This window comes from Pelobates fuscus, chromosome 2, assembly GCF_036172605.1.
Source record: "Pelobates fuscus isolate aPelFus1 chromosome 2, aPelFus1.pri, whole genome shotgun sequence".
In the NCBI taxonomy this organism is placed as follows: Eukaryota; Metazoa; Chordata; class Amphibia; order Anura; family Pelobatidae; genus Pelobates; species Pelobates fuscus.
This window is the reverse complement of record NC_086318.1, coordinates 148871251-148943339: the sequence shown is the minus strand read 5'-3', so window position 1 is coordinate 148943339 and position 72089 is coordinate 148871251. Positions and strand designations below refer to the sequence as shown.

The following is a 72089-nucleotide window of genomic DNA, read 5'->3' as shown; positions in this document are numbered from 1 at the left end:
ACAGGGCTTCCAGGTGGCAGGTACACAGTGGACCACAGGTGAGCAGGAACTCCTATAACCATAACCAATCCTTTAATTTAATAGGAGGGGGCTAACATACTCTTTGGAGTCAGGTTTTATATAGATGATTTAATGCATTTATTTTCTGCCTTTATTTTATTTATTGCTGGTAACTGACTTATTTTTAGGTTTTCATCATGTAAATTTATTATTACCCAAACAAAATATTCTTTCACATTTTTAGCAATTATTATTTGTAGTCAGAGCAAGCGGATATAAACTGTTGTATTTTATTTTGTTTGCTTGTTTAGTTTATCGTAAGAGATCGGAAACCGAGTGAAAACACTAACATTTATTTATTATTAAAATAAAATCCTCAGATTCAGATCATTTCACATGCGCTGGTGGTTTGAAATAGCATGCTCTTTTTTTAAATGAACATTGGTGGCTTTGATCATAAACTTCCTGCCTGTTGTATTTATGTTTAGCTGGTAGCTGGTTTTCCGATAATTGAATGACAGTTTCCAGTTGATGACTGCTATGATAAGGCTGTCCGTGGAAAGGCAGCTGTAGATATTGTTAAAACATTGCAACGGTTTGTCAGCATTCTGTGACATCATCACTAGCTCTTTTAGGAGAACAAAAATCATTTGCAGCCTTCTTCCAATCTATTTATTTTTACATTGTTCCACCATAGGAAACTTCTATGTTTGTTTGTATTGTTATTATGATTAGTTATGTTTTGAGGCAACATACACATTTTCACATACTGTGTATTTTACTAATTTTGAAAGAAAAAGAGGTCAAGATGTTGTACTTTGATGATAAACATACAGTGACATTTATCTTGTTTTCGGGTATATTTTGGTTTTAATTTATCTTACATTGTATTTAATTATCCTTGGCAGCATGATTCGGTTGTTGTGGCGAAACCAGCTTCGCCACTGTGAACTGGAGAGGCCTGGCTGCTAGCCTCCTGCCCGCTGACTATGGCCCCTGGACATATTGCACTTTAGAAACTATATTTGGGCATGTAATAATTTGTATTGCTGCTGCTGGCCCTTTAAAAGCAGCGATGGACATATTGGAACTTTTGGGACTACTGTACCTTTAAGACTGTGGAGCGTAGTACAGTAATCCTGCCTTTAATACTTTCATGTCATGTATGTATTTTTGTATGCAGTTAACCTGGGTTATATATATATATGCAGCCTTCATCTGATTGTTCGGTAGAATCACTCCATTCATTGTATTGAGGAAACTACCGAACAACCAGACCACCCAGGATTAAGTGTGCCTCCAATTACCGTTTGCAACAATGTTGCAAACGGGTAATTGGCAATCATGTAATGTGTTCTGTGTCCTCTGGGTGGCCGCCATTCAGGAAACAACCACGTGGCGGCGGCCATCTTAAACTACCGAACAGCGGTGTTTTGCCGTCGAGTGTCTGGAACTAAAATCGGACACTTGACTAGGCAAACACCGCTGAGACCTCCATACTTCCAGAAATTCGTATGGAAACTACCGAATGACCCGCCGTTCGGTAGAAAGAACCCCACAAACAAGGGAATTCATTCAAACCCTCTCCAGGCTCTATAACACAGGCAATTCGCCTGTTTTCATTCCCTTGTTTGTGACCGACCGCAGGGCCAAAATGCATGGAACTGTTTTCGGATACTTTACCCATGCGGTCGGTCAAATCTTTGGAACTTCATATCTCCCGAACCATTCATCCGAATGACCTGATTCTTGGATATGTTGTCCCCCTGAATAAGGGCTATCAGGGGATACCTGTTTTGGAGGTGTAGCATAGGTATTTGGGGTACATCCAGGAATTGGGGAAAAAGGTGTACAGTATAATTGTGTTAAGTGTTAATCTAAGGGGAGGAAATGTGTGGGAGGTACATCCATGTGATTGGTTAATTTCATCCTCCCCCTGGGAGTGTCCTGTATGTACTTGTTGGTAATAAAAGCCAGACTGGGTGTCCCAGTCTAGAGTTCTTGCTTAACCCTCAAAGCGATGTGTCGTCTCGGTCTTTGGGGGAATGGGATTGTATGCTGACTGCCAAGAGTGTAAGCCGATGTCTGCTTTTCTTGTTCAGCTGTTCCAGTGTTCGTGTGGTTCCAGTCGGGAGAATGGTGTTTGCAGTAGCTGCCTGTGCATCTGGAAAGGGGATTATCGCCTAAACTGGGTTTTATCCTCTTGTAAGTGAAACGGTCCGTTACAGTTGTTTTGTGCATTAAAGGACAACAAAGCAGGAAAGTTCTGTTTATACTGTACAAACTTTTCCTTTTAGTTTTTGAGTAACAGTTTGGCTGTGAGAGTGACTTGACCAGGATGCTCACGGAAGTAGGACCGCAGTATGCAAAGATACATTGATGGAAAGGTGAAAGGAAGCATGGTAACGGTCCTCTAACTGATAATAAAAATGGCAGATCATGGGCTATGATGCTCTGCCATTTTTAATTCTTAACGGGCTGGTTGCACTGAGGGCTTTGGCTACCTAATGGATAATATGGCTCTGAGGCATGGTGGATTGGAAGTGCCTTGGGAGGAAAGAGCAGAGCATAGAAATGCCAGGTGGCCAGAGACAAGCATATGGGAGAAGGTATTTTTGGAGCACTACTGAAAAAATATTACTGGAGTAGCTGCTGGTAAATGCCCTCTGGTGCTGACTCTGAATGGGCTTGGGCCTTTACAGTGCAATATCTGGAGCTTCATACCATAAATTCCACCCCAAGGAACAATATTTTACTTGAATATAGCAAGGATTACATAAACAATGGTGACATGAGGGCAAGGCTGATACATTGCATAGACACACTGTCCTGAAGTTCATCAACCTTCATGACCTGCAAGAGAAACATTTACTCTAGAGCAGAAGCCAAAATCATCTGTGCTCAATCACGGAGTGCCAGTCTGCTGCATTGATGACAGTCCAAGAGAGTGAAATATCAAACAAGTATTGCAGCAGCAAAACTTTCAGCCAACATGCCCTGCACTGGTGTATTAGATTTTGAAAGTTATCAAAACTCTTGGGTTGCCAGTGACTGTTACATCACCTACTTAAACAACTCCATGATTATGATTGTCACTTTAAACAATGGCATCCTGTTCTAAAGGGAGCTTAGAGGATATTGCTCAGGCTTGGGATTAAGATGCCTGTTCCTGCTATACCTGATTTCTTGTTTGAAGGCTTCTATTAAAATTTTGTAGATGACTACTGCCCACAAATGAACTCTGGGGTGCAATTATCCAACAATGGTAATGTATAGGTTTTCACTTCAACTCACTGGTGGCAGGGCTGGATTTACATTATGAGCACCTGTAGGCAAAAAATGACCAAATCATTCCCCTTCCAAATAAGAATAAAACTTGATTAATGAAATGTAAACTTTTTGTATATACACACATAAAGAGTGAGTTTGTGCGAGTTTGTATATGTGTATATGTGTGCATATCTCCTAACATTGTGAGTTATGGAATAAGGATGGGTGAGCCTTAAGGTGGGCATCGCCACTGACATGACTTGCATTACTGGAGATGGATGTCCATAATCGGTGGGAGAGCCTGTCCAGATAGTGGCTCATGCTGTGGTTCCAGGGAACTAAGTCTGATGACGAGACTGTTCCACTAATTGGGAGGCCTGTGGGTACGAGTGTAGCAGTATGTGTAAATGTTTGAGTGCTTGTGTGTGTATGTCTGTGTTTTTATGTGTCAGTTTGTATTTGTGTAGAATGTGTGTGCAGCAGTGTGTGTTTGCAACAGTGTGGTCAGGAGTATTTATAGTAGTGTGTGCAGTGTGGGCAGTAAAACGCGTCTGTGTGTAAAAGTGTGGATAGTAGCATGCGTAGTAGTGTGTGTAACAGTAGGGGTAATAGCAGTATGCGCAGCAGTTTTTGTGGACATTGTGGGTAGCAGTATGTGTATGTAGCAGTGTGGGCAGCAATATGAGTAGCAGAGTGTGTGTTTTATAAAAGTTTGGGGAGCTATTTGTGTAGCGGTGCGTGAGTGTGTGTACAGTAGCAGTGTGTATGTACCTGTCATTTTACAGTCATTAATTCTGGCCCCAATCATCTCACCTCTCCCTCCAGAAGAAAACAGTGTTCAATCTGAGGGGGCGGGGCCATGCACAGATCACTGTGTTCAGTTTAAAGGGGATACGGCCATGCACAGATCACTGTGTTTAATCTAAGGAGGCGGGGCCATCCACAGATCACAGTGCTCAATCTTAGGTGGCGGGGCCATGCACAGATCACAGAGATTACTGTGTTCAATATGAGGGAGCGGGGCCATGCACAGATCACTGTGTTCAGTCTGAGGGGGCGGGGCCATACCTAGGTCAGGTTCCCTTAGACTGAATACAGCAATCCCAGAGCATATGTGTTGGTCAGCAGACAGATAGCGAGGGGACTTAATAGGCAGAGTAGGCACCCCCACCAGGCATGCACCAGGTGCTTACTCTGCCTAATGGGAAATATGGCACTCACTGGCATAATGTTGAACGAAGTACCTCCTTGCATACACTTGATGTACTCTCAAACTTTCCTTGCTTAGACATAGGTTAAAACAATACTTTTTTGAGACTCTGCTCTTGGTGTGACAGACGTCTTCTCAACTATTGTTGTATGCCTGATATGTAATTCCTCCTAAATATTTTCTTATATGTGGCTAGGTATACTTGTCTTTATTCGTATTTTTGTGTAATTTTACTTAACTTACTTTTGCCTTGATTTGTATAATGTTTGAACACTCTGTATACTTTGCATTTACTTCAATAAAAAAAAAAAAAAACAGATAAAAAAATGGTGACAGGTGCCAACTTTGGTTTGTCAACTCAAAGCCCATGGAAACCTTATTATGCTAATAAGTATATATATATATATATATATATTTGTGTTCGGGGCAAACAGGCCGTATGGAGAGTTAATGAGCAGGTTAGGAATAGCGTAGTATAGAAAGGGAAAATTCAGTTGTGGTGTGCCGGAACCGACGATGTAGTAGGCGCTGTATCCTATTGTTTTTATTCTAGATCAGCATTATTGTGTATTTTTAGTTATCGCTTTCTCTACTTTGTTTCCACAATGAAAATATACAGCAGCTGATGTATAACAGACGTTTTAGCTTATCTCATTTCTGAGGTTCAACCTTTGTATATTGTGTTTTTTCTTTTGAAAAAGGTGCTGCAACACCCAAGTATTTCCTACTGACCTCTTAACATGCCTTCATAGTGTATAATGCTGACATTCCAAAAATAAAGAACCTTTAAAAAAAATGGTTACAAGTGATATTACTTATTTTGATTAATTAATTTACTCTTTTAGTCAAGCTTTGAACTTTAAAAAGGAACAAGACGCATTTTGTTTATGCATGGAGATGTCTCTGTGACAGATGCACACATTACACAGTACGACACACATGGTTAGTAAAAAGTAGATGTTCTAATAATAAATGTAATTTTACTACAAATGACCTGTAAGATCTTCCATCTGTTCTATGCAACATCTTGGAGGGTTCTATTCACTAAACCGTGATTTAGGTTGAAAATAATTTTGTAAAACATAATCCAAAACAGTTACTCACTAAACTATTAATTGTTAGAATTCCTCTGGATATTGCAAGTTTGAAGTCAAAATATTTAAATTGAACACATAGCTCACTTGGAGAATTGTTTTAACTTCAGCAATCTAGCCTCAAATTTGCTATTCCCAGGCGAATGCTTGACAAGGATTTATTCGCTAAACATTGAACTGAAGAGAACTAAAAAAACAATATTCTGTCTAAAATATGCAAGCTGTTACAATTACTTAGTAAAGTTAAAAATATTTCCATATCAACATTTATTTTGCCTACATGTGTTTTTTCATTTCATTCAAAATCAGTGTTAAGTTAATAAACCCCATAGTTTAGCGATTTACCCTGACATGCTGAAAAATCCTGATTTGATGTGTGGTAGATTGTTCTAGAACTCTGCAGCTTTGATCAGAATTCTGATATTTTGGTCATAAAGCTGATTGCTGATATCCCGATTCTGCACATGTATACCTTTAAGACAGTAAAGTGTTTGGTAAACCAAATATATTCTGAGGGTAATTAAACCTCTCATTTATTCAGAATAGTTCAACTAGTGAAATGTTGCTTGCTGTAGAATATGTTGCAGATTTGCTGTCCCCCCCCCCCCCCCCAAACAAAAAGTAACTGTATGTTAATATAGCTCTTTTATTTGTAATAAACAACTAGTATTAAGGGGGAATTTAAAGTAATTTTGAATTACATAGGAGATGCTGACAGTCCAGAAAATTCCACCGTCTTTGGAAACATGAACAGAAACCAATTTGACTTAAAAATGCATTCTCGGTTATATTTCACACAGGGCTTTGTGACTGTAGTTATTTTTAATGGGCTGATCAGTTGGGGTTCTTTCCCTGGAGATAATGAGTCAGTAGCATTTGAACTCTTAATAAAGTTAGTAGTTAGTTACTAATATGATTTCTTTTGAAAATACTAGATTATGCAGTTTTACAGCATAGAAAAACCATGAGAAATACACTTAAACATCTCTGACATTTCTACAGAAAGCATGTATGTACGTAGTGGGGAATCGCGATGCAGCCTAGAACAAAATCTAACCCCATTAAACCCCCCAATAACGACAGACCACTTAGTATGGATGAAACAGGCCACAGCATTTATTATCACAACTAAATTACTGCATAACACATCCATAACTTTATTTATTAAATCTCTTCTTTTCTGTAACCAAAACATTAGACATAAATAAGCATAAATTAACATATATACATATATAACTCCACCCATAGTGTTATACAGTGACCCAACCGTCCTTGCCAATAAAAACATGGAGTGGTTCCTAATCACCACTCCCTCTCACCTCCCCCCTCGTCATAAAAAATCCTTCCAATGCCTGCCATCAGCCGACCTTATCCACGCTCGATGGGCACGAGACCTCAGGCAACCTAAAGTTAAACCTTTAGAGCAGGGGAGGTTTGAGACCTGAAAAAACTTGTTCATCTCATTCCATCTACTTAAACGTAACCTCAAACTCAATTGGCAAGGACATACCCCCGGCTAGCTGCGACAAAATATAGTATAGGGTGGGCGGGAGGGAAGCTGTTTGCTGGCCCGAATCCCAAGTGGCACTGAGGTAAGACCTCCCCCACACTGTCTTACACAGAACATAATCACACCCACAGACTCTTCCCAACCAATCCCATGCATCTATCCCCACACTCCTACATGTGCCCTTGTCCGCTTAGCTGCGCTATCTCCCCAGGGCCTTTTTCTGCAGTCATGAATCACATTTTGCAAAGTATGTCAGAAACAATACAACATTTGAAACATGAGTGTGAAACCCAATGCTATGAACAGTGTTATATGAAATGCTCCAACAATTTTATATAAATAATACATATAATTTCTGTGAAATGTTTTTGTTTCTGTCATTTTAAAGTACTTTTATAATTTGACGTGAAGAATAACCCTTGGTAAAATAAAGATTTGTATCTTGTTCCAACAAGTATCATTCAATATATTTTCCATTATGATAAACACATTCTATACTTAAACAAACCAATAAGTAAACCACTTGTATGAATAGTGGAGCGCTATTGGTTGGTTTGTGTAGTTAACAACTGTGGTTCACTTATTGGTTTGTTTGTGTATTTTTATTGGGTAGGGGAATCCTACACGTAAGTTGTGAGCTGACATTAGTTATTTGTCTACTTCTAAGTGCTGTTTTGCACACTATAATTCCTGTATTTTTTATTCAACATTCTATGCTTATCTGTTTAATAGCTGTGTGGCCATATGCTTCTTTTTAATGAAAGTGATTTCTATTATTTCTTGGTGGTCCGTTGCAAGTAGTCTTTTAAAAATATTTAAAATTTTAAATTTACATTTAATTCACAAACATTTGAGTAAAATCAACAATCATATTTCATTTGGTTTTGTTATGTTAGCTTTCTTAACTTGGGCAAATCATTGTTTCAGATGATTAATCTGAAGCAAATTCCTTTTATTCCACATCTGACAACTTGATCATCCAGGATTTATTAATGAAGTCTTATAAGACACCACAGGTAAATCCAAAGCAATCAATTAAAAGAAGGAAAAAGTACAAACAAGTGGAAAAATGATAGGTGGAAGAGGACAAAAGGTGGGTTAAGCGACACACATGCCTTCAAAAGCAAAGTCTCATTTTAGAGGGCGTAAAAATGCATCTTCGTGTATGTGACCAAAAATCCTTCAACCAATACTGTCTGCCACCCTCCCCATATATGCACTATTAGTTAATTAGTTGTAGGGGTTCTATCTCACTTGAGATTTTGACTTTTAGCTAAAAAAAGGCAAGGCTGTATCTTGATGTTGGTAGGTAAGCTTACAATTTAATGTCCACTACAGTGGAGCCAAATAAACCACATTGTTTAACCCGTTCCCAACCTCGGACGTATCAGGTACGTCTGACAAAAAACGGTCCTAAAGTACCGCGGACATACCTGATTCGTCCGCAGGGAATTAGAGCGCTGGAAGATGATCATGATTGCTTTCAGACGTTCTAACGGTATTGCAGTAATGCCTCGATGTCGAGGCATCCTGCAATACCCCCCCTCACTGCCGGGCCGCCAAAGCACACCGGGTGATCGCTCCCCTGATATATATATATATATATATATATACACAAAAAACTGAAAAATCAAAATGCACTCACAGGTCTTCGTGTTAGTAGAAAAATTGGTGCTTTATTAATTCATATATGGTGTACAGAAATCAATTGACGTTTCGACCCTATATATATACACAAAAAAATGAAAAATCAAAATGCACTCACAGGTCTTCATGTTAGTAGAAAAATTGGTGCTTTATTAATTCATATATGGTGTACAGAAATCAATCGACGTTTCGACCCTGCCGGGTCTTCAAGACCCGGCAGGGTCGAAACGTCGATTGATTTCTGTACACCATATATGAATTAATAAAGCACCAATTTTTCTACTAACACGAAGACCTGTGAGTGCATTTAGATTTTTCATTTTTTTGCTTGTATATTTTGACGCCAGCAATTTGCACCCAGGCATATTAGACATAATTAATTGTCTTTGGAGGAGAGTGCCAAGCTTCCACTTGTACATATATACACATATATTATATCTATATAACATCATACTAAGTGTATTTTTTTAATATATACATATATTAATATAAATACACTTAGAGTAAAATTACATATATATATTATTATAAAAAATAAATAATAATTAGAAATAAATAATAAAATGTAAAAAAATAAAATATATATATATATATATGTAATTTTATTCTAACTGTATTTTGATAATAATATATATATATATATATATATTAATATCAAAATACACTTAGAATTAAATTATATATATATATATATGTTTATATAAATAAATACAAATAATACGAAATATACATATGTTCATTTACATAATTACAGAAATAATTTCATAAATATACACGTAGACTTCAAATATATAAATATGTATATGCATTTTAATTCTGCGTGCATATTTATGTAATATTTTTACATAATTAAGTAATTTTATTGATTGCGATTTGGGTGACCTGCCTGACAACCCAGGTCGAAAGTCCACAGAATTTAATTTACTAACACTATATTTAACCCTCTAACTTTCTAACTATATCTTTCTAACCTATACAAAACCACGGTTATTGATTCGATTTACATTTATAAGTTATTTCTATATATATTATGTGTTTTTATTTTAGATTTTCATATAGATTGCATATTGTGAAATGTTCCAAAGCAATAAACCCTGCATGGGCTAATTGGGTGTCTCCCTTTCAGGCAATTATGCCTTCCATTTAGGTATTTAAGCCGCATTAGTGGAGATGATCCAGAGTCTTGATAAAGTCTCAATTAAAAGACGAAACGCGTAGACGTTCCTTTCCACGAGATTATCATTGTTCCGATTATCTGCACGCTGCTCTATTCCCATTGTCGCAGCCTTTTTTGAAGATTCCGGCTGCGGCACACCACGTGTTACCAGTACGGTTGTGCTCCCCGTGCACGGTAAACAGTGGAAGATACCTGCACGCATCTATTCCTCAGAACATCAGTAGAAGGAACAGTAGACGGAACGTCCGTGTATTGTTTGACTCAGGCATCAGGGGTTGAGCTCGCTGGGTATGATACAGTTTTGTTCATCAGTTCATCACTCACCCCTATACCATTTTATTTTCACATTTCTGTTTGATTAGTATGACTATTGAGGTGCCCTATTTTTCTTTTTAGCTTATCTTAGTGGTAATTACATATGTGTTCTTCACCACTTAGCTAATATACCCTTTATTGTTCTCATTTGATCAGCTTTCCCTTTCCAAGGTGTATTTTTAACATTGTTTCTATGGTTGATACACACCATATTGCTTCCTCCTGATTCTAGTTGTTTCTACTGCATTAGGACCTCGGATGTTGCTATATATAATTAGGTGTATTTTTTACTTTATTTCTGTGGTGTTTTTTCATTGATTTTGACTGCAGATCTGTTACACAACATTGTAACCTTCTGGGTATAGTTGTTTCTCCGGCATTAGAACCTTGGATATTGCTACTTGTATCTGTGGTTCAATTGTTTTTACTTATTTAGAGCAGCGTTTTTTAGATATACTTTTATATTTTGTATTATATTTTGTATTCTTTATTACAATATTAAATCTTTTCTTATCTTATGGACACCTTTTGTTACTAGGAGCACCCGCACTTCTTTTTTTATATTTTAACTCCTTGTATTCCAGTCACTTGTGTATTGTGTGAAGCTGCATATATATATATATATATATATATATATATATATATATATATATCTATCTTTTATTTATTTACTACTGTTGTTGACCTACATATTTTTTACAGATATCAGTGTTACAATGTAGCGTTAATTTTGGAGAAAAAAAAATGGTTTGGAAATAGCAAAGTGTACTTCTAGCCTTATAACGTTCCAAAAAAAAGCTAATAACATGTTAACATTGGGTATTTCTAAACCAGGAGAAAATTTAGAAACTATTTAGCATGGGTGTTTTTTGGCAGTTGTAGATGCATAACAGATTTTGGGGGTCAAAATTAGAAAAAGTGTTTTTTTTTAAATTGTTTCATTGTATTTTATAATTATTTTTATAGTAAATGATATGATATGATGAAAATGATGGTATCTTTAGAAAGACCATTTAAAAGTGAGAAAAACGGTATGTAAGATGTGTGGGTACAGTAAATGAGTAAGTGGAAAATTTCAGCTAAACACAAACACTGCAGAAATTTAAAAACAGCCCTGGTCCCAAACAGTAAGAAAATTGAAAAGCGGTCTGGTCACTAAGAGGTTAAATACACGCAAGAGCCATTCTCCCTTTTGCACCAACCCAGGATCAGCTCTGCTCTATGTCCAATCTGATGTAGTGGATATCAGATTGTAGGCTCATCTACCAATATCAAGAAATAGTTCTACACTTCTATGTCCTGTTTTAAAGGACCACTATAGTGCCAGGAAAACACTCGTTTTCCTGGCACTATAGTGCCCGGAGGGTGCCCCCACCCTCAGGGTCCCCCTCCCGCCGGGCTCTAGGGGGAGGAAGGGGTTAAACTTACCTCTTTCTCCAGCGCCGGTGGGGGAGCTCTCCTCCTCTCCGCCTCCTCGGCTGAATGCGCAAGCGCGGCAAGAACCGCGCGCGCATTCAGTCAGTCTCATAGGAAAGCATTTACAATGCTTTCCTATGGACACTGGTGTCTTCTCACTGTGATTTTCACAGTGAGAAGCATGGAAGCGCCTCTAGCGGCTGTCAATGAGACAGTCACTAGAGGCTGGATTAACCCTAATATAAACATAGCAGTTTCTCTGAAACTGCTATGTTTATAGAAAAAAGGGTTAATCCTAGCTGGACCAGGCACCCAGACCACTTCATTAAGCTGAAGTGGTCTGGGTGCCTATAGTGGTCCTTTAACAATGCACCGTGCTTTTATTTATCTAAATGTTCAGAGTCCCCACAACTAATTAATCATTAATCATTAATAGTGCATATATTAGGGGGAGAGGGCGGTAGAAAGGGTCAGTTAAAGGATTTTTGGTGCCTCTTTCCTCCCTCTAAAATGATAATTCACTAGTAGTTTGCTTGAACAGTTGATTTGTCCAATTCAGTTTACTCCAAATGCCCAAGTCAAATCTCCTGCACAGAGAGGCATTGGCACAAAATTGGGAATGCTATTCAGTAATGCCCTGCTGAGTAATTTAGGCAGAAAGATTCTTGTTTCCCTGCTAGAAACCAGGGATGGTTGACCATTCATTTCTCAACACCTGTTTCTTTAATGCTGTCACAGGTAAGCTGGGGATGGAGAAAAAAAAAAAAAGAGTGACTGAGAGAAAGCGTGAGTGTACTTGTGTGCTTTCATAACTATATATGAATATATGTCTTTGTATGCTTGGATATATGTCAATGTAAGTGTGTGTGGCTGGCTATATCCCAAAAAATAAAACCAATATATATGTGTGTGGCTTTTTTGGCATTATTTATTTTGTTAGTGCAAGGCATAACAGACAGAAACCAGAGATATTTCCAATTAATTCAATCGACAATGCACAGATGTAGTACTATCAAGGAATGTCAAAATACTGCACTGTTTTATATTAAATAAGAGATATAAGAACACGATATAGGAATCGATATAGGCAAAACTAACATGAGCAGACTGACTGACCTATCTAGGCAGAAAGGAAAATCTAATCTAAACAGTGGAGAGGGCTATCTAGACAATAGAAGTGACTGCTTAAGTCTAAGTTGCTTATGAGAAGAGAACCGCTGGATGCTAGAACAAAATACAAAAATAATCAATTCAAAACACAAGGCTTCAATCTGTATAGGTATTTGAGACAGCTTCTACTGGTAGCATGTGGGCATACAACTGTGAGCTGAATGACTGCCTAAGTATGTTGGCAAGTCCCCCATCAGTCGACCCCTGCCATCGGGAAGCACATTGGACCTGTTGGATGATCTTTGGAGAAGAAAGCAGTATGGGAGCAAGGTGAGTCGAATCCTCCACTCCAGGCCTGTACATAGGCTGGCATCTTCAAGCCATGGACTTGAGAACTCCACAAGGCCACGTCCATCCGAATTGAGAAATAGGAGAAGAAATTGGTGTTAACAATACTCCCTCCGACTGGATGATGCTTCAGGGTGTAACCCCTTTGGGTTTGCAGTCTAGGAGGGCTAATACATTCAGGAACAGGCACCTGAGAAATCACTACTCCCGGAGGAGGCCTCCCCTTTCAATGCTTCACTTCCCCCTGATCAACACTTTGTGGCTGGTAAGGTGGCACGGTCGTTCTCGCCTCCAGTGTTGCCAGAAGCAAGCAAATATCGCCTACAGCTTCAATAGTGAGCCTTCATCATGCTAGACTGGGACCGCGTCAGGTTTTGCTCGCAGTGAACACATGCGTCCGCCATTTTGGTTAGCTCCATCTTACAGGGAAGGCTTGAAGGACAAGTAAACCTTCAGTGGAGGAGTTACAGGACTCTGCACCAAGACTGTGCTGCACGAATCGGGAGAGCGGCCTCCTCTCCTGTCCGGTGGGTCCACTAGGCCTCACCTGGCACGGCAAGAAAACTCATAGCTGGCACCCCTAGAACCGCATCCAGGCCACAGGACTCTGCCCCAAGACTGTGCTGCACGAATCGGGACAGCGGCCTCCTCTCCCGCCCGATGGGTTCACTAGGCCTCACCTGGCACGGCAAGAAAACTCATAGCTGGCACCTCTAGAACCGCATCCATGTCACAACGCTCGTAACTGAAGTCCCAAAGGGTGCTGTAAAAGTGTGCTGGAAGATGCTGGTTTGCAGTATATAGCGAGGTAGCGGAGGAGCACTCACAGACTGTGTTTGTCCGCCATGATAATCAGGCCCTGCCCCCCCTGTGTGTGGCTTTTTTTGTTCATATGTATGTATATGGCAAAATAGTTTTGTGTGAGTGGCTTATTATGTGTAACGAAAATATATCCCAACTCGCAGGATTCAACTCGACAAAAGACAACACAGAGGAGAGATACGTATACCGGACCTTAGAAGGGCCGGACTCGACGTATATGAGAGGAGACAGAGTCAGGAACGATCCGAGGTCAAGGGCACAAAGAGGCAGCGTCAACTAGGACTTGCCGGGGTCTGGTACACAGTAAACAGCAAGCCGACAAACAGAACAGATAAGGATAAAGAGATAACGTAGTCAGAAACAAAGCCAAGGTCAAGTACGAAGGAACACAACTGAACACAACAAGCGCTAAAGGGAACTGAAACTGAAAGGGCAGGGAGTAAAGGGAGAGGTAAGTTTAAATACCTTCAACTTATTCTTGATTGGCCCCTGTCATATCCACGCCCCCAATATGTGAGAGTATGGGGAGTGTGGGGTGACAGGGGCCAATGGGAGACCGTTTTGGTTTTCGGCTCCCACTTCCCCTTTAACCCCTTAAGGACCAAACTTCTGGAATAAAGGGGAATCATGACATGTCACACATGTCATGTGTCCTTAAGGGGTTAAGAGCGTGCGCGTGACGCGCGGCACGCTCTCAAAGCTAGGCGGGACACGTGACCGCATTCCGCGGTCAGCACCCGCCGTCATCGGTGCTCTGAGCGCGCCGGTAACAGAGGACCTCGGCCGGCCCCCGGACAAGGTAAGTAACGCTACAGTACCCCCCCCCCCCCTGAGGATACGCTCTCCGGGCGGGTAGGGCCAGGTCTGGCAGGAAAACGAGAATGGAAAGAACGCACAAGGCGGGGAGCATGAACAGCATCAGCTAAAATCCAACTGCGCTCCTCAGGCCCATAACCCTTCCAATGTACCAAGTACTGAAGTCGACCCCTAAGGAAACGAGAGTGAAGAACAGAAGAAACTTTGAATTCCTCATGACCCTCCACAGAGACAGGAGGGGGAGGGGGAGTATGCCGGGTATAGCGGTTGCGTACGTAAGGCTTCAACAATGAGGTGTGAAAGACATTAGGAATACGCAGATTCTTAGGCAGACCCAAGGCATACGAAACAGGATTAACCTTATGTAGAATTCGATAAGGACCAATGAAGCGGGAAGCCAATTTCATAGAAGGCACCCGTAGGCGAATATTCCGTGTGGAAAGCAAAACCCTGTCCCCCACAACATAAGAAGGAGCCGCTCTGCTATGCTTGTCGGCCTGAGCCTTCTGGCGAGCAGTGAAATCTACCAAAGAATGCTGAACCTGCTCCCAAGTATTACGCAAACCAGCCAAATGCTCATCCAGAACTGGCATGCCCTGTGAGGAGAATGCAGCCGGAAGAACAACGGGATGCTAGCCATAGACAACGTAAAAAGGGCTTCTGCCGGAAGAATCATGAGTGGCGTTATTCCGAGCAAAAAAGAAGGTCAGACCAATTGTTCTGATGGTGGGACACAAAACAACGAAAGGACTGCTCCAGAGACTGGTTGGCACGTTCTGAAGCTCCATTAGACTGGGGATGATAAGCGGAAGAAAATGAGAGAGAAATACCCATTTCTGAACAAAAGGCTTTCCAGAACCTGGAAATAAATTGGCTACCCCTATCGGACACAATAGATATGGGAATACCATGCAACCGGAATACCTCTCTAGCGAAGATACTAGCTAGTTCCCTGGATGTGGGCAACTTGTGAAGAGGCAAAATGTGAGCCATTTTGGAAAACCGATCTACTATCATCAGGATAACTGTGTAACCATTCGAAGGGGGTAATTCAACAATAAAATCCATGGATAGGTTAGACCAAGGTCTCTCGGGAAAGGGTAACGGATGCAAAAGCCCACAAGGAACTCTACGAGAAGATTTCATACATGCACAAGTAGTACAAGCACCTATATAGTCAGTGACATCCTTGCGTAAGGAATCCCACCAAAAATACAGAGAAACAGCTGACATAGTTTTGGAAATACCAGGATGTCCAGCAGTCTTAGTATCATGATATAACGACAGAATCTCCCGTCTCTCGGGAACATCAACGAACAATTTATCAATAGGCCTCTCGTTAGGTGCCATGCTTTGTTTTGCCTGTATGGCCCGCAAGAGGGATGAAGAAATAGACAAAATAGTGGTAGCTATTATTCTGTCTGGGGGAATGACAGGAGTAACATCAATCTCCTGTTTGTCAGCAGTTTCGAACTGTCTGGACAGAGCGTCTGCTTTAATGTTACGATCACCTGGTCTATAGGTGATAATATAATTGAAACGGGACAAAAACAATGACCACCTAGCCTGCCTAGAAGATAATCTTTTAGCATCCCCAAAATGAGGATAGGATCCTTAGTTCCTTCTAACAAGTGTCTCCATTCTTTAAGAGCCTGCCTAGAAGATAATCTTTTAGCTTCCCCAAAATGAGGATAGGAGCCTTAGTTCCTTCTAACAAGTGTCTCCATTCTTTAAGAGCTAAGATAATAGCAAGGAGTTCATGATTACCCACATCATAATTCTTTTCAGCTTTGGATATTTGTCTAGAAAATAAGCCACAAGGATGCAATGGCTTGTCAGGTGATTCTCTTTGGGACAAAACAGCACCTACCCCGATATCAGAAGCATCAACTTCAAGAATATAAGGCAGTGAGGGGATAGGATGCTGTAAAATAGGTGCAGAGGCGAATGTAGTTTTAAGAAAGTCGAAAGCCTGAAGTGCCTCAGGAGACCAGACACGAGTATTACCACCCTTTTTTGTCATACGGGTGATAGGCGCTACAATAGAAGAAAAACCCTTAATAAAGCGTCTATAATAGTTAGAGAAACCAAGAAAACGCTGAATTGCTTTCAAACCTTTTGGTAGGGGCCACTCTATGACAGCAGAAAGCTTCTGGGGATCCAAACGAAAACCTTTGGCGGAAATCAAATACCCCAAAAACTGGACTTCGGATTGGTCAAATAAACATTTTTCTAGTTTACAATAAAGATCATTAGCAAGAAGGGTCTTCAGGACCGTTGTAACATGTCTGTGATGAGTGTGTAAATCTGTAGAGTATATTAGTATGTCGTCCAAGTATACAATTACAAATGTGTGAATAAAGTCTCTTAAGACGTCATTAATGAATTCTTGAAATATTGCTGGGGCATTGCAAAGACCAAATGGCATAACAGTATACTCGTAATGACCGGATCTAGTGTTGAATGAAGTCTTACATTCGTGGCCTTTCTTAATACGTATTAAATTGTATGCACCTCTAAGGTCCAATTTAGTGAATACAGTAGCATGTTTCAGCCTGTCAAACAATTCTGTAATTAAAGGTATAGGGTATGCATTTTTGATAGCGATTTTGTTTAGACCTCTATAATCGATACACTGTCCTAAATCACCTTCTTTCTTAGATACGAAGAAAAACCCCGCTCCAGCCGGAGAAGAGGATCTCCTAATGAACCCCTTTTCTAGTGATTCCTTAACATACTCCTCCATGATACGGTTTTCTTGAATAGATAAAGGGTACACCCTGCCCTTTGGAGGTATAGTGCCAGGCAATAAGTCGATAGCACAATCATAGGGTCTGTGAGGCGGTAATTTATCAGCTTCCCTTTTATCGAATACAGTCTTGAGAAACAAGTACTGAGGAGGTATAACAGTAGACAAAGGAGGAGGAGTAGGGACATTAATAGTATTTAAAGGGGTGACTTGAATCATACAAGATTCGTGGCAGGCTTTGCTCCATGATTTTAATTGTCCCAACTCCCAGTCAAAAATGGGGTTGTGAGAACATAACCATGGGTACCCTAACACGATATGAGAAGAGGGAGAGGTGATAACCTGGTACTGAACGGTCTCAAAGTGTAAAACCCCTGTGTACATGAATAATGGTACAGTTTCATGGGTAACGACTGGAGTACTTAAAGGTCTACCATCTATGGCCTCAATGGCCAAGGGTATCTCCCTCTCTCTGATGGGAATGTTGTTTTTCGTAACAAACCCAGAGTCTATGAAGTTCTCAGCAGCCCCGGAATCAACCAAGGCTAGTATGCTTTCAGCTATACAACTCTCTCCCATATGAAGAGAAACAGGGAGAAGCAAACGGTTAGGAGGCAATTTAGGAGACTTAGATATCACACCCAAGGCCAGTTCCCCTATAATGTCTTAGGTGCGAGAGTTTTCCGGAAGCAAAGGACATTCCTTTACCATATGGTCTCTTCTATCACAGTATAGACAGAGTCCGTCCCTTCTCCTAAGTAATTTTTCAGTATCAGAGAGTTTGGCAACCCCTATTTGCATGGGTTCCTCCTCAGATACTTTAACACTCTCAGATTTATCAATTCTGGGGTTAATAGGTGTAACAAAACGTCTATTCCTGTTCTTAGTATGGAGCCTGTCATGAATCCTATCATCTATATCAATGAGTTAATCAATAAGGTCCTCTAATACAATAGGAAGCTCCCTTGCTGCTACCTCATCCAATATAGTGTCAGATAAACCTTCCATGAACGCAGTAGTTAACCCATTATTTGTCCAATCTACCTGTGAAGCAAGGGTACGAAACTGAATAGCATAATCAGCCACAGACCTAAAACCCTGTTTAATTCTCATTAATGCTCTTGCGGCATTCTTTGACCTTTTCGTTGTGTCAAAAGTTCTACGAAAAGCCATAAGAAAACTATTGAAATTATGCACCATAGGTACATTGGCCTCCCAAATAGGATTTGCCCACTCAAGTGCTTTGTCAGTAAGTTGATGCATCAAAAACACCACTTTAGACCTATCAGTGGGACAGGAATGTGGATACATCTCAAAGTGGAATTCTATTTGATTAATGAAACCTCTGCATGTCTTAGATTCCCCTCCATACCTGGGAGGGGGTGTTAAATGGGGTGAAGTATTAGGTAAATTAGATACTTCGGGAAGAAGAGGTGTAGGAGGGTTAGGTGCGGGTGCAGGAATAGTTCTAGACAAGAGCGTCTGGAGAGCCTGAGCTATCTGATCCATATGGTGATCCTGCTCTACAAACCTTGCCTCATGAGAAGCCATTTGCTGAGCCAAATCTGCGGGGTCCATGGCCCTATCGTAATGTAACGAAAATATACCCCAACTCGCAGGATTCAACTCGACAAAAGACAACACAGAGGAGAGATACGTCTACCGGACCTTAGAAGGGCCGGACTCAACGTATATGAGAGGAGACAGAGTCAGGAACGATCCGAGGTCAAGGGTACAAAGAGACAGCGTAAACTAGGACTAGCCGGGGTCTGGTACACAGTAAACAGCAAGCCGGCAAACAGAACAGATAAGGATAAAGAGATAACGTAGTCAGAAAGAAAGCCAAGGTCAAGTACGAAGGAACACAACTGAACACAACAAGCGCTAAAGGGAACTGAAACAGAAACCACGATAGGGCAGGGAGTAAAGAGAGAGGTAAGTTTAAATACCTTCAACTTATTCTTGATTGGCCCCTGTCATATCCACGCCCCCAATATGTGAGAGTATGGGGAGTGTGGGATGACAGGGGCCAATGGGAGACCGTTTTGGTTTTCGGCTCCCACTTCCCCTTTAAGAGCGTGCGCGTGACGCGCGGCGCGCTCTCAAAGCTAGGCGGGACACGTGACCGCATTCCGCGGTCAGCGCCCACCGTCATCGGCGCTCTGAGCGCGCCGGGAACAGAGGACCTCGGCCGGCCCCCGGACAAGGTAAGTAACGCTACATTATGTATTTGTAACAGCTTGTGTATGTTAGCATACAACAAAACATACAAATGGGTTTTCAGCTTTTCCCAAATGGAAACAAATATGCACAACAGTGAAGTTCTGTAACATTGTATATTACACCACAATTATTAGTTGCACTCACTAATTTTATAAGTTTAAATGCATTCAAGCCACTAAGGGTTTCCCCAGGGGGCTCTCATTACATCTCCTACGTTAGAGTTCTCAGAATACTCGAGGGACACCAGTGTTGGGTAAAATTATTTTTATTCCAATAGTCCTACGCGTTTCGTCCAGTCGCCTTGGTCTTCCTCAGGGACCATTTGTATTTAAAAGCATTTAAAACAAATAAATGCCACAAACAAATGTGTATGCTGTTAGACATGAGCAAACATTCTTTTTAAGCTATTCGTTCAAATAAAATACTAATCGTCAAACAAATCAGTACCAAAAATGTAGTTCAATCATAAATCATAAACATTTTAAAAAATATTTTATTTCAAACAATTCATTTATTTTATGAATGACCTGAATTTTCTGAATTGATTCCTTCGATAGTGAGCAGGAATTTTATTCAGAATAGTTTAAAACAATTTTTTGCACATGTCTAGTGTGTGTGAGTATCTGATCTTGTACTTTGGTTAACTTGGAGATATATTGACCTTGCTGGGCCAAAGGGCGCTTATAACTTAAATACATCACTGACTGGGGTTTACAAAACCCCTAGTTTTCGATTCTGTGAGATGCACTATGTATGTGAGTTACCTGTCAGAGGTAAATAAATCACCGTCTGCTTTTAACTATCCTGTTTCATTTATATAGGGTTTTTATTGGGTTAGAGGTAATGCTCAGTCAATTAGTCTAAATCAATTTATTATTGCCACAAATGTTTTAGCTGCTTTTCTTCTACCCATGTTATAATAAGACCAAAACCGAGAGCTTAAAACTAATCACATGACATTACTGAGAACATCTTTCATCTCTTATGCTTGCCTAATTAAATATAAAGTAAATGGTGTGGTCTCTGAGATTTTAAAAGGTTTGAGAAGCCCTCCTTTTAATAATAATCAGAAGTAAAAAGAGAGGTAGGGACAATTTGGTAGACCATTCCTAAAATCCTTCCTTAAAAAATGCTGATGTTGATGGGAAAGTTTTTAAGTGTTGAAGCCTTTATTTTTTTTGTATACTCAAGTCTGTATTTTAAGTTATATAACAAATGATTATGTAATATATTTATGGTGGGTTGTTTTAATATGTAAGAGTCCATTTGGTTCATTTGCAGATTTATCTTATATGTTCACTCCTAATCTGGCATCCAGACAGATGAGTTGACCACTAATTTAGACTTTTTCACAACAGATACATACATATAAATATTTGAATATATTTTTGAATAATGCAAATGCTTTTCCTATTTGGATGACATGTGCGATAAGTTATTTAATAGCACATTTAAATACATTCAACAATTTAGCCCAGAGTTTACAACAAATTGAGTATGTCTGTGCTTCAAAAATAAATTTAAGTTGCATGGCTCTTGCCCTCCTCCAAATTTGCATAATTGTAAACTGTGTAGGTGTGTATAGGAAGGACCATGAGAAGAACACCTCTACAAGAAGAGAGATGGTGATTCATGGAATTCACTTCGACAGAAACTCAGAAACACATAAGTCTAATCTGTGCTTACAGAGGCAATCATTCCAAAAAAACTACTGAATACCTGGTTTCTTCTCAGAGAGGTGCCTTGCTAAGAAAAGTGGCACGCATCGTGAACTGTATCCTGAGCATAAAAAGAATACTGTACAAGAAGAATCCCACTACAATTTTATAAATACTCAAGTCATCTGAGGACCCGTAACACTACCAGAGCAAGAATCACAGACAGTGGCTAGTCTCATCTGACCTTTTTCAAGAAGTCCAGATACAGGATATAGGTGCATCATCAATGTACGTATCCAAAAGCCCATGGAAATCCAAACGAAATGAATCTAGAATCATAAATCTCATATTTTTGCATACCTGTTATTAAAAGGAACATAAAAGAAGACAATTGAAGACCACAAACCACAAGAAGACCACCTTAACCTCAAGCCACAAACTTTCACTGCCAAGACTTTCTAGCTGCCATCATTAAGAAAGACCCTTACTTGTAATAAATATTGTAAAAAGAAAACCAAACTACTTTCTTTTTTAAAGTGCTATTTCTGTTGAGAGCGAGAGAGAGACAAAGGGGAACAAGGCTCACTCCCCCGCTGCTGCTTCTGTTTCTTTGAAGCCAAATGGAACGTTTGTGTCTTATCATCTATAGTATCTGTGTCAGCAACATGCTGGGACTCTCTTATGCCGGTAAGAACGTGGTTTTATATGCATGCATATTTATCTTTCTGATTGTACCCTTTTCTACAGATCAGTAGACAAAAGAGTATTTATGACACTCATGGAAACCAAAATAAAATATGATTGCTCTTTGAAAAATAACAGTTTCCAAAAACAAGCAAACAGTTGAAATTAATAAAATGTTAAAGTATTATATTTTATTATGTAATCACTATGTCAATCCAAATTGTAAGTAGAATACTGTAACATTATAGAAGAACACGTCTAACATAAGATTTGTGTTTATTGCTGCTGCAGTACTATTTGTGGTAAAGAAATTGTCACCCATCTATTAACAATAGGCTATTTATTATGTAATATGATGGGTATTTAAGATATCATATGGCTTCATCTTGTATGTAAATTTGGAGTGTACTTCTCAAACATATAATAGTTTGATAAATATTTCCAAATGCCCCAAGTTGCAAATTTCAAAAAGCTTACATTTTGTAAACTGATTAGATCACTACAACTTTTTAGTTACTAAATTCCCAAATTCAATATTTGTTGATTTCAATAGGAGCTTAATTTAGGTGAACATTTTCTCCAAAATGAATAACGTAAATTTGAATCAAACACATTCCTTGAAGTAATGATTCTCAATTTAGCTTAGCTTTGTATTTTGTCCAGAAACATCAGCCAGTAACGAAGAGCATGCTCACTAAAACTATGTTTAAGAAGGAGTTAGTGCTTGCACTTTATTTTTATACTGCATCTTTTATGTTGTGGTTCTATGTGCTAAAGTATATTGTGAAATGTGAATTGCAGTGTGATCAGAACGTGATTAAGCATCTTAATCGATCCCTAGTTAACAGTGACATCCAACTTTGATTTTGCAGCTCCTTTGGGCAACATTTCAAACTACAGAAGAAAATTTGTTCACTAGAGGATAATTGTAAGAATGATAGTTTATCAAGAGTTAAAGAGCCAAAATTTGGCATCCCTTATCTATAAAATTTGAATGAAATATACACTCAACATACATATCTATTTTGTAAGCACAAAAAATGGTCAAAAAAATATACCACTACTGGCTTATGGGTCAATTTTAACACGTGAAGCTCCTGCATTTCTAAAATAAAAGAGACTTCGAAATAATGGTTGCTGCATTGGGTATCAATCTGCCTTAGTTTAAGGTTGTGATTATATATAGATATTGAAGAAGTATTATATTTTTTTTTTCTGGCTAAACCCTTCCCTCCCAGCATGTATGTGAATATAAATTTTTGTTTCACCCTGCAAAGCAATTCAAGATGAAATTTAGTCTTTAAACCCTCTCTTACACACCCTTTGCTCCAGTTCACCTTGCAGAGCAATACATTATATCTCTCTGTGTTTCTTTAAGGAGCTGTAATTTGATTTTATCCAATATCACACACTCTGCAACAAGCATTGTATGTCAAACGTTGAGGCTGGGAAGTGGCAATGACTATGGAGGTCTCTGACAATACAGAGAGGGTTATTTGCTCAAGTGAGAATTGTCAGGAATTCAAAGTAAATTTCAAATTCTCCAAGTACACTATACATCCAACAGAGATATATCTTTTTTTCAAACCATGAAATTCACTATGATTTTTTGACAGTATTCACATTAAATAACCATATGTGTACTCAACAGGGATGCCTGTATTGTATATAGATGCTTGGTGACATTTTCTGAGAGGTTTTTTTCCTCTTTTTTTGCACCCAGGCACATAAACTGAACTTAAATTTGTGAAGCTGTGTCTGTATGTGTGTATATATATATATTCCACAAAATCCTTGCACTTAGGGCTCTGTGGTATGATTACCGGGTGCTTGCAGTCTGGGGGAGACAATATAGGCAAAATGGAGAGATGACCAGCACTCATGGTTTTCCATGATCCTGATGAAAGTCCCCAAAGAGGACTGAAACGTTGATTCTGTTTAAAATGCTACAATAAAAGTTATTTTTTATGGAAGTCCGAGAGTGCAGCCAACTACTTTAACCATTTGAATACAGGAGCCCTAGTAATGCACCCGGCCATGTAATTTTGAAGCCAGAGTGCAAGGTAACCTTTTTAAATATATATATATATATATATATATATATATACATACAGAAAGATAATAAATATACATCCCAGTAATTGTGTAATGCATTAATTTCAAGTAATTGTTGAATTTCTCTATGGAACTGGAAATTAATTTTATTGCAAAATGTCAACATTTTCAGTGGAGGCCCAAACATTCCTGCAATGTAAAGATAGAACTTTGTTATTGCCAAACATGTTAGTAAATGTGCAAAGATAGTAGAGAACCTCATACTGATAGCGAGTAAAACTTGGAGGTGGCATCCGAGTAACAAACAAAATACATTTTTTAGCTATACAGCATATATTGACATATTTAAAAGATAGAGGAAAGATGTTTGGCTTAATCAAAAGTATTTGCAACATATGGTGGCATTTTATATAATGTGAAATTCACAATCTAATTGGATAAAAGAGAAAAGAAGGAGCCAATGAGAAATCTTCAATAATTAGCATGCATCATGTACCAGAATAAAATACTGTGTTATTGGGGATTTTTTTGCATGACATTCCCCATTACCTAAGAAATGCCTGAAATAACTATTCAGAAATAGTAAATCATAAATCATAAGACAGTATAATAAGAATTTAAACGTGTGTCCTAGAACGAGACTGTAAACTCATATGAGAAAGGCCCTCTTCATCTTGTAATGGTTAAGATTATTTTGTCTGTCAATTCTTTGCTATTATATAAACTACTGTAAAATTGTAAAGTGCTGTGGAATACAATGATACTATATAAATGCTAGTTGTAAAATTGTCTACATATTTGAAATAAAACAATCCAATCTGTATATGTAACAGATGTTTCCATATAACCAAAGTCCAATTCAGAACAAATCTTAAAGACTTAAACAAAATGTATGTTTACACATACACTTATAGTAGTTGTCTAAATTAGCCAAATATGAAAACATTGTCGGGTAGATATCGATATATCGATATCTTAATCATACCAGGGTCTTCTTTGTAGTTAATTCTCATTTATTGCAATTGCAATATAGTTCCAAGCAATATATATAGTTTTCAAAATTCACACACATATGAATATATATGTGTGTGTGCGTTAATAACATTATTATAATTAACTATACATAATTATTAACTATATTGATGTATGTGGCAGGGAGTTTGATTATACAATTTAAATTTAGGTAAGATAAGGCCCATTTTGCTAAAATCACAGGATAGAGAAAGTATATCAGCATACATAAAAGCTTATTTGGGTAATTCAAATCGAATTTCAAATTTAAGGCCAAAGTAGTCAAACTGAAAGCTTAGCTGACTTGGAGAATTTTTCCAGTAGCCTACTTTGGCCTTAACTTTGAAATTCACTTAATTTAAATTTGAATTTGCAATTGTCGTTTAAATACCCATGCTAGACAGTGAGCTCAAAGTTGTAATAAATGACAGGGAGTACCAAATGCATATTTTAGTGCAGCATAAACTCTTTGGAATCACTTCATGCCTCGATTTTTAGCCTTGGGCATAAACATGGACATCACTTAATCTATTTCACTGTACAATGTAAGGCCATGTAATATGTAATTACTAGCAAAATAATGGGAAACGGTGGCATAATCCTTGTTCTATATAATCTATTTCACACTTTTTTTTTTTTTCTTTATTTCATTTTCAAATTTTATTACAAAGACATCACAAGACATAAAAACTGGACAATACATAATTGGGTTGTACAACATATCATTTTTCATCTCTTTCTTTCTGGTTCATGTTACTCTTATTTTATTTCTCTGTTTGAAAATTCAAACATCTGAGTATATGAATTAACCACCCCAAATTAAAACATAAACTTACATTTAAGACCATACAGATCAGGAATTATTTCCTCTATATTATAGTTCGCAATTATCTATTATACTTTATATACTATTTACATTGATTTTAAATTTTGATCAGCCAAGACTCATAAGCGTCTTGTTTTTTTTATAATGTTGACCAATTAGCCAGATCCCTTTCCATACGAAATTGAAATTTCTCTTTCTTTTTTCTTTTTTTTTCCTTTCCCTCCCTTTACCTCTCCCACTTCTCTTATTTCACACTTTTTATTAATATCAGAATGACATATCGTGCTAACCTTGTGGTCCCAGTTTACTCCTCTCTTAAAATGTAATTTTTTATGTTTTTTTCTTTTTTCCATTTTTTATTTAAAATGCACTGTAAAATGAAGAAAAATAACTAACGAATTCTAACTTGTTATATTCAAGTATGTTCCCACATATATTCTTTTTAATTTCCGCTTTATGTCCCAAGTTTATAATTTGCAAGTTAAGAAGTAACTGATCACATTACCAGTAGTACAAACAACGATTTAATACTGTTTGTAAAACTCAACAACTTTTTACTAGTAACATAGGTGGAGATTTACCAAAGTGTTCTGTTCTAAAAAGTGGTGCGATAAATGTAACAGTTTAGGAGCCACCACTGGAATGTGCATGCTGGTTCCACGGGTTTCCATTGTGACTGTCATACTTTAGACCACTTTTTAGAATAAAAAGCATCAATAATTTCCCCCATAGTTTTAATGATGGCACTAGTTCTCCAAGAATATATGCCTGATGTGGATAGCTATTTGGAGTAAGCCCCCATGAATCGGGCCATATTGTATGGATGGTAGGTAGCTGTCTTATGTATTACAAACTGCAAACCACAATGAGAAATAGACAATAATTAATATTTTTGGCTTCAATGTTTTCCATGGTAATGTTGCTTTCATGGTTATTCACTGCAGTGTAAAAGTCACTTTAATATTGTGGTCTAGATTAGCCAAATCTGGAAAAAATAAGCTTTGTTTCGAGTTCAGCTACTTTGGTCTAAAATTTCAAGCCTATATTGGATATACATTTTAGTGAAAACATTAACTTTAGTGAATAGCTTTATTGGGGACAAGACAAAATTAAAGGTTTATAATGACCTGACGATATTCTGTTTTTAGTACTTTAGAGCCTCAAATCCTGCACTTGCATTTCTGAATAGCAGCTCAAATAGATCTTAATTGGTTCTGCTAGTGATACTGCCAAATTTGAAATCATTTTAAACTTAAAACCAGGCTTTAAATTGCTAGGTTAGGGTAAAATAAATAGTGATGATAATAAGTGGGAAACAGAAATACAAACTAAACAAATTCACAAAAGCTAGGACTTAATATGGGTAAATGTTTAAATGAGATTTGCATGCTGTCTGTTTATAAAATTGTTCTTTTGAGTGCCACATGTTTTCATACTCACTGTTTTTTATTTTATTTTTATAAAAGGTAATTGCATGAATGCTAAAGTGTATTGCCTTTAATAATGTCCCATAGAACATGTCTGTTATTTTGTTAGATCAGCAAGATAATAAATCAATGTCTTAAAATTAAACAACTAAAACAACTGTAGGCACAGGTATACATAACAAGCTAGAGTGCATTTCTTACTTTGAAGTTTAGTTCCTGTGCTGGATGTCCAGTTGTATAATCAAACAATACAGACAGTTGCCAGGACAAATATATGCATGCAGTAAGCTGACTGCTACTCACATTCTATGGAGCAAGAATCGGCTCTCTGCATTTATTCATTACACAGTCATCAAGAAGATTTTTTTTTTTTTTTATACAGTGTGGGCCAAAATTCAGAGTAGGGTTTTGAGGAGTTCATAAACTTGTTATCGATGAAACAATTTAAATGATATTTATGAATGAGGTAAGAGCGAAAAGCATTGTAAAATAGTTTGTCCCTTTACCAGGGAATGGCGTTAGGGCATTCATATCATCATAAAAACTACAGTGGACTGTAGTGATTATGAGGCTTGGAGTAACTCTTTGAATTGAAATGCTTTATTTTAAACAATTGAGATTATGATTATCTGTGAAGAGTAATATGCCATATTCACTAATCTTTCGTTTTTTACAGATGAAGAGATAACATTGACCCATTTTCCATCGGACATTTTTATAAATCCAGGTGCAACTGTCACCTTTACATGCAACGTTTCATCCTTGAATTATACGATACGTGATATAAACTGGTATAAGACCATCAATAATGAGTCAACAAAGATAGCAGATTTAAGCAACCCAGAAAATGGAAGAATACGCATTTCTGCAAACTGGAATTTAAGTAAAGCAGAGATATTTATAAAGAATGTGACCATGAATGACAGTGGGGAATATCACTGTGAGCATGTAGATGTAAATGGTGACAAAAAAGTTTCGAAGAGCAGAAGGTCCAAGCTAAATGTTACAGGTTAGTAAGCACACATTATACATTGCAAATGTGGATTTGCTTTTCTGCAGAGCGGATAGTGACTTAACAATGTAAGAGCTAAAGATAACTCAGGATAAAAACTCTGTTGTCCTAAGCAGGTAACAAATTGTACCAATATGCCTCTATTTGTCATTAAGCTGTATGTGTCATTTTTTACGTCAAAATTAATTAGTGTTTTTCGTTGATTTATCAATCAAATATTATTATTTTTTTTTTTTTTTACAATTCTTTATTTTGTCAATGACAGACATATGTGGGTTATGCAGTTATATGGCTTGCGCAGAAGCCTCAAAATCGTACAAGTGGTTTACATAATCAGCCATTTAGATCATACGTATTAAACATCCGTCTGTCATTGTTTTTCAATAATATAGTATGAACAACACTTAGGAACAGTGATAACTTTAGCTTGCAACTTTTGACCAAATAACAATATTACAAAATTAACGTTTTGTTGCAATGGTGTGGGTGTGTTGAACGTATAGGCCGAGTTACCGGTGAGTTCGGCCTATAATTGAGGGAAGGGGTGGTGGAAAACTGTTGGTAGAAAGGAGGGGGGGGGGGGAGGGGGAGGAGGAAAGGGTGGTCTTGGACGTCACTCGTGACTAATTAGTCGTCAGTGTAATTATCCCATGGTTCCCATACCTTTGTGAATGCTTTCATAGTGCCTCTCATTTGGGCCGTTAATTTGTCCATGAGATGACACTCTTTGATTTTGTTGAGCACCGTGGACAATGGGGGGGGGGGTGGGCTGCAACCAAGTTTGGGCCAGTGCCTTTCTAGCAGCTAGAGCTATCTTGTTGAGCAATTGTTGTTCTTGTCTGGGCAAATCGTCAAGGGGTCTGGCTAGGAGGAAGGTCCAGGGGTTTAGGCCTATTGGTCTATTTAAAATCTGCGATACAAGCTTCTGGATGTTTTCCCAGTAAATTTTTATCGTGGGGCAATACCACCACATGTGTGCATAAGTCCCCTTCTCTCCGCAGTTGTGCCAACAGAGATCTGTGGGTGTTTTCTTCATGTGATAGAGTTGGACCGGGGTAATATACCATCTGAGCATCGTCTTATATGCCTGTTCTTGCATCGTTACACAGATGGAGGTTTTGGCATTAGCTTCCCAAATATCTTGCCAGTCTATACCCTCTAGGGTTTCCCCCAAGTCAATTTCCCATTTATCAGTGTATTGCAGGGTCCCCCATTCCCGTGTGGTGGAACAGAGGTGGGAGTACAGCTGGGTGATTAAGCCTCTTTGATATTGTTCCGCTAGGCAGATGCGCTCAAAGAAGGTTGGAATGGTTTTAGCGGCGGTTTTTACCGTCGCTTGGGCCGCGTAGTGTCTGAGTTGTAAATATCTAAAGAAGTCGGCTGGCTTCAAGGTTGTTCTGGATTGTAGATCTGGGAATGCTACTATCGTGTCGCCTGTGTATAGTTGGTGCACCCTCTGGAGTCCTGCGTGTTCCAGGCCTCTAAAGTCCCGGGGTCTCATGCCTGGTGTGAATGCCCTGTTACGGTAAATTGGGGTGAGAGGGGAAGTCGCAGTGGTGAGTTCGTATTTGATGGCATAGGTGTCCCATAATTGGATAGAGTTGGTGATGGCCGGGCACGCCGTTCTCAGGAGCGCTCTGTGCTCCTTTGGTGTCCAGATGTAGAATTGTGGGAGGTCGGATCTCATTAGTGCTGATTCCAGATCTACCCACCGTCTGGTCTCTGGGGGGGTGTGCCATAGGGCTATTTGTGCCATCTGGGCGGCTATGTAGTAAAAGTGAAGGTGGGGTAGTCCCAACCCTCCTCTCGATCTAGGGCGATACAGTATGTTGCGGGCTACTCTGTGCCTCTTATCTTGCCATATGAACCTGTCTATTGCTCGTTGTAAGGGGATGAGGTTATGTTTCGTGATGGGTATGGGTAGTGCCTGGAAAAGAAATAAAATTCGGGGCAGGACATTCATTTTGATTGAATGTATTCTCCCTATCCAGGATATGGGTTTATCCGCCCAGGTCTCCATGTCCGAGATGAGTTTTTCTATCATAGGTGTGTAGTTCAGTCTGTGGAGCGTAGTTATGTCTGCCGGTAATTTGATGCCCAGATATGAAAGGCATGTTGGTGTAATACGTATGTGGTGTTCTGAGGTGATTTTGTTTAAGTCCGGCTGTGTGAGGTTTATTGGGAGTGCACTGGATTTTTCTACGTTCACTTTGTATCCCGAGATCGTCCCGTATGTTCCCAGGAGTGGGAGCAGGGCCTGTAGCGTGGGTATGGGTTCCGTTACGGTCAAAAGGATATCATCAGCGTATCCTGAAACCAGGAATTCTTGGTCGTCAATTTTGACCCCTTTGATTTGTGGGTGTTCCCGTATTGCCTGGAGAAGTGGTTCGAGTGTCAGCACAAAGAGTAGAGGGGATAGGGGGCATCCCTGTCGGGTGCCATTGGTTATGGTAAAGGACGGGCAGGTCGTCCCGGTTATCTTTATTTGCGCTGAGACTGATGTGTACAGTGCACGGATGGCTGTTATATATGTGGGGGGCATGTGAAGGTGTTCTAAGAGGGTGAACATATATGGCCATTTTACACGGTCAAATGCTTTTTCAGCATCAAGGGAGAGTGCCAGGGACGGTGTTTTTGTGGTTGCTAGGAACCCTATTAAGTCGATGTTACGTCTCGTGTTTTCGTATAACTGGCGTCCCGGTATGAATCCTACTTGGTCTGCATGGACTAGGCTTGTCAGGTATGGGTTCAGTCTTCCTGCTAATATCTTGGCGAATAGTTTGCTGTCGTGGTTTATGAGTGAGATAGGTCGGTATGCTTCTGGCTGTGTGTGGTCTTTGCCTGGCTTTGGTAGCAGAATGATGTTTGCCCGTGTCATGTCCCTGTCTGGTGGGGTCCCCTGCATTAGGTCCCGGAATAGGGATTCTAAATGTGGGACGAGAGTTTCTCTAAAGGTTTTGTAGTAGCTGCCCTCAAAACCGTCTGGGCCGGGGGCTTTATTGCTTTTGAGAGCGGAGATGGCCGAATCGATTTCGTCTTTGGTAATTGGTGCTGCCAGTTCCGTTATGGCAGCAGTGAGTAGTTTTGGTAAGTTTAAGTGGGTTAGAAAGTCCGTTATTTTCTGGGACTCCACAGCATGTGTGGTGTCATCTTGTGGGGAGTGGTTGTATAGTGTAGTGTAGAAAGTTGTGAAAATTTGGGCTATGTCGGCCGGGGACGTTTTCAGTGTGCCGTCTGGGGCTCTGATCTTGGTGATATGTGGGTGTTGGGTTCTGGGTCGTAGTGTGCGGGCTAAAAGTGTGTCCATTTTGTTGGACTTGTCGTAGTATGTTCTTCTTGTCCAGGTGAGTGCTCGGGCTGTGTCGTCTATGAGCAGTTGTCTGATCGTAATGCGGGTGTTTTGGAGAAGTTGAAGCGTTTGGGGAGTCGGGTCAGTTTTGTGGCGTTGCTCCGCTGTGCGGAGGGTTTCTAGTAGTTGAGTGAGTTTCTGTGTTTTTTGTTTTTTTTTGTGGGTTGCTATTTTGATAAGGGAGCCTCGGATCACAGCTTTGTGGGCTGCCCATATCGTGGTCATTGGGATGTCTGGTGTTAGGTTTTCTGTAACGTATGTGGTTAATTGTTTCTGTATGTCGTCTACTACCTGGGGGTCCTTGAGTAGGGACGTGTTTAGTCTCCACGTCCATGGGGTGGGGCATTGGAGCCCTGTAAGGTAGATGGCGATGTCTGCGTGGTCCGACCACGCAATGGTACCTATGTCTGTTTTTTGTGTTTTCGTGTAGGCTGCATGGTTGGTCAAGAACATGTCTATGCGCGAGTACGTATCGTGGGGCAGTGAGTAATAGGTGTAGTCTGACAGAGGGGTGTTGTGCCCTCCATGCGTCTATGAGGCCTGTTTTGCGGATAAAGTGGTGTAATTGTTTGTCTTGGGCGCCCATGCCATGGGATCTAAGCAATCCCGGGCGTGAGCTTCTGTCAACTGCCGGAGCGGGTGTTGCGTTGAAATCTCCGCCTAGGAGGAGGATTCCGGTGGGGAGCGCAAGGACCATGTCAGACATCTGGCTCCAGAATTGGGGTGTAGATGTGTTGGGGGCGTATATGTTGATTAAGTGGATGAGTTGTGAATGAATCCGGCCAGTCGCTACAACATATCTGCCGTCGGGGTCCGAGGTCACTTGGGTTATATGAACTGGGCATCGCTTGTGTGTGAGGATCGCTACTCCGTTGTGTTTACGGAAGGTGCGTGCCTCGGCGGCCAAGCGGTATGTGGAGTCGCGGAGGGAGACCTGGGCGGACCGAGACAGGTGTGTCTCTTGTATGAATGCAATGTCGGGATTTAACCTTTTTAGTTCCCTGAAGAGTGTTCTTCGCTTGCGTGGGGCGTTGAGGCCTTTAACGTTAAGCGAGGATATTTTAAGAGACATGATCAGTCAAATATTATTTTTAATAATAATAATATTATTATTTTTAATATTCTTTATCAAGAGCCAACAAATTAGGCAATGCTGTACAATAGGTGGACTAGCAGACAAATATTTGCAACAAGATGAGTTGGACGTACTGGAACAGAAGGGCCCTGCTCAAATGAGATATGAATGCATCTAGATATATTGTTGATCTCATTAACATTCAAACAAATAAATCAGCATTAAACTGTTCTGAGTTTATTCCAGTTTTGTATTGTGCAGCTGAGATTTCTAATTCAAATCAGTCGCTTTAAGTAACTATTAATGCTATAAAAGTGAGTATGATGCGGACAAGGCTATCCCGAGAGACAAACATATAAAATTATTTGAGAGCATACTAAATTGGCCAAATGCTTTTTATCAGCCTTCAAAGTCTATTTTGAAAAAGATCTATAGCCAGTGTATTTTCATTTGGACTCAAACTAAGACAATGAATGTGACACTTCGAGCACCACAAACATTGCTGCTCATTGCAGCAGTTATGGTGCAATTTGTCGTGCTCTGAGGTTTGAGCTATAGCAGGATTTACGTAGCAGACTACTTCAGGCCTTCTTAGCAAATGAGTCACCATTGTCTATTTATGAAGTTAAATCTGTGCAGAAAGGAATATACTGATACATAATGATGCTCTCTAGATATTTGCACGGGTATTGAGAAAGTCAAATAACTTTAGCAGCCAAGGTGGTGTTTATGGTGCTGGTTTTTATGGTTGTGGTCCCCGGCCTTTTCTTAAACTTTGTTAAAGTAATAAGCCCATCACCATAACCACTTTAGAGATCTCTGCAAAGAGCTTTCCTTTCAGGGGGTGTCAAATCCCAGCAGCCATCATAAGCACCAGCTGTGAGAATCAGGCATTGTCTTCCTCATCATGATATGTGCTTTATGGAGTCCCCTGCTGCCATCATTTCATTCAGCATTAAACAGTTTTTAAAGTATTTATGTTGTAATACTAAATGAGATTCCCCAGCAGGCCATCCCCTCTGTGCTGCTTTGGCAAATGAGGAAGTATTAGCCTGAGCAGCAGTTGGCAGCTGTGATTGGTTGGCAGTGTCAGCTGACTGCTTTTAGCCTGTCAGAACTCCCAATGACCGTATGAATGAGTATGACTACAAGGAAGTGTGTAATCTCTCCCTTAGCCACACCCCCAGAAGGGGCTGAACTGTGGGTGGCCAGTAACCCTTATTTAGTAGCACCATAATTCGATTTTAAGAGATGAAATATAATGCCTTCAGTGTCCCCTAGATAGAATCCAAATCAGCTAGTTAAAAAAATTTCATGTTGGTCTGAATTGAGTACTTGTTCTTAGCAAGTAAATTTGGTAGAACTCACTGAAATTAAATTAGTTTTTCCATTTATGGTCTGCCGACACCATCTCAAATTCCTCCATACTCAGCAGTGACTCAGGAACTGGGACCAAACTATGGAAGGTTTTGTTTCTTAAGAACCATTGTATTCAGTTTTGTAATTGGAAATATGGTCTCATCAGATCAGTTAAAACAGAAATGAGCAGAATATATTTTCATCAGAAAAATTGAGACATATTCATAATTATAATACATCAATTATATTTATTATTACTAACTCTGTATTGGTAAACAATTTATTGTACGTCATTTATTGCACATACCGTAATTAGATTTACACATCTAGTTTTCCACTATTATATCAATACTATAGTTTTCAAATAAATTGTATTTTCTTATTAGATGGAATTATACCAGAATCAAGTTTAACAACTCCTTCAAAGAAAAATTCAAACAAAAAAACAAAAAGCAACACAAATATTACCATAATCTTGGTCTCCATCATCCTCACTCTATTGCTGCTGTTTTTTATCTGCATTGCTCTGGTACTATGGAAACAAAAAGGTAAGCATCAGATTGGCCTGGAATAAGTGGATTGAAATAAGACTGAGCTACAATGAAATCTTTATTTGGTTAAATGTCATTTTTGAATGTGATATATACCTAGGTCTATTCTTAACAGCCAATACAGAATGTGGCAAAACCAAAAGTTAAAAGGATGTAATTGTCAGAGTTTCCATGCCAGTCTCCTTCTTTAGAGCATAATTAATATCCCTTTGCGAGTATATGAATGATTTGATATGAATGATATAATATGAATGATATGATATGAATGATAGAGTATATCTTACTCTACCCTCTGAAAGAATATACTATATGTATAAAACTCTCAATCTCAACTGCTGTGGACTACCATAATGCTTTGCATGCCAAGAGGCAGGCTACAAATATTCCCCAGGCTGCTCTCATTGAACTGTTTGTTTGGTAGCTTAATGTGCATTTGCTTATTAAAGAGACACGCCAGGTACCTTAACAACTTTAAACCAATGAAGTTGGTACGATACAAGGAATTTAGGGGTTAAACAATTTACAAATGATTTATCCCAAGAGTCTGCAAAATAGTGCCTGATTGCTCTGCGCCCCTACACTTCCTGTGCTATCAAGCCTATCAATCAGCTGACACTGTTTGCCTATCAGTCAAAATTTGCTAATCCTGGTAAATAATTCTCTGTCAATACAAAAAAACCATAGAAGACACTCAGAAAGCATATAATACAGTATAGACAGCAAATTAGGCAAAGGTACTCAACCACATGGCTAAACTATCTTGTCAAATATACTTTATTATTTCTTATTGTTAAAAGAAAAGTCACCACATAATATATTAACAAAATAGCATTAAATAGAGCAATCTATAGTGAACATACTGCAGTCCCTACAGAGGGGGCTACGAAATCAAAAAACAGTCCATTACTATAATTAGATCCTTTCTACTGTGCATAACATGAAAAATACACAATTGGTAGGCATACGCAGTGATAAAGAATTAAGGAGTTAAGGAGGAGAGCAGATCCAAACAGAACCCCATAACTTTTCACTCAAAATGCCCTTTTCAAGGGAGCATTCTACCAATTGTGTTTTTTTTCCATGTTAAATGGTAACTTTGTAACAATTAATAACATAATAAAGTATATTTTTTTACACTTTGGAGTCCTCTTATGTGTAGATTTGACAAATTGTTTATCTGTCAAACAGATCAAGGGCTAAAGCTATTAAATTTGCGACTTACAATTAATTATGCAATCAGGTGTTAAAGTGCCACCAGGCTGACAATGCAGATTTCCTGCAACACAGTTTGATGTGAGGATGCAGTGCCCAACAATTTATGTTCACCAATGTTCTAGACTGCTTTCAATACCGACTTGTTGATGTTCCACCTTTCTCTACCCAAGTTCCAATTCTTTTTTTTCCTCTTTCCCTAATTGATATATAAGTAAGTTAATATGACTTCTATTTTCCTGCTGCAATTAATCCTTGAACACCTGTACCTAGTGAAAGATAATGATAATAAACTGTCTGCACCTGTCTGCCATGAAGGAACAGAGATCTCTGTCTGTTCCCCAACCTGTATATATTCTATACATCGAGAGGCACAAACTAGTTGCTGGGATTGTGTATTAAATATGGTCTGGACGTGTCAGCAGGGCTGCCATCAGGGCATGACAACCATGACAGGCCCGGTGGCCGTGGGGCGTTAGAACCCTTTCACTTGGAAGGGTCTGAGGGAGCCTGGGCCCCGTACATGCATACAAACCTGGTCAGGGAGATCGTTTGACCTCCGTCCCCAGGTCTTTGCAGAGTTTGCGCAGCAGGAAGGGGGCAGGAAACTCTCAACCTTCACCTCCACGGCTGGCCGAGTCCCAGGCTTTAAGAGCATTGCTGCAGTAACCACGGCAACACTCAATTACATGTAGAGAAGAGCCTTTACACGGCAGAGGTGAAGGCAGAGAGACTCTGCAGCACCACTGGACCACCAGGTCCAGTGGTGCTGCAAAATAAATATAAAAAGAAAAATATGCTCCATTCTCAGCCTCTATCCTACCCAACAAACACTCTCACACACAATGCATCCCTACACACACACACACACTACATCCCTACATACATACACACACACACAATGCATCCCTACACACACACACACACATTGCATCCCTACACACACACACATTGCATCCCTACACACACACACACTGCATCCCTACATACACAAACACACAGTATGCATCCCTTACACACACACAATGTATCCTTTACACACACAGAAATGCATATTTTACACACACACACAGAAACACACAATGCATCCCTACACACACACACACACATTGCATCCCTACACACACACACATTGCATCCCTACACACACACACACTGCATCCCTACATACACAAACACACAGTATGCATCCCTTACACACACACAATGTATCCTTTACACACACAGAAATGCATATTTTACACACACACACAGAAACACACAATGCATCCCATTCACACACACAGAAACACAAACTACTTCCCTTACACACACACACACACACACACACACACGAACAATGCATCTCTTACACTGCATCACTTACACACACAAACACACACTGCTTCCATCACATACAGTCACACTGAAACACAATGCAACCCTTACACACACACACACACACACACTGCATCACTTACACACAATGCATCCCTTAGACAGCTTTTTATCCCTTACACAAACCCACTGCAACCTCTACACATGCACTACATCCCATATACAAACTGTAATTCCTATGCACTACATTCATAAGCACAGATTACATCCTCTACAACACACAACGCATAACCTACACACATACACTCCACTCGATATGAGCGAACTTATCGGTGGGCTCGTGGGTGGGCCTTGTGGGCAGACACTTGGACAGGCCCAAGCCTTGTGCTGTGTGAGGGGTTGCAAAATTGCTGATCGCAGCCCTGCACACACACAATGCATCCTGCGATACACACACATGCACACACACACACACAATACATCCCTACACACGCACAGATAAACAATACCTACACACACACACACACACAAACACACACTGCTTCCGTCACACACACAGAAACATAATGCATCCCTTACGCACAGAAACACACAATACATCCCTTAGACATAAACACACACAGCTTTTTATCCCTTACACAAACACACAGCATCAACTATACACGTGCACTGCATCCACTATATGCAGACATTTTCTCCCTTACACATACACACACTGCATCCCCTATACACACACTACATGCCTTATACACACACACTACATCCCAAACTGGAATCCCTTGCACTAAATTTCATAAGCACACACACATTACATCCTCTACAATAACACATAACACATCATATGCGCCACTCGCTGTGAGCGAACTCATACATCCTCTACAATAAAACACAACGCACCTACACACATACACTCCACTTGCTGTGAGCGAACTCATGGGTGAGCCTTGTAGGTGGACTCATGGTTGGGTCTTGTGGGTAGACACTGGGAAGGGCCCATAGGGCTCAGGCCTTGAGCTTTGTAAGGCCCCAAAAATGTCTGATGGCAGCCCTGCCTGTCAGATGAGAGGTGCCACAAAGGGTAGTTGAGAATGACAGGGCTAAAATCCTGTAGGACCTCCAGATCAATGTGGCAATACCCAATGACAATAACGTGAAGAAAAAGGAACATAATAAAGTGGACAAATACCAAGGGCTGAAAGGACTGATTCCATGTGGGACATCTGAGAACTCTGTCCAGAAGGAAGCAGTTCTAGGAGTAGCTCAAATGCTGTGCAGAACCCTCAGACTTCAATAACCGACCAATAACCTGCCTCACCACAACATGGAAACTCTTGTCAGGCATCATAGCCTCAAATATCCAAGGGCATATGAGTCAATGTATGAGCAATACTAAGAAGGGGATTGTAAAAAACACCATAGGATCAAAACACCAACTACTGGTAGACCAAGCAGTCACAAGGGATTCTAAGACCAGACAGACCAATCTGTGTATTTCCTGGATTGACTACAAGAAAGCCTATGACACAATGCCATACACATGGATACTGGAATGCTTGGCTCTCTACAAGGTCAGCAAGACAATAAGAGCCTTCATCAAGAACTCGATGGGCAAGTGGAAAACAACTCAATAAGCCAATTCCAGGACAATAACTCAAGTTAACATTAAATGTGGCATATACCAAGGTGATGCGCTATCCCCAGTGCTGTTCTGCATAGGCCTCAAACCCCTTAGCCAGATCATCAAGAAGAGTGGATACCGATACAGGTTCAAGAGTGGAGCTACCATCAGTCACCTACTCTAAATTGACGACATCAAGCTGTATGCCCAGAATGAGCGAGACATTGACTCAGTGATCCACCTAACTAGGATATACAGCAAGGACATCGGAATGTCGTTCGGACTAGAGAAGTGCGGGTGGATGATAGAAAAAAGAGGGAAGATGATCAGGACAGAAGGTGTTGAAGTTCCAGAAGGCAAAATAGAAGATGTAGAGAACAGCTACAAGTACCTGGGGGTACCACAAACGCATCTTCCAAGTACCTTCAAAGAGTCCGACAGGTCTTGAAGCCTCAGCTCAATGGCAAGAACAAGATCCAAGCCATCAACACGTACGCCCTACCAGTCATTAGGTACCCAACTGGAATAATAACCTGGTCAAGAGAAGAACTGGTCACCATGGATGTCAAGACCAGAAAACTACTCACTATGAATGGAGGATTCCACCTGAAATCCAGCACCCAGAGACTGTACACCTGCCGGAAGGAAGGAGGTCGGGGCCTCATGAGTGTCAAGTCAACAATCCTGGATGAAACACAGAGCATCCACAAGTACATCATGAATATGGCTCCCAAAGATGAACTGCTAAGGGAATGCCTAAAACTTCCACAGATCGACGATGCAGAAAAAGAGGAGGTTCCTTGGCAAGACAAACCTCAGATAGTGGATATGGCTCACATGACAAAATCCTACCAGTGGTTGGAAAAGGCTGGACTGAAAGATAGCACTAATCCTAGCAGAACAGGAGCAGACACTCAGTAGAAGCTGGAGTCTACCACAACAGTCAAGGCCTCTGAGACAGTCGAGCACCTAGTAGCCAGATGCAAGATGTTAGCAGGAACAGCATACACGGAGAGACACAACCAAGTTGCTGGGATTGTGTACCGAAACATCTGCACAGAATATGGATTGGACCTGCCTAAGTCCAGATGGGAGATACCACAAAGGTTAGCCGAGAATGACAGGGCTAAGATCCTGTGGGACTTCAAGATCCAGACAGGCAAGCAAGTGCTGGCCAACCAATCAGACATCGTGGTGGTAGACAAGGAACGATAGACTGCAGTCGTGGTAGATGTGGCAATACCCAGTGACTATAATATCAGAAAGAAGGAACATGAGAAGGTGGACAAATACCCATGACTGAAAGAAGAACTAGAAAGGATGTGGAAAGTGAGGGCAGTAGTAGTCCCAGTTGTGATAGGAGTACTTGGGGCTGTGACTCCCATATGGGACATCTGAGATCTCTGTCCAGAAGAGTGCAGTTCTAGGAACAGCTGAGATACTGCGCAGAACCCTCAAACTCCCAGGCCTCTGGTAGAGGACCCGAGAATGAGAAATAAACATACTACCCAGGAGGGGTGAGAACATCAATTTTATTATTATATAGAGAGAGAGAGGAAAAATATGCAGTGTCAACCAAATGTTCGTTTCTTTGAGAGTTTAAAAGATCAAAGTTTGCATTACACTCTTGCTGAACACTGGTATCTATAAAAGTCTGCAAACTTATCTTTTCCATTTCAAGAAAACGTCTATCACATTTCATCTCACAAAATTGTTTTGAAAGGCCTTATCAGCTGTATGTATAACAATATTTCCAGGGTCATTCACTAAAGTAAGAGTTCAAGGTGAGCTCAAAGTGAATTTTACATTTAAGGCCAGAGTAACTGAATGGAAGGCAGAGTTTTTTTTTTACCTGATTAACTGATTAACCATGTATGTACAAGGATTTTTTTAGCAAAATCTATAGCATTAAAAGTAAAAAATAGTTGTAAGCACTTATTTATAAGTGCTTATTTTGCATAATTTGTACAGTATTTGAATAATGTATTGCTCGTTTCCTGTAGATGCATACTTGATTTGGTAAGCAGAAGGTTTGTCTGTTGGCAAAAAATAAAATACAATTTAAAGGGACACTATAGTCACCAAAACAACTTTAGCTTAATGAAGACGTTTTTGTGTATAGATCATGGCCCTGAAGTTTTACTGCTCAATTCCCTGCCATTTAAGAGTTGAGTCACTTTTGTTTCTGATTATGCAGCCCCAGCCACACCTTCCCTGGCTGTGACTGACACGGCCTGCATGAAAACAAAATGGTTTCATTTCCAATCAGATGTAACATACTTTAAAAGTTTTTATCCCCTGCTCTGTATATTGATCTTTCTATACATACATGAGACTCCTGCAGGATCTAGCAAGCTATTAACCAGGAGGACTCCTGCAGGAGATAAGAAATTCTAAACTAAACAGAATTTGCAATAGAGGGAGTGTACGCATTAGATGTCTCTTTACAGGAAGTGTTTAGGAAGGCTGTGCAGGTCACATGCAGGGAAGTGTGACTTGGGCTGTATAAACAAAGTGATTTAACTCCTAAATGACAGAGAACTGAGCAGTGAGATTGCAGTGGCATGATCTATACCAAAACTGCTTCATTAAGCTAAAGTTGTTTTGGTGACTATAGTGTCCCTTTACTGGTATACTCTAAGCAGCAGAGGCACGACCGAGTATTCCAGTCATTGTAGTGAAAGGATGCTAAGAATTGAGAACAATTCTATCTTTCTATTAACCTCCAACCCCTTCTGTACCTCTCTGTACCCTATCTTGTAGCGTATACAAGCAGGATTGAAGTAAAAGCTGTGCAAAGTTAAAGTCCCTTATTTCAGTGAAGACCTGATCATGGCCAGTATAATGTGAATGAATAGAGAAGACTGGGCAGGGAAACTTTCATAGCCTTAGCAGTGATCCTATTTAGCGATACTACAGTTAGTGGCAAGGGAATACACTAGTACAGGGACAGGCAACCTTCGGCACTCCAGATGTTGTGGACTACATCCCATACATGCCATAATGCTGGCAAAGCATCAATGGAGGTGTAGTCCAAAACATCTGGAGTGCAGAAGGTTGCCTATGCCTGCACTAGTATTTGGGCCTATACCTGTGCATTGTAATAGTACCCCCTGCTGACTGTTACTCAGGGCAGTCCTCTCTCAGTATGCCATTTAATTATTTTTGGTTTAGAATGTGAGAATCCACATGATCTGCAGTGTATATTAATAAGTCACATGAAACCCATGCAACAGGCATCTTATTGCTGCTTAATATTACCCCATGACCTCTGCTGAGATACAGTTATATGTCTTACATATTAGTTTATTCTAAATTTTTCACTGTATTAATGAGTGCCAATTGTCATTTAGTGATATTTATCTATTGCTGGAAATACTTGTGATTACTGTAATCAGGAAGTAATATTGTTTCCTGTTGTTGTAACAGTCAACTTGTGCTATCTTTTAGGAAACAAGATACCACAACCTCAAGACAAACATCTGGTAAGCATTACATAATCTCCACTACACTATCTTTTTCCTGAGATTTGCCTAAAATATTGTTGCCTTATTCTCAAACAACAAAACAAAGGTGATAATGAATACAAACGTCACGCAGGCTTTTTAACACAAATTGGTAAGGGGATGTGTCCAGCATTGAGAAAATCTCTTAGAAAATCTAGGTAAATTAAACAGTCAAAAAAAGTAATTTAAAACCAATTAATAACCAACACATTTAGGACACTATTTGAGTCAAATGCTAAATATTTTTCCAACAAGACAATTTCAAGTTGAAGAACTAAAAGATTGGATTGCTGATTTTTTTTTTTAAATCACTATTTGTATTTTTAACTAACATGATGAAAATAAAATATGTTTGTAATTCTAGGAGTCACCTGCACAAAGTCCAACAGTGTATACAGTAGACTACGGAGTTCTAGAATTTAGCAACAAACCTTACAGGAAGTCTGCAGAGCTGTGTGTAACAGAGCAAGTTGAGTATGCTTCAATCATGTTTTCTTCTGGGACTCCATCCATGGGAGAAGAACATAGATGAAAAAAAACTCTGCTTGAAATCATAGCTTGGAATATTGTTGAGATTTATCACAGATTCATACTTAAAAAGGACATAAGAATAACAGACATTACATTAAAGGACAGATTCCCAGCTACCTTTATTTAAATTATGTGATTTTATAAATTATTTCAAAATCTTAATCTATATGTACGGGGTAGAATTTTCTGTTTTCCACCTCCTCCTTCATACAGTTAGTGATTCACAGACCAACATACACTGTGTAGAACCAGACAGGGACGATTTATCCTTTAGGTTTATAAACATTGTTTCTTCAGCGTTGGGAGAATTTATAATGACTTGAAATATAAAAGTTAAATATATTTTTTTTGTGTTAGAATATGTGGGCAATGAAAATGTTAAACTATTGTGAATAGGAATCAGTATGGAAAAACAAGACGAATCTAGGATTTATAAAGTAGTATCATTTTCAAATTAAAACAATTTAACATACAATTATCTATTTAAAGGGACTCTATAGTCACCATATAAAAGCAAGAAAGACAGGTCCCCCAGCCTTCCTTCTTGCTTTTATATGAACTTTCATTCATTAAAAATTTTTTTTCGGTGTTTTTATATTAAAAACTTACCTCCGTTCCAGCGCCGAGCTCCCCGCTAGGCTGCGCCCCCTTTTTCGTCAAAATGACGAAATCGCGGGGCCCAATGGGACGGCTTCGCGCTGCACCAATCGCGTTCTTCATAGAGCGGCATTGAATGCCGCCCTATGAAGAACCTGAGCGCTTTACCGCGCATGTGCGCGGAATGCGCGTTCACGAGCTGAGCTGTCTGACTGACAGCTCAGCTCGCTTTCTAAAATTATCAATAAGGGGGGGGACCTACTGTCCCCCCCCCGGCCCCCACCCCTGTGCGGCGGGTGGGGGCCCTAAAATTATCAATGAGGGGGGGGACCTACTGATCTTGTGTATTTATTGTATAATATGGCCCCCAGCAGCACCCCATTTAAGCATGTTTAGGTGAGTGCAACCATCCCCCCATGTTTCCTATATATATATATATATATATATATAATTCAAAAGTGCCTCTGCTCTGTGGCCAGAACCTTTCTTCACATTGTTTAGTGTAACAAAATATCACACAGTGGTTAATGTTGTTTTATGTAATCTTGCTAAATAAAAATTAGCAATACAATATAATTTGATTATATCACTACTGTGATTCTGTTTTGTTTTGAATTAGCTTAAATGCCATTTCACAGCAACAGTTGTCAAAGATCTTATCTCGGCTTTGAAAACCCTCAGTAGACGAACCTTCACCTTTCTATGTAACATTTCATCTAGTTTGATATTCTGCTGATGCACCAACATGTGATGTCTAGAAGATTAAGACATGAGCATGCAAAGTCAAGGTTCCTTTGTGTAAAACTGATTATTTTCAGGCTACTCGTTATTTTCAATACAGTAACAGAAAGCTCTTGAGTAGAATATCATTTTCTATTTTTTGAGGCCAATATAAATCTGGGATGGGTTAAATGATACAATAAAACAGTATTTATTTATTTTTTTATTGCGATTAACCAAAACGTTCTTCTTGGCACTATTAGTGTATAGATTTGTTATATATACGCAATTAGATTTGTATGTTTATCTTGTTTATTTTTGTAAAAAAAAGTCTTATATTTATTAAAGTATTTGGTAAAATATTTATGCAATGTTTTTCTCATCAGACTCTGAGAAAGTTTATATATGTATAGTGTGTTTGTATATACGCTTTTCTTCTCTCTCTCTCGTTGACAGATATGCTATGCCATACATTATTGAAAAGATAGATTTCTTTATGAAGCAAGGCTTACACCAAACCTAAAACTTACATTTAGACTTATTGCTGTAAATGAAACAAATATTTAGCTGAACTGAAATTGAATTACTTATTATTAATATTAAAGGAACACTATAGGGTCAGGAACACAAACATGTATTCCTGACCCTATAGTGCAAAACCCATCATTAAGGTTGCTTGCCCCCCCCCAACCTCCCTTAACAGCATGAACACCTCACCTTATTTCCAGCGCCGTGCTGGTCTGCTGGCACTGACCCCGCCCGTTGGTGACATCATCAGAATGCAAATTTTTAGCCAATCCAAAGCATTGGATTGGCTAAAATCTGCAAGGGGCGGAGCCAAACACCAATTTTGCAAATCAGCACCTCCTCATAGAGAAGCATCTCTATGAGGAAAAGTCAGTGTCCCCATGCAGAGCTGTGCAGCACTGAGCCAGGAAGCACCTCCAGTGGCCATCTGAGGAGTGGCCACTTGGAGGTGTCTCTAGGGGCAATGTAAACATTAAATTTTCCCTGAAAAGGCAGTGTTTGCATGAAAATGCCTGCATACAATGATTATACTGAACAGAACAACTACATTAAGCTGTAGTTGTTCTGGTGACTATAGTGTCCCTTTAATAGTAATAACATTAAAATACTTGCAGTATTAAACCTGCACCAACTGCATTAAAACTCTGCACCCACAGCAATACTCTCACACCATGCTGCATTGAAATGTAATTGCCATAAATTTTGTAACTGGAGATGTTATTCCTCATTTACTATTATGAGGAATTTGGACTAGTAATCCAAGAGTATCCAAATGAAACATGGAGCTTTTTAGAACCTCACTTGTAGCTCCCTCCCCTCCCTGAAATGCCACTGTGGCCTGGTCTTTACCCCTGGCTACTGCCTTAATGCATTCTGTCCCTATTTTGATAGTCATCCCCACTTTGAGACTAAATGGCTCCTGTAGAAGTTGACCTGGATTACAGGTAGGCAGCCTGCCCCTTATCTTCAAGAACCATCATTGTTTTGCATAAATTCATCCCCTGATATTATAATATCTCAAAATAATTCTTTATTGAAGAGCTCATGCCGCTCTCTTATTTTCAACTACATCTCCTGATTCTATAAGAAAACCCCTCCCAAATTGTTTCTCTACTAATATAAATTTGTTTTAAAGGTTACAATTAAGTGTTGGAGTGAGTATTAAGTATCTGTTGAAAGTGAGAGTGTCGAATGCAATCATGGAAAATAATGACTAAATGAAGAAGGAAAATGAAATTATTACTAACATTCTATTTAAGGTTGCACATTTGAAACTAAATGATAATCACCAGAAAAACTCTTACAAAAATATATATTTTTAAACCAATAAAACAATATTAAAAAGCAAAAAAAAAATCTATATCAAAGATCAGTTAATAGTAATATTATTATTATATTATACAATTATTATTTTATACTATAAAGTAGGTAGAACATTTTCTTATGTAGATATATAGGTATTCTAACTACTACCAACTATAATTTAAAATGACTCATCAACCACATAAGTAACACATAATAGAATATTCAGTAGAGATCGGTTTTATGCTCCTTGCAGGGTTATTCACTGTAAAATTAAAATTAAAGCTCAAAATAGTCAGGTATGCTCTCAGTTTGGCTACTCTGGCCGTACATTTGAAATTCACTTTGAATTCTCACTTTAGCAAACAACCCTGTTAATAATTTCTGAATCATATAATATATGTAATTCATTTTGGAATAGAGATTCCATATGAATGCTGATTTTCTGGAGTACAGTCAGTGGTGTATCCTGGTTTTGTGCTGCCCCCCAGCCTCCTTACCTTTGGGAATGCTGGGGGGGATTCTCTTTCTCCCTAGGGGTCCAGTGCTGGGCGGGCAGCGCTGGTGGGCGGCTGGCGAGGGAGCACTTCCACTGAGCACTCTGCTCAGCTCCCTTGCGCGCTGCAGAGTGAGACTGGGAGCCGGAATATGACGTCATATTCCGGCTCCCGGCCTCACTCTGCGGGCGGCGCGCAAGGGAGCTGAGCAGACAGCTCAGAGGAAGTGCTCCCTCGCCAGCGCCACCCGCCCGACTGGCATGTCAGTTAGCCGCAAGGCTAACAAGGCATTTGCCCTGGGCATTTGGGGGCAGCGTTTTTTGCCGCCCCCTGGAAAATGCCGCCCAAGGCAAATGCCTTGTTTGCCTCACAGCTAAAAAGTCCCTGAGTACAGTAGACTACTGTGTATGCTTGGGGCACATGAGAGATGGGCTCCAAAAGCTCATAGCATCAGAACCACTACAATGAGTTGCAAATGCCTCTTTAAAACATCTACGTCAGGGATTAATCAAAACATCTGCATAATGGATTGCAGTCTAAAACATGCATTGCAACTTGCATGTGGGGGTGCTGGGAGGGGCCCTTTTAAATACATCTCTTTATTTATTAACACATGTTACAGTCTCAGTTGGTACAGGACCGTGCCTTTTACTGATACCACCCCTCCCTAGGATATGAGGCCGTGTTACTATGGTGGAGGAGTTCTGTTGGAATCCTCCCGAGTGATCGCTTTGTTCCAAAAAGCAGTCATAGCAAAGCTCTGAAATGTTTTTGCCTGTAGTTACAACAGTTTTTTCCTCCTCTTTGCTTGATAACTTTACCTGTCCAAATCACTAACTTAGAATGTGATACATATGGTGGATTCAAGCAAAGATTTCTCACAGATATATCTGACACATAATCTATACATTATAAACTAAGCAAAGATCCACACACACACACCACATGAAAGAAATACATAAATAAAGATTAAAGTAGCCACAACTTGGTGGGCGCAAGACTACTATTGGAATATTAAGTGAAACACAGATTAATATACAAACAAAGTGGGATTAAGTGTGGTGGCAATAAATGCCACAGATCACCTGAGTGGAAACCCCTTACACCACTCTATAAAATACAAACATAAAATACATACAATGTAGGAGATGATTCACACTTCTATAATGGTTCTGTAATATAAAAAGCAATATAGTGTAATATGCTAATGCAATTGTATCAATCGAAATGAGCGTCAGGTACTCACAAGCCTAGAGCCAAATTTCTGCATATGGCTCTCATGGATAGCGCTGTGGGACTTTTCAGGATGTCCCTCTCCTATTCCCAGATCACTTATATGATGCTCCGGTTGGGTAATAATCCAGGTTCCACAAATTGACTTGAATTTTTCAGGAGAAAACTTTATTGCTCCCCAATGTGGAGTAAAACATGGATAAAATTAAAATCTCGATAAAATAAATAAAAGATAGTATAACTGTATATAGTCCTGCCGATTGGCAAAAGTCCAAATGTCCGAAACGCGTTTCGCCCCGTACCAGGGGCTTTTTCAATCGGTGTATGGGCTTCCTTCTCTGTTTGGCGTCTTCTTAATCCCCTTGTGTCATTTCACTTCCGGGTTCCGGCTATCGCACGTATGGAACGCAACGTGCGTTCCACCGCTGACGGCATGCGTTCCACTTTCAGATGGCGCCGTCTCTATCAACTGACGTCACTGGAACGCATGTCGAGCGTATTCAATCCATCCCTGGGTGTCGAATTTGGTGTCCTACCACCGATATATAGACGACATCTTTTTAATTTGGGAAGGCACGACAGACCTTTTAGAGATGTTCAAACACTTTTTAAATGACAATGACTGGGGGATTATCCTTACTACCTCTCAAAGCCAGAAGGAAATCCATTTTTTAGATCTTCACATCTTTGTACAGAATGAGCAAATTAAAACAAAAAATTTCTTCAAAACAGTAGATGCAAACGGGTACATCGAGAAATCCAGTTGCCACCATAGACCATGGCTTAAGAACGCACATAAAGGACAATTTTTGAGGATAAGGCGAAACTGCACTAATGACGAAGACTTTACGACACAAGCAGGGAGGATAAGAGAACAATTTAAAGAAAAAGGATACGAAGAAACTGAATTGAACATAGCTATGGAAGAAATAATGAACACATCAAGGAAAGATTTATTAACCTACAAACCCAAAAACACACAATCTACGTATACCCAAAATATTCCTTTTATTTGCAATTTTAACGGTAACCACAAACAAATAAATAGAGCCATCAGGAAATACTGGTATATCTTACAAGAAGATCCTGTTTTAAAAAATATTTTACCGACCCAACCACGTATAATTTATAGAGGTGCCACTAATATGAAAAAAACCCTAGTTCGAAGTAGTGAAGGCCCAGCCAAAATAAAACATTTTCTAAACTATAATAAAGGTTTCTATGGTTGTGGGACCTGCCTGGCGTGCAGGACCACCAAAAGTAAAAAGAGACACCTGACCGATATTAAAGATTTCATCAATAAGGAATTTACCATCAAGGAACAACTTACATGCTTTTCAAAAGGAGTCATTTATGTGATAAAATGCCCCTGTGGCCTATTATACATAGGCAGAACCATAAGATGCCTGCACATAAGAATTTCGGAACATGTGCGCAACATAAAAAAAGGTCTAGAGACACACAGTCTATCAAAGCACTTTAAAACCCACCATAACCAGGAATCTGAGAACCTATTTTTTTGCCCACTTAAACTTGTAGAAAAAGATTGGAGGGGAGGTGACTTTAACAAAAAAATCGGAATAGAAGAAATGAAATTCATCTATAATTTTAACACTCTAATACCCCACGGACTAAATTCAGACTTCGAGGTCTGTCATTTCTTCTAAATGCCTATTTGTGTGAAACATCTCTATGCTAGAATAAAATTGAATAATATCCGAAAAATGCTGTCACCTCCTATTACATAGAACAGGCTTTTAAATGTATTTGATATATTTGCTACCCTTTAAAACGGAAAGCACGTTGTTATCCACCTAGAGACACCTGTGTGATGAATATTTAATATTATAATGGACAGTTAACAATACCCTACAACTATAAGCACTTTAAAGATACCAGTATTAATATTAAGAATGATTATCACCATTGGCACAAAACTAGCACTTTAATATAATATGTCAGCATATGATGGTTTTTTCAGTGTGATCAATACTATCTAAGTTAAAGGCTATTATCACCTTTTGCACAACATCAGCACTTTAATGTTATGCCACTAATGCTATTCAAATTCCTATTAATAGAGCACTTTAATGTTATGCTACTAATGCTATTTAAATTCCCATTAATAACATCAGCACTTTAATGTTATGCTACTAATGCTATTCAAATTTCTATTAATTGAGCACTTTTATGTTATGCCACTAATGCTATCTAAATTCCCATCAATTCCGAAATGGAACGCACGATACGCTCGACATGCGTTCCAGTGACGTCAGTTGATAGAGACGGCGCCATCTGAAAGTGGAACGCATGCCGTCAGCGGTGGAACGCACGTTGCGTTCCATACGTGCGATAGCCGGAACCCGGAAGTGAAATGACACAAGGGGATTAAGAAGACGCCAAACAGAGAAGGAAGCCCATACACCGATTGAAAAAGCCCCTGGTACGGGGCGAAACGCGTTTCGGACATTTGGACTTTTGCCAATCGGCAGGACTATATACAGTTATACTATCTTTTATTTATTTTATCGAGATTTTAATTTTATCCATGTTTTACTCCACATTGGGGAGCAATAAAGTTTTCTCCTGAAAAATTCAAGTCAATTTGTGGAACCTGGATTATTACCCAACCGGAGCATCATATAAGTGATCTGGGAATAGGAGAGGGACATCCTGAAAAGTCCCACAGCGCTATCCATGAGAGCCATATGCAGAAATTTGGCTCTAGGCTTGTGAGTACCTGACGCTCATTTCGATTGATACAATTGCATTAGCATATTACACTATATTGCTTTTTATATTACAGAACCATTCTAGAAGTGTGAATCATCTCCTACATTGTATGTATTTTAGGTTACTATTGGAATATGTTGGTTCCTTCATAGGTAAAACATGCAGTGTTCGTCACTCACCATGTCTATATAGTTTACATTTTAATCAGATTACATATAAACTCATTCTCTTTTACAGACTTTGAACAAGAGGAACCAAAATAAGAATGCAACCACGTCCAAAAGTTCAGAAAAAAATACTGAATAAACCTTAGGCTTGACAAAGAAACTGCCAAAATTATTCACTAACATGAGAATTGTTAGTTATTCAAAGTGAATTTCGAATTTAAGGTCAAAATGGAAGCATTGTGGATTTGGACCACTTTTTTCCAGTTCAGCTATTTAAGCCTTAAATTTGAAATTAATTTTGAATTGTCTTAAAATTCCCACTATATTGAATAAACTTAAACAACATTGCCAGGTCTATTTTGATGGAAGTTTCAAAAACAAAAACAAAAAAACGCTCAGAAGTAGCAATATAGGCATAAAATAATGGGGATTTAGTTACATTATATGATCATACGTTGCATAAGCCACCAGGGCCGAATTAACATAGGGGCTGATGGAGCTGCAGCTCCAGGCCCAGGGTATAGGCCCATTGATTTAAAAAAAAGTATTATTATTATTTTTTTTTCTTTATACACTACTCTTAGGGTTGCCAGGTATTTCTCATGTATTTCTTATGGTTGCCAGGTATTTCTCAGGTATTTGAGGCTGCCTAGCCAGTGCCGGTATTGCAGTATTACCAGCAATATAAATGTCTGTCTCAGTATAAACAGAGAATATTCTGCAATACCAGCGCCGGCCAGTAGGGGTCGCTGTTTGTGTGGAGAGAGGTAGGGCTAAGAAGTCACATCATCTCCCTCCCTGCCTCTCACTACTCACTGATCCGCAGGGGAGCAGCTCTGCACAGAGTCCAGACAGCAGCTCCAATCCTGCGAGACATGGGGACGGTGAGAGACTTGGGGACGCTGAGACATTGGGACACTGGGAGACATAGGGACACTGAGACACTAGGGGACACTAAAAGATATGGAGACACTGGGGTACACAGGGAGACATGGGGACACTGGGCTACTTTGAGACCTGGGAGACATGGGGCACTCTAAGTGTCCCCATGTCTCCCAGCCAGTGTCCCTAGTATCTCAGTATCCCCATGTATCACAGTGTCCCTGGTGTCTCTTAGTGTCTGTAGTGTGCCAGTGTCCCTAGTGTCCCTAGTGTCTGAGTGTTTTCTAGTCTCCCAAAGTCTCCTAGTCTCCCAGTCTCTGTGTCCCCATGTCTCCTAGTGTCTCAGTGTCCCCTAGTATGAAAGAGAAAATCTCAGGCACTCACTGTGATAGATTTAAGCAGGTTTATTGGACACCACAATGTTTTGACCTTTACCCAGATCTTTATCAAGTCTCCAGTGTCCCCTATGTATCACAGTGTCCCTTATGTATCAAAGTGTCTCAGTGCCCCATGCCTCTCAGTGTCCGTAGTGTCTCAGTGTCCTTAGTGTCTCAGTGTCCCCTAGTCTCTCAGAATCCTCTAGTCTCCCAGTGTACCCATGTCTCACAGTGCCCCCAAGTGTCTCAGTGTACCCTAGTATAAAAGAAAAAATCTCAGGCACACACTGTGATAGATTTAAGCAGGTTTATTGGACTCTGCAACGTTTTGACCTGTACCCAGTTCTTTATCAAGTCTCCAGTGTCCCCTATATATCACAGTGTCCCCTATGCATCACAGTGTCTCAGTGCCCCATGTCTCCCAGTGTTCCCTCATGTCTCAAAGTCACCCACTGCCCCCAGGTCTCCCAATGTTCCCTAGTATCTCAGTGTCCCCATGTCTCCCAGTGTCCCAATGTTTCTCAATGTCCCCTAGTGTCCTAGTGACATGGGAACACTGGGAGACATGGGGACACAGACACTATGTGATTGGGAGACATGGGGACATATACATGCCCCCTTTTTGTGTATGTTCGCCCCTTTCGTCAGTTCTGGTTATGTGATTTGTGTCAGTGGCCCACCCTTTTACCCCATCCATAGACTTCCTGCTTTACTGGACACTGCTGTTAGGGTGTATGGGTTTACTTGAAAGATGAAAGCGTGAGATTAGCATAGGGTATGTGTTTTCTCACAGCTGCATCCTATCACTTTCCCTCCAGCACCATTTCCATCAGATGACATGACATGACGCTTAGGAGGTAGGACTGAATTAGTGTTTTTGGTAATTAGGCCCATCATAATTGTCAGCACCAGGCCCACTGGGCTCTTAATCTGGCCCTGCCTGCCACACCGTCAATATACCCCATTCTTGGCAGGTCCTACTCTAGCAGCCTAATGCTTGCTCTTATGAGATTAACCCACTTACTTGGGAAATATTTCCTCCAGGGACACTATTTTTTGCCTAGGTGAGGTGTTTTTAAATATAACTATTACAGTCTGAAAATCTTGTAAATTGGCCCCAGCAGCACCCTATAATGTATGCATGTTCAGGTGAGTGCAGCCTCTTGGTTCCATATATTTATATTTGGGAGTCCATAGAAACATAGAATGAGATGACAGATAAGAACCATTTGGCCCATCTACTCTGCCCAATTTTCAAAATACTTTTAATAATTAGTCCCTGGCCTATCCCACGCATGCTTAAACTCCTTTACTGTGTTAACCTCTACCACTTCAGCTGGAAGGCTATTCCATGCGTCCACTACCTTCTCTGTAAAGTAATACTTGAAATACCTGATATTATTTTTAAACCTTTGCCCCTCTCATTTAAGACTATGTCCTCTTGTTGTGGTCGTTTTTCTTCTTTTAAATATAGTCTCCTCCTTTACTGTGTTAAATCCCTTTATGTATTTAAATGTTTCTTTCATATCCCCCCGTCTCGTCTTTTCTCCAAGCTATACATGTTAAGATCCTTAATCTTTCATGGTAAGTTTTATCCTGCAATCCATTAACCAGTTTAGTAGCCCTTCTCTGAACTCTTTCCAAAGTATCAATATCCTTCTGAAGATACGGTACTGCGTACAATACTCCAAGTGAGGTCTCACCAGTGTTCTGTACCATGACATAAGCACTTCTCTCTTTCTACTGCTAATACCTCTCCCTATACAACCAAACATTCTGCTAGCATTTCCTGCTGCTCCATTAGATTGTCTGCCTAACTAAGTCATCTGAAATAATTACTCCTAAATCACTTTCCTCAGATGTCGAGGTTAGTATGGTATCAAATATTCTATACTCTGCCCTTAGGTGTTTACACCCAAGATGCATTATCTTGCACTTATCCACATTAAATGTCAGTTGCCACAGCTCTGACCATTTTTCTACCTAAATAATTTGCCATTTGGCTTATCCCTCCTTGAACATCAACCGTGTTGCAAATTTTAGTATCATCAGCAAAAAGATATACCTTACTATCAAGACTTTCTGCAATATTATTAATACAAATATTATAGAGAATGGGTCCAAGAACAGATCCCTGGGGTACCCCACTGGTAACTATACCATGCTTGGTTTTGCACCCCTCCCTGTCACAGGTGCCTTATTCAATGGCCCTATTTAACCTTGATCTGATATATATATATATATATATATATATATATATATATATATATATTTCGTTCTAAGTGTATTTTGATATCAATATGTTAAAAGGCCATTAGGCCTGAATTTGTGGGAGGAGTTAAGGCCCCTACTTAAACCCCTAGCCCCTACTCACCTTTGCCGTTCAAGCTGATTGACTCACCTTGGCAACCAGCACTTCCGGTCCGAGTTCCCGCCAGAAAAAGTCACCGACACTAGCAGGGGTACTGTCGCTGCAGTATCCTCTGCCACTGACCTCCGGTCCCGACACCCGGCTTCTCCCTGGGTATGCTACCTGGCTTCCGGTCACGAGGCCGGTGCATCCACGTAAGCATAACATGGGAAATAGCATTTGGCTATTTCCCACTTTGGGGCCTAAAAACGTAGGTGTAGGCTCCCTTTCACTATTAAACTATGCAATTCGTATATACTTACCCATTTGTGCACTCCTGCGGTTCATATGGCTAAACAGTTGACCATAGGCATACCTACGTTCCTCCAGTCATTCAGTCATTTGCGCGGTTAAACTACCGACTGCTGTAAATATGTTTGCAATCAGTCTCACCATTTGTATAGTTTGGCGAATGCCATCATGTCTCACTGCTATAATTCTCCTTTTCCATATATGTTAACCGATCATACCGTTCGTTCATACGAACAAACCCATCACTATTTTCTATTATTCTTACGTTCATTCATTTTTTCTAAGTGCGGTTAAAACAGCCGAACGCAGTCTCTGTGTATTTATGCAGTTACTACATGTAATATAGCCGAACGCCAGTATGTTATACTAATTACAACCTCCCTCCCCCTTTTTTCTTATATTGCTTTGTATCTATGAGCCCGTGCGTACATACAAAGCACTACATTATAAATATTTATCCCTCTGCTTCTGTTGATTTTAAAGTGACACTAATTGGAATACACTGTTATTTACTTGAACTTTCTTTGACTGCATTTATTAAACCTTTCATCTAAATTGGCAATTTGACGGCTACAAGGTCATACGTTTCTCACTTCAGTACTATGCCCACACAACTTTCACATCTATAACCTAAATTTAACTACCACGGTTCATTTTTGGATCAATCACAATTTTACAAAAAGCACAATCACGCAATCACTATTTCTCTCAGCCTTTATAGTTATCAAAGTACTTAGTTACATGTCATGTTTCTAGGCTCCTCAACTTCTCCTATAACTCCAGGAAGTGGCTAAACCGGTATCCTGTCTTACAGCATCAGGTATTGTATTACAATTACAGCTATCTTGTCCCGAGGCCTCATTCAGCCTCCAAGGTAATAAACCCCAACCCAAGGCGGGTTGGCAAACTACGTTCTCACCCGTAATAAACTCCAAACCAATATCACTGATTCTTGATTAATAATGACTATGCATCATTTGTTTTGTTATTTCTACACTTACTACTTAGACCTGCATTATACCGCAGTCCCTGCAAGCTTCCGGCACTTCTACCACCGACTGCTAACCTCGTGTCCTGTGTTTCACTTACCAGGTATTATTAATCTTACGCACTACGAATACGTTTTCTCCCCAAGGCGTCATTCAGCTTTCCTCCATTACATTCCAATACTTTGGTAATCAGGGGCTTGTCTCTTTTTATGGACAAACGTTCAGATCCCTCATCTTACACGGGTTCTTACGTTACAGTATCATTAATACATATCTATCCATACGTTTCATATATACATATCAAGGTATATCAGTGGCACGCCTTGGGCCCACCTACATCTATCTTACCCCTAGGATAACTCTTGGCCGGACCAGCGATTCATCAAAGTCTATTCATTTTGAAGATGACTCTATCATGCACAAAGTGATAAACGTTATACTCAAGGTTAGTATCCACATGTGGTCAATACATTTTTTAGGAGACAAGAGAACTGGCATACAGGGATAGGCGCTGGCCTTAGCTGACCCAGTAGTAGTTTTTTTTCAATGTTTGTGTTTATTGAAAATTTTCCGAAATAAGAAATAACAAGGGGTACAGAAAGAAAAAAGGGGAGGGTATACGGTACATTTCAATATGGTAGCATTACATGTACAGTCATATCAATGGGTTTATACAATCAAATAAACATGTATACGTTTAGATTTATGCAATATACAGAACCATTTTATGTATACTATGGTATGATGAGTGTCTGAAATGCCAACCTTGGTGAATCTAGCGCTGGCTAAGGTGTTGGCGATTCCTCTAGTCTTTATTCATGCTTGTTGCAATATTTCAGATAGAAACGTATGTACCTCTACACCAGGGGACGGGGAGACAAAGAGGTGGGAATGATGAATACGGGAGGGAGGGGGGAAGGTATACAAAGGATTGGTCCCTGAGTGCTAATATCCCAGTTGTGTTCTGGCATAAATGACGGTGTAGTTTGAGAGTGGTTATCGAGGTAATGTGTGGTCTAGTAAATTGGTGTAACACAGTTATCTTATAATCGTATGGACGTGGCTGTTATAACGTTGAGACTTTGAGCTTTTTCACTTGTTTTCGATGCACCTGCCAGTTTGTCCACCTTTTAGTATATAACTCTGTTTGGCCATTCAACCTGTATGCCATCCCTTCATAATCAGCAATAGCGTCTATTCTGTTCCATATTTCTAGGAGGGAAGGAACCTGTGTACTTTTCCAGTGGCTGGCTATGCTTGTCTTAGTTGCTGTTAACAGGTATATGATCACCTGTGACAGACCCCTTTTGGAGTGACAGATACCATCTCGGAGAATTGCCGTTGTATTTGGATTATTGTGGATTTCGGGTACTTGTGGATCCGTACGGTACACACCGCCACGTGGAAAGAACAATGGGTCGCGGCCATTTTGACCGCATGAACTAATGACCGAACACTCCCGAACTTTCCACACAACGAATTTCAACCTTACCGGTAACGTACGCCCATACTGGTCGACAGATCCAAAGTACCGAAATATAGACACCGGATCCATGAGAGAGTTTTTGTTTATGTTATATGGTTCCTGAGTAAATGGTGCAAACGTGTATCTAGCGAACGGCCCAACCGATCTAGGGGATTTTCACGTATATTGTTCCCTTAGATCTCCGTCCCCTAATACACGTAGCACATTGCATTTTCGTTATATATTGTGTGTGTTATTAAACCTGTAATATTTGTGAAATATTCTGCCCGGTACAGTGGGAGTGACTCCCACTGTAAATGTATTATCTCCTCCGGATACGGGGAGGAGTTGTTGTACGGCATAAAAGCCCGAGTTGCAGAATAAACATTATTCCTACTTTGACCCTCAACACAGAGTCTCGTCTCGTGCTTGGAGGGGATGGCTATTACTTGGATTCGTAATTATTGGGAATCTGTTATGCTTTAGCTGACTTCATTCTTGGGGGAAAGGACACCTTCTCAGCGGCGTAAACCCCTACTACACCGGGGTGCCGCTACAATTGGTGGCAGCAGCGGGATCGTTCTTTCACCCCAGAGGGACAGCTACCGAGAGCAATCAGGATGGAGGCCTACTACGGAAGGTTGAAACGATCTACCCTAAAAGACTTGTTGGAGAGCCGTGGTCGTTCGGCTAGCAACAAAAAGAAAAGAGACATTTTGGCAGAATTGGTTGCATTGGACTTAGCGGAACAGAATGGCGAACTGGGTGTCGAACCAAACCCAGAACCGGAGATCGCATTGGTCCGAACCCCGGAAGACGAACGATTCGACCACGAGGTGAGGGTAAGGCTGGCTCACTACGGACCAAACCCCTCACCTAGGATCGTGACTCAAGTAATTGCGGCGGTCGATGCCAACCGGCGCCAGACTTCAACCAGCGCCAGTCCAGTTGCTGGGACTTTTCAAACTCCCGAGGAAAAGAGGAAAGTACACTTTGCCGCTTTTAAAAATTTTGTAGAAACAGAGGGGGAGATTGACCAATACTTAGCGGATTTTGAGCGTCAATGTGCCTTACATAAAGTACCCTCCGAGGAGTGGGTTAAAATTTTGTCTGGCAAATTATCCGGACGAGCCAGTGATGCTTTCCGGGCGATCCCGGACCATGAGGTGGGAAATTATCGATTGGTCAAGGAAGCTCTATTGTCCCGATATGCGGTAACCCCCGAAGCATATCGGAGACGCTTCCGGGAATCCCGAAAGCAAACCGGTGACTCCTACACCGAATGGGCCTGCCGACTACAACGCACGTTTGGCCACTGGATGGATGGGTGCCAAGCTACCACCGCGGAGGAGGTATTACAATTGTTTTTGTTGGAGCATTTTTTTGAAAAGGTGGACAAGGAGCTCAGAGAGTGGATTCGGGATAGGAGACCACTTACCCTACCCGAAGCCGCCGGGCTGGCCGACGAGTATGCAGACGCCCGCAAACCCGACCCCTCGGTCCAAAAGACAGCTCCCCGAGTAGAAAGCCGCCCCGTCGGCCCTACTCCAACCACCCCCGCTAATCAACCTAGCTACAACACTCCCTCCCGCTTCGCCCAGTCCAGTGTCCCGGACCGCCGGCGGTGCCATAGGTGCCAACAGGTGGGCCACCTGAGAGACAAATGCCCACTAGATCCAGCTCGACAAGCTTCTTGGAGGAAGCCCGCTGAAGGGAACACCCGGCCCTTTACCTCAGGGGCCCATTGCATTGAAGCCCAGCCCCTGGGGGAAGAGCAATGGGAAATTTTGCACGAGGCCAACCCCCTATATGCGGCTGCCGTAGACAACCGTCAACATCACCGACAAACAGTCCGAGTAAATGGACAAGTTGTCAGTGGATTACGAGACACTGGGGCCACCGGGGGTGCGGTGCATCGTCTCCCCAAGGCCCGAGTGCATTTGGATGGGGGGTGGGAGCTGGCCAAGTGAATGTGGGCCTGATGAAAGGGCTACCAGCGGAAGTACTCTTGGGAAATGATTTAGCCCCGCTGTTGTCCGCTTTTGCCCCTCAAGGCCCTGCTGGAGCCTGCCCTGTCACCACCCGGGCTCAGGCTCGTGCTATTGGAATCGGCCCGCCGGTCGCGGAGACCCAGGTAAGATCTAACCCTCCGACTGTGACCTTAGGACAGACCCCCTTAGACTGGGATACCCCTGAGACTTTTGGGAGGGAGACGTGGGAAGACGTCACTCTACGAAAGTATAGGGATAAGGCAGATAAAGGGGAACCGGGGACAGATGGGGAAAGCTACGAGTGGGTGGGGGATAGACTGTATAGGATCCCCCAGGAGCCCGCAACAGGTAAAAACCCCGTCCCGCAGAAGCAACTAGTGCTACCGAAAAAATACCAACAAGAGATCATGAGGATCGCTCACGATATACCCTTAGCTGGCCATTTAGGAGTACGTCGCACGGGCCATAGGATTACCCAGAATTTCTTCTGCCCAGGGTTTAACCGGGACGTGCGACAATACTGCAGAACCTGTGACACTTGCCAACGGGTGGGTAAGAGGGGATATCGCCCAAAGGCTAAATTAATGTCGATGCCGATCATTGGGGAACCTTTCTATAGGGTCGCCGTCGACATTGTAGGCCCCCTAGCGTGACCTAGCCCATCCGGTAAGAAGTACATTCTTACTGTGGTGGACTATGGGACCCGGTACCCCGAGGCAGTACCCCTGTCAAATATTGAAGCTGAGACGGTAGCCGATGCATTGGTTAAGATATTCACTCGGGTGGGGTTCCCTAAAGAAATCCTATCCGACCAGGGAACCCAGTTCACTGCCTTACTCCCACAGCAGTTATGGAAAGTGTGCCACATTAAACCCCTGCTCAGTTCCCCGTACCACCCCCAAACTAGCGGTCTCTGTGAGCGCTTTAATGGGACTCTCAAACAAATGTTGAGGACCTTTACGGACGGTTGCAGAGACTGGGAGAGATTCTTACCCCACCTGTTATTTGCGTATAGGGAGGTCCCCCAAGAATCTACGGGTTTTTCTCCCTTTGAGTTATTGTATGGGAGGAGGGTGCGAGGACCCCTCGATCTCATTCGGGACAACTGGGAAGGGGAAACCGAACAGGCAGGGACGCCTATTGTGCCATATGTCCTGGAACTCCGGGACCGCATGGAGCAACTCTCCCTATTGGTAAGGGAGAACCTCCAGGCGGCCCAGGGGCGACAGAAACGATGGTACGATAGGGGTGCCCGGCAACGACTATTCCACATAGGGCAGAAGGTATTGGTGCTAAAACCGGTGAAGGACAACAAACTGCAAGCTGCGTGGCAGGGTCCTTACAAGGTTCTAGCCCAACTCTGTGATACCACCTACCTTATTGCCAGCTGTGCAGATGAAAGGATCCAACGATCCTTTCATGTGAACATGTTGAAGGAATACCAAGAACGGCAGGAAGATATTCACGCTGTTTGTGCCCCAGCTACGGATGACCCCGAAAATTTACCCCTACCTGACCTGCTAGAAAGAGAGACTCACCCCGACCCAGTTAGCCTAGTGAAGCTGGGAGAGCGACTGAACCCTACTGAGCTGGAGCAAGCTAGACAGCTCCTATGGGAAAAACAGAGCACCTTCTCCCAGGAGCCAGGATACACCAACCTGGCCATGCACAAGGTAGAAACCCCAGGGCAGACCCCCCTCCGACAACCCCCTTACCGTATTCCAGAAGCCGTCCGGGACGGGATGCTAAAGGAAATACGGGAAATGACCCAGCTGGGGGTCATTGAGCCATCAGACAGTCCCTGGGCCTCTCCCGTAGTCCTAGTCCCCAAGAAAGACGGAACCACTTGGTTCTGCGTCGACTACAGACGACTGAATGAAAAGACTACCACTGACGCTTACCCCATGCCCCGGGTAGGCGAATTATTAGATCGCATAGCCAGGGGTAACTATCTCTCTACCATAGACCTCTGCAAGGGTTATTGGCAGATTCCCCTGGCCGAGGATGCCGTCCCCAAGTCGGCATTTGTCACCCCGTTTGGCTTATACCAATTTAAGGTCATGCCATTCGGGATGAAAAATGCCCCGGCTACGTTCCAGCGAATGGTGGATCGGCTCCTCGATGGATTCCAGGAGTTTGCGTGTGCATACCTGGATGACATTGCGATCTACAGTGAGTCTTGAGAAGAACATTTAGTCCACGTAGGAGTAGTACTAGATAAGATTCGGGCCGCGGGCCTGACACTAAAACCCGAGAAGTGCCATTTAGGAATGGCCGAGGTCCAATACCTGGGTCACCGAGTAGGGTGTGGAAACCAGAGGCCGGAGCCTGCCAAGGTTGAAGCAGTAGCGAACTGGCCCACACCTAATACCAAGACCCAAGTATTGGCCTTCTTAGGGACCGCCGGGTATTATAGGCGCTTTGTCCCTGATTATAGTACGGTAGCCAAGCCCTTGACTGACTTGACCAAGAAGAATTTACCAGACAGGACCTGTGGTCTCCCGCTTGCGAAGCCGCATTCCAATCTCTCAAACATGCTCTTGTTAATGCTCCTGTCTTGGCTGCCCCAGTACCTAACAAACGTTTCCTTGTACATACAGACGCTTCCATGTATGGACTGGGGGCTGTGCTGAGCCAAATCGGGGAAGATGGAAAAGAGCATCCGGTCGCATACCTCAGCCGAAAGTTGTTACCGAGGGAAGTGAGTTATGCGGCCGTAGAGAAAGAGTGCCTGGCCCTGGTATGGGCATTGAAAAAACTAACTCCTTATCTGTATGGACAAGAATTTTCCTTGGTAACCGACCACAATCCATTGGTATGGCTTAACCGGGTCGCAGGAGACAATGGCCGATTGCTAAGATGGAGCTTGGCCCTGCAAACGTACAATTTCACCATCAGCTATCGACCCGGTAAGCTAAATGGCAACGCCGATGGGCTGTCTCGACAACTTGACAATTCTCCGGACAAGTGAATTCCGGTCATCCCTAAGTTAATCCGAAAGGATCAAGCCAGGTCTGCCGGAGTGTACCACTAGGAGGGAGCCGTGTGACAGACCCCTTTTGGAGTGACAGATACCATCTCGGAGAATTGCCGTTGTATTTGGATTATTGTGGATTTCGGGTACTTGTGGATCCGTACGGTACACACCGCCACGTGGAAAGAACAATGGGTCGCGGCCATTTTGACCGCATGAACTAATGACTGAACACTCCCGAACTTTCCACACGACGAATTTCAACCTTACCGGTAACGTACGCCCATACTGGTCGACAGATCCAAAGTACCGAAATAGAGACACCGGATCCAAGAGAGAGTTTTTGTTTATGTTATATGGTTCCTGAGTAAATGGTGCAAACGTGTATCTAGCGAACGGCCCAACCGATCTAGGGGATTTTCACGTATATTGTTCCCTTAGATCTCCGTTCCCTAATACACGTAGCACATTGCATTTTCGTTATATATTGTGTGTGTTATTAAACCTGTAATATTTGTGAAATATTCTGCCCGGTACAGTGGGAGTGACTCCCACTGTAAATGTATTATCTCCTCCGGATACGGGGAGGAGTTGTTGTACGGCATAAAAGCCCGAGTTGCAGAATAAACATTATTCCTACTTTGACCCTCAACACAGAGTCTCGTCTCGTGCTTGGAGGGGATGGCTATTACTTGGATTCGTAATTATTGGGAATCTGTTATGCTTTAGCTGACTTCATTCTTGGGGGAAAGGACACCTTCTCAGCGGCGTAAACCCCTACTACACCGGGGTGCCGCTACATCACCCATCTATTGTTATCTACAAGTAATTCAGGAGAGAGGTGAAGCAGGTAACATTCCGGTGTAAACGGCATTTTACGTGCTGTTAACAGTTCAACAGCTTGGGCTATCGCTAGCCATATTCCCTTTAATAAGGGGCAATCCCAGAATATGTGTCTCATGTTTCCCTTATGAAGCTGACATCTCCAACACATGTCAGGCACAGAAGGGTAAATGTTTGCTAACCTGGTAGGCACGAAGTACCACCTCATCAGTATCTTGTAGTATGCTTCCCAAAGAGTTAGACTACGAGACACCCTTTTTGTTGTCTGGATCGCCTGTAACCATAGTGGGGTAGGTATATTGATATTGAGTTCTGCTTCCCACTGTTCCATGTATTTGTGTTTATGTAGGGGGTCTGCATCGTTTAGTGTCGAGTAGCATAGAGATAGTGGCTTTAGGTGTGGTTTTTTCCCTATACAGTATAGTCCAAAAGCCGTCAATTGTGACTCGTCGCTATGTTGCGTGTGAAGGGATTGGAGAAGGTGTTTAGTCCTAAGGTATGTGAAAACGTCCCTATGGGGGAGCTCGAATTCTTCCTGAAGGACTGGAAATGGCTTGATACCTTCTTTCGAAAATAGTTGGGATATTGAATTTATACCTTTTTGCTTCCAATGATCTACATTGATATCGTCTGTCAGTTCTGAAATTGTGTGGATTGGGGCAAAGTGCAGAATGTTGTCCACGCCTGTGAGCTTGTGAGCCCATTTTCTCCAACTGTCTATTAGAAACTTCGTACTGGCCAGGGGCTTACGCTCGTGTGGATCCCATGCATGGAACGGTCTTAACATGGAATGCACCGTGTATGGTCTAATGCATACATTCTCTAGGGGGGACCAGATACGGGGGGTGGTGCTTGACAACACGTCTAACCCTTGGGCTAGCACTGCCGCCCTATGCCCTAGGCTTTCACGTTTGGAGATCCTAGACCGCCCTTGTTCGGGGACAGCCACGTGAGTCGCCTGGCTATTCTCGGGGGTTTCTTTTTCCAAATGTATGCATTAAACATGTTTTGGAATCTTTGGAGTATCTTGTCACTTAGAGGTATGGGTATGGTGCGAAATAAGTAAAGGACATGTGGCAGTGCCATCATTTTAATCGTGTTGACTCTCCCTAGCCATGAAATTTCAAGGTTTTGCCAAGTGTCTAATTGTGCTTGGAGTTTGTAGGTTAAGGGAATATGGTTTTCTTGGGACATCTGATTATGTGATTTGGTGAGATTGATTCCCAGGTACTTTAAGGAGGTTTTCCTCCAATCAAAGGGGTGGTGCAACTTGAGTGACTGTAGCTCTGTTGAGGTAATATTTATGGGAAGTGCTTGAGTTTTTTTAAGATTATTTTTGTAATATGATGCTTGCCCGTATTGTAGGAGAAGTGCCATCAGGTGCGGGATTGAGGAGGTAGGTTTGGTGAGGTAAAGGAGGATGTCGTCCGCAAACAGTGCTATTTTGTGGGTGCCTGCGGGAGTGGATAGACCAGCTATGTCCTGATGTTTTTTGATGTGCATTATAAGTGGTTCCAGACAAAGTATAAACAGGAGCGGGGAAAGCGACCCATGAGAGACCCATTTTGGACAGTGTAGCCTCCATGTATGTCCAGTTCAGGCGGTCGAAGGCCTTCTCGGCATCGAGCGCCAGAACTACCCCTGCTTGTTGGCTTGTTTTCGCCCAATTTATTAAGTTTATAAAGTGTCTGGTGTTGTCACCTGCCTGCCTCCCGGGGACGAATCCCGCTTGTTCTATCGATACTAAGTCTCTGAGATGTGTTTTTAGTCTCATCGCCAAGAGTTTTGCGTATAGCTTGATGTCTGCATTTAGTAACGATATAGGGCGTAGGTTTTCGCAGTATGTGGGCGGTTTGCCCGGTTTGGGAAGGGTGACAACGTTTGCTTCCAGCATTTCCGTAGGGAGGGTGCCTGACATTTTGATGGCATTAAATAGGGTGGTGAGGTGCGGTGTGAGAGTCGGTTCCATTTTGTGGTAATAGTAATTAGATAGTCCGTCCGGGCCTGGGGCTTTATGTTTGGGTAGGGAGAGGATGGTCCTACGAATTTCGTCATTTGTGAATGGGGCGTCTAGCGATGCACTGGCTTGAGGTGACAGTCGTGGTAGTGATACACCATCCAGGAAGTCAGCCACATTGGTAGGAGTCGGTTGTGGTGTCTGGTGGTCATTGTGTAGATTGTATAGTCTGTCATAGTATTCTGCTAACTCATTGACTATGTCTAGTGGGTTGTAGAGTTTGCCTTTTGTGGGAGATATAATATACGGGATTTTGGATTGTATTTGTTTTGCTTTCAGTTTGTTGGCTAGCAGTTTACCCGCTTTGTTTCCCTGCGTGTAATATTTGAGTTTGAGTGATCTCATCCACCTTTCGGTAGTGAGAAGTTCGAGGGCGTTCAGTTCCCTCTGTATCTCGGTGATGCGTGCAGCTAAGGATTTGCGGGGATTGGATTTGTTTTGTGCTTCCAAGTTTGTCAGTTCTTGGTGTAGGGCTCTATGGGAGTCATTAGTGTTTTTTTTGCGTTTTGAGCCTTCCCTAATGAATATACCTCTCATGACTGCCTTGTGCGCGACCCATACTGTTTGAATTGGGATGGAGTCAGTCACTTTATGTGTGAAGTAGTCAGAAGCTTCTTTAGTTACGTTAATGAGTACTTGTGGGTCGTCTAGGAGGCTCTCATTGAGACGCCACGTCCCTCTGCCTCTGGCTTGGTACAGGGAGCGGAATGTGACTGTCAGTGGGGCGTGATCTGACCAGGTCCTCTGGCCAATTTGCACATCCTCGATGTTCATCAATGTGGCCTTATCTACCAGACATAAGTCAATTCTGGAGTATGTACCATGAACCTGCGAGAAATAAGTATAGTCTCTCTCTCGCGGGTATGTAGATCTCCAAGCATCATAAAGGTTGTTATTATTGATTGTTTTACTTAATTCGCTGCAGGTGGAGACTGCGTGCGAGGTTGGGGATTTGTCCTGTTCCCTTTTTATGTCCAGGGTCGGGTCTAAGGTGCTATTGAAGTCACCGCAAATAATTATGTGGCCTGTCCTGATTTTGTCTATTAATTTTAAGGATTTGCGAATGAACGCGACCTGGGCCTCGTTTGGGGCGTAGAGCGATGCTATTGTGATTAACATGCCATTAAGGTTACCTGTGAGAACTAGCAGTCTACCTTTTTGCGTCTATGTGTCTATTTGTTTCCTGAAATACCCAATCCTTGTGGAACAGGATGGCTACTCCCTTAGATTTGTGGGGCGAGTATGCATGAAAAACCTGGGGGTATTGAGAGGAACGTATTTGTGGAGGGTTACGGCAGCACAAGTGTGTTTCCTGGAGACAAATGATAGCGGCTTTGGATTTGTGCATAGTTTGGACAACCAGGCGTCTTTTGTGCGGGCTGTTAAGGCCTTTTACATTAAGGGAATATATTTTGAATGTGGCTATCGCCATAATATTACTTGTGGGGGTTGTTGCTCACGTAGTTCATACCTTATAGAAGCGCATGGCCAGAATGGGGTGTTGCAGTCTGGTTCTGCACCGGGAATGTGTATGGGTGTGTTTGTGTCTTGGTTTGGCACATAGTGCCGTCTCGGTGCTTGGAATGCTGGTTGGCGCTGTACAAGTTTTCTCGAGTGCCGGGTATGTGATAGGCCATGGGGACCTCGGGACAAGTGAGCCTCATGTGTATGCAGACTGAGGGCGTGTATACCTTCAAAAAACAGCATATAACATATAAAACATATCAGTGCAAACTGCAGAAATAAGGTTGAACTTGGGGGTAAGGGGGTAAAATCATCCTGCTTGATGCGCAAGGACAGTGTCTGCCACATGTAGGAGACTGTCATCTCTCTAGATTGGGCAGTGGGGGGTGGGAGTCCCCGCCGATATTTAGCCTCTAACATCTGAGTAGCCTATCAAGCTCTCAAGAGGACGGAGCATTGGTGTACTGGACGTGGTGACCAAAGGGTTTCCCAGTGCCAGTGGGGACACCAGAGCACTCGGGCGCTCACTCGCAGTGGCATATAATCAGTTATTGTAAAGTATTTAGCAATTGACAATGTTATCTGCGTGCGACAAAGGATATATCACTGCTCAGAGTGAGAATGCAACTACCTTGGTTACTCTTACATAATATCACAGGGTATTCTTATAGATATCGGGCAGAGGACAGTTCATCATTTAAAGCCAAGTTTAAGTCGATAGGCTTAGTTAGTGATGTTAATACAAATAAGGCCCTTTGCGTATAAGCGCGGTAGTGAAATGGGTGTCGGGTCAGCATCGTGGTTGCCCAGATGAGTCCCAGCAGCCATTTCTGCTCTAATATCAGAACGTGTCCTAACCTGTACATTGAGTCAAGTGTTCAGTTGGTAACTGAATCAGGGGATTAAATGGCGGTATTACCTCGCCTCAATATTACCCGGTTGGCAATTAAAAAACATTTCTCATTACATTACAGCCCTATTAATACTTAAGTTCTTGGAGTCACTCTGGTACTGCAAAATAGTGTTCGTTTATCAGATCTCATGCTGCGCCGTCGGTCTGGAAGGCGAGCCCGCCATAGTCCAGTCTGCTCTCATTTTCTTAGGAAGCGATTTTTGCGGGGAGTTGTGTCCCATGTTGTGATACAGGCCCCATTCCTTGAGTTTCGCCATTCCCACTTCTGGTTCTAGGATTGCTACCGATTGTCCTTTGTGCCAGACCAAAAGTTTAGTCGGGTAGCCCCATCTGTAAGAAATTTGGTGGTTGCGCAGGGTCTTGGTCACATTAATAAACTCCCTCCTTCTCGCCATGGTCGCTGCAGACAAGTCAGCAAACACGCTGATAGTTTGGTATGGGTCAGGCAATTGATCCAGTTTTCTTGTCGCGGATATTAATGCTTCCTTAGACTTGTAGTAGTGGAAGCGCACGATCACATCGCGTGGCGTGTCGGCGGAGAGTCTGGCTGGTCTGGGTAGCCTGTGTACTCTGTCCATCGTCCAAGAGGCAGCCTCGAGATGGGGAACTAAAATGGCGCACATGGTTTGCAGGTACTGTGGGAGGGCCTCCGCGGATATTGAGTCCAGGATACCTCGAAAGCGCAGATTGTTCCTGCGGGATCTATCTTCCATATCCGCCACTTTTAGTTTTAGTGCGGCTTGTTCTTCTTCTAATTTCTGCAGTTGGTCTACCATATCATTGTGGACCAAGCAGATGTCGTCCGTCCTGGATTCCAGTCGATTGGTGCGCTCACCCAGATCATGTATGTCCTTCCTTAGTTCTTTAGAGATTTGTTTAAAATCTGATCTCAGGGATTCCTTTAGGACTTGCAGCATAGCACCAAATCATCTCCTTGTGGTATCTGCGAGCTGTCTTCGTCTGTGAGGCTGCTCGGGTCTGGGGATTGCGCGGCTGTATCGTCGCCATCTTGTTTTTGCCGCGGGCGGTCTTTTTTACCGTAGCGGATCGAATCCGTCAATTTAAGCTGTTTGGAGGGTGCCATGAGGGTGAAGGCAGTGGATGCCCCTTGTGGGGGTAAGATTTGTGCTTGTCAGGCTCTTTAATTGTCGCTGTAGGCTCGGCGGTACACGGAGCTCGCACGGCTTGCGACTACTCCATGCGGTCGTTGGCCACGCCCCCGACCCAAAGTAGTTTTACTGATCCCGCAAGGCCAACTCCCCACCTCAACACTGAGGTTCAGCCCCATGGGAAAAATCATAGTTAGCTGCCTCGCTCGCCCTTCTTTAGGGCTACAGTTAGGGCCTCCCATGTCATGGCCACACGTTTTTGAATCTCTTATGGTCATCGAGAGACCTACATCCCGCCACCACATCAGTGGCCACGAATTCCCTCTGCCCAAATCATAGTTAGAGCCTCTCACCACAGCTTGGCATTAGCAGGGCCCCACCTGTCACTTGGCTATAGTTAAGTTCTTCGCCTCGGCACTAGTCAGCAAGCCAGTTCTACGAAGGCCTCACTATCCCTCCACACTCCCCTATCTAATTTCATCATTATTCCTTTTTCAGATTGTCACAGGAATCTATTCGAAGATTTACCTTCTGATGAAGTATTCTTTACTCCAGCCAGGCCCGGGTCACCAGAAGAATCCCTTACCCCCTCTGCCCCCATGTCCCTGAGATCTTGGATTATCACAAAAATTGTGGCTGAACTCAGGCTCAGGGGCATCCCCTTTCCAGCAACTGCTAGGCAAGCGGAACTTTACAGACTTTTGATGGCACAGGCCAGTGAACCCAGACCTGGCACTAGCTCCCATGGGCTCTCCACTGGCACTTCTAGTTCCACGCAAGAAACCCTGGCCAACCTACAAACCATGAATAGTAGACTTTTGAAGGTGGAATCTGCTATAGTTACTCCAGGTGACATAGGAGGCTATGCAGTTCCTTCCTCGGTAACCCCTATTTTGCAGACTTGCACCCCCCTCCCTTCACCTCCTCCACCAACCACAACCACTACCCTATATGTTTCACGTGCACACTTCGTCCCAGTATCCATTAAAAAAGATATACTGGATGGAAAAGACGTAAACCTAGTCTCCCTGCTCATAGCTTCACAGGATGTCCTGGAAAACCGTGCTTAAAACTATGGGGACATCTCAGTGGTGCTTAAATCTACAGACCCACGCCTGAACAAAAAACTATCCATTCCACAGTTTTTCATAGCTTTTGGAATTTATAGGGATGTAATTTGCACGGTGTATCGTCACAGGAGAGAAGAACTCGATCGTTCACAGGATGTCCTGGAAAACCGTACTTACAATTACGGGGACATCTCAGTGGTGCTTAAATCTAGAGACCCACGCCTGAACAAAAAACTATCCATTCCACAGTTTGTCATAGTTTTTGGAATTTATAGGGATGTAATTTGCACTGTGTATCGTCACAGGAGAGAAGAACTTGATCTTTATATGCACAAGATGGTTTTTAGGCATTAAGTACGATGGGTCCTCTTTCTACGATTACCACAAGTCCGTGTCAGCCAAGGCGGCCACTCATCAAATTTAATATCAAAATAGACTGGTGCCAGATGGACACAGAACTATTCTGTGACCATTTTGCTGGATTGAGGACCCCGTCCTGTGCCGCTTGCAGCTCCACATCTCACTCTACTGACTTGTGCCCTTGTGAAGCGCACCCGTCCACTTCCCACCACTCCTTCACCCCACACAGCAGACAGGAAAGTGGGCAGAAGGACAAGCTGGGTAGACCCATTGTGTTTCTGGGCAAGGCGCAAGTGTGCAACAACTAATACCAGTGCATGCAGCTTCAGTGCATGTCGGTTGTTGCACATCTGCTCCATTTGCTTCAGAGCACATACTAAGGCAATGTGTCCAGCCCGACTGTCACGTAAAAAAGAACTGTCCGAGGTTAATATTCACATCATTACTTTCTACCTACGCATTAGGGATGAAATCGGTCTGTTCCTGGGGAGTGATAGATTATTGGGGTCCCTTGACTTTGAGATGCGGATCATTCCACAGGGCAGATCATTCGTCTCTAGGCTACTGTGTCTACTTCATGGGGCACCCGACCCCTGCCCAGTTACTTTGTACGTTCCAGACAGAGCTGATTTTCTCATGTGGTATTAACTTCCTATCCAATTGCAATGCAGTATCTCTGTTCATACCTCCAATAGTCCGAGCTTTCCCCTAGCATTTACACTAACGCAGCAGCACACACCGGGTTTGCTGCCATTTTCGGCAACCACTGGTTTAGGGATAACAGGTAGGAAATGCTACTCAGATAACTCAGCAGACTGCGAGTTTATCAAGAAAGGGCGGTCCTCCTCTCTTACCACCATCAGGCTGATACGCAAAGTGTCTTGGCTAACAGCAACCGCTTGGTTTCACCTTGTGTGCATTCACATTCCTGGTATTCGTAACACTGCGGCTGACGCTCTCTCCCGTTCTCAATTTCAGGTTTTCTTTCAGGTACGTCCCACGGCCCACCACCTACCACCCAGGATACCACCTTTCCATGCACTAACTGAGCTACTACGTCATGCTCAGACACTTACCCACCACGCACTCTCACCCAACACCACTACCACTTACGCAAGGGCACTGACTATTTTCAATAAGTTCACTGCGGAGTTTCACTTACAAGGAGACTTCTCCATTAAAACCATGGTGGCTTTTGCCTCCTTCTGTCACCTACACCTTAAATTACTATTAAGCTTTACCTCACAGGGGTACAACACCACGTCCTCACCAACTATCCTAATCACGCACCTTTCTTAGCATCATACCATATTAGGAACATCCTCAAAAGGTATTCACAAGGTTACAGCTCCTCCTGTCACTACTAGATTGCCAATAGATGGTCCTATTTTCAGATTACTTACGGACCTACTAGACAAATCACCATTCAACTATCATACTAATCTAGTGATAAAGGCAGCTATCTTTATTGCTTTCTACAGCTTCCTCAAACCTAGGAAGTTCACAGTCATAAGACAGGCAGATACGATATCAAGCCTTAAGCTGTCTCATCTTAGAAAGGTCGACAACTACTATGTTATTTCTTTACCTTCCACAAAGACTAACCATACCAATTACCCCACTATCATTCGTCTCTTTCCTACCGAGAATGCCTGGTGTCCAATCAAAGTTCTTGACTTATTTCTCGTATCTCACCACACACACTCACCGAACACTCCACTATTGCTTATCCAAGGGCACCCTCTCACCACAGCGAAATTCACTTTTCATATTAGGACGCTAATGCAAAGGTTGGGCTACAACCCGGCTTCCTTCTCCGGTCACTCCTTTCGTATAGGAGCAGCCTTTTCCGCATCAAGCTCAAACACACCAGTCCACATCATCAAGAGACTGAGCCGCTGGAAATCATCCATTTACAATACTTACATCCCACGACCGGAGAAGGAGCTTCAGCAAGCTTTCAGAAGTCTAGCTTTGTAAACTTGCAATAAAGTGTGTTTACTTTGAATTCTCCTTTTGCCCTATTTTTATTACAGGCCTACTCGTACGTTGGTTTCGGCACACCTCAACCAACTTTGCTTCTTCTACAATCCATAACCTATTGAAATTCCGAGCACATATATATATATATATATATATATATATATTAGAGAGTGTGTGTATATATACACACACACATATACATGCATATATATGATCTAAGTATATATTTATTAAATACAAAGTCTTTAAAACTTTTAAAATTCTTTATTTAAGGCATCAGAGGGACTGCAGCTGGCTATTCCGGCTATGGGATTG

General features: G+C 41.6%; 1 protein-coding gene across 1 annotated transcript; it reads left to right on the top strand.

Annotated features, from left to right (window-relative positions):
- The first annotated feature begins 21969 nt into the window (after nt 1-21969).
- LOC134585637 (uncharacterized) lies at nt 21970-43196 on the top strand. Its single transcript, XM_063441090.1, has 5 exons — nt 21970-22052; nt 28045-28377; nt 34550-34711; nt 42312-42346; nt 42732-43196. The coding sequence occupies exons 1-5, from the start codon at nt 21986-21988 to the stop codon at nt 42897-42899; spliced, it is 765 nt and encodes a 254-aa protein (XP_063297160.1). The 5' UTR covers nt 21970-21985; the 3' UTR covers nt 42900-43196.
- The last annotated feature ends 28893 nt before the right edge of the window (nt 43197-72089 follow it).

Excerpts from the sequence above, each read along its gene's own strand:
- LOC134585637 (XM_063441090.1), top strand. The coding sequence starts at position 21,986 with ATGGAACGTTTGTGTCTTATCATCTATAGTATCTGTGTCAGCAACATG. Across the intron at positions 34,712-42,311 it reads GGTACTATGGAAACAAAAAG|GAAACAAGATACCACAACCT; the intron begins GTAAGCATCAGA and ends GCTATCTTTTAG. Across the intron at positions 42,347-42,731 it reads AACCTCAAGACAAACATCTG|GAGTCACCTGCACAAAGTCC; the intron begins GTAAGCATTACA and ends TTGTAATTCTAG.